Source organism: Siniperca chuatsi, linkage group LG17 (assembly GCF_020085105.1).
Source record: "Siniperca chuatsi isolate FFG_IHB_CAS linkage group LG17, ASM2008510v1, whole genome shotgun sequence".
Lineage (NCBI taxonomy): Eukaryota > Metazoa > Chordata > Actinopteri > Centrarchiformes > Sinipercidae > Siniperca > Siniperca chuatsi.
In genome coordinates, this window is record NC_058058.1 from 5,179,218 (window position 1) to 5,248,551 (window position 69,334).

The 69,334-nt window shown below is 39.7% G+C and overlaps 8 protein-coding genes and 1 long non-coding RNA gene across 23 annotated transcripts in view; 3 read left to right on the top strand and 6 right to left on the bottom strand.

The window, feature by feature from the left end:
* Positions 1 to 274: 274 nt before the first annotated feature.
* On the bottom strand, positions 275 to 5,897 carry hsd17b8 (hydroxysteroid (17-beta) dehydrogenase 8). Of its 5 annotated transcripts, none has more exons than XM_044171774.1 (9): positions 5,723 to 5,897; positions 4,326 to 4,528; positions 4,085 to 4,201; positions 2,854 to 2,949; positions 2,338 to 2,423; positions 2,175 to 2,259; positions 1,243 to 1,285; positions 756 to 830; positions 275 to 551 (listed from the first exon to the last, which is right to left on the bottom strand). In XM_044171774.1, the coding sequence occupies exons 1-9, from the start codon at positions 5,880 to 5,882 to the stop codon at positions 532 to 534; spliced, it is 885 nt and encodes a 294-aa protein (XP_044027709.1). In that variant the 5' UTR covers positions 5,883 to 5,897; the 3' UTR covers positions 275 to 531. The 5 variants fall into 5 exon arrangements, with proteins under 5 accessions (XP_044027709.1, XP_044027708.1, XP_044027712.1 ...); XM_044171773.1 differs by having other exon boundaries at positions 4,085 to 4,225; XM_044171777.1 differs by having other exon boundaries at positions 1,255 to 1,285; positions 5,706 to 5,845.
* Positions 5,898 to 9,249: 3,352 nt separating this feature from the next.
* On the bottom strand, positions 9,250 to 22,367 carry brd2a (bromodomain containing 2a). The gene is given in 13 exon segments (XM_044171779.1): positions 9,250 to 11,433; positions 11,873 to 12,001; positions 12,369 to 12,688; positions 13,054 to 13,316; positions 13,439 to 13,630; positions 13,794 to 13,922; positions 14,391 to 14,909; positions 15,045 to 15,147; positions 15,149 to 15,242; positions 15,375 to 15,525; positions 15,793 to 15,930; positions 16,335 to 16,641; positions 20,119 to 22,367. Coding segments are annotated over 13 exon segments (2,505 nt in total). The 5' UTR covers positions 20,151 to 22,367; the 3' UTR covers positions 9,250 to 11,305.
* A 2,057-nt stretch (positions 22,368 to 24,424) lies between these two features.
* On the top strand, positions 24,425 to 30,064 carry LOC122864408. The gene is made up of 2 exons (XR_006375212.1): positions 24,425 to 29,719; positions 29,810 to 30,064. It is a non-coding gene; the product is annotated as an uncharacterized LOC122864408 (long non-coding RNA).
* A 7,322-nt stretch (positions 30,065 to 37,386) lies between these two features.
* On the bottom strand, positions 37,387 to 43,178 carry tap2a (transporter associated with antigen processing, subunit type a). The gene is made up of 11 exons (XM_044171780.1): positions 42,587 to 43,178; positions 42,106 to 42,220; positions 41,878 to 42,008; positions 41,362 to 41,567; positions 41,018 to 41,215; positions 40,756 to 40,884; positions 40,066 to 40,254; positions 39,607 to 39,780; positions 39,221 to 39,380; positions 38,715 to 38,851; positions 37,387 to 38,002 (listed from the first exon to the last, which is right to left on the bottom strand). Exons 1-11 carry the CDS (start codon positions 43,161 to 43,163, stop codon positions 37,796 to 37,798), a joined length of 2,223 nt encoding a protein of 740 aa, XP_044027715.1. The 5' UTR covers positions 43,164 to 43,178; the 3' UTR covers positions 37,387 to 37,795.
* A 245-nt stretch (positions 43,179 to 43,423) lies between these two features.
* On the bottom strand, positions 43,424 to 48,577 carry psmb9a (proteasome 20S subunit beta 9a). Its single transcript, XM_044171784.1, has 6 exons — positions 47,841 to 48,577; positions 47,655 to 47,722; positions 47,350 to 47,481; positions 45,170 to 45,299; positions 44,762 to 44,903; positions 43,424 to 44,569 (listed from the first exon to the last, which is right to left on the bottom strand). Exons 1-6 carry the CDS (start codon positions 47,889 to 47,891, stop codon positions 44,442 to 44,444), a joined length of 651 nt encoding a protein of 216 aa, XP_044027719.1. The 5' UTR covers positions 47,892 to 48,577; the 3' UTR covers positions 43,424 to 44,441.
* Positions 48,575 to 52,885, bottom strand: psmb12 (proteasome 20S subunit beta 12). Its single transcript, XM_044171783.1, has 6 exons — positions 52,747 to 52,885; positions 52,200 to 52,270; positions 50,467 to 50,598; positions 49,956 to 50,085; positions 49,699 to 49,843; positions 48,575 to 49,092 (listed from the first exon to the last, which is right to left on the bottom strand). The coding sequence occupies exons 1-6, from the start codon at positions 52,792 to 52,794 to the stop codon at positions 48,965 to 48,967; spliced, it is 654 nt and encodes a 217-aa protein (XP_044027718.1). The 5' UTR covers positions 52,795 to 52,885; the 3' UTR covers positions 48,575 to 48,964.
* On the top strand, positions 52,818 to 56,680 carry psmb13a (proteasome 20S subunit beta 13a). Its single transcript, XM_044171781.1, has 8 exons — positions 52,818 to 52,954; positions 53,201 to 53,288; positions 53,552 to 53,649; positions 54,186 to 54,326; positions 54,460 to 54,575; positions 54,974 to 55,032; positions 55,381 to 55,532; positions 56,298 to 56,680. The coding sequence occupies exons 1-8, from the start codon at positions 52,893 to 52,895 to the stop codon at positions 56,407 to 56,409; spliced, it is 828 nt and encodes a 275-aa protein (XP_044027716.1). The 5' UTR covers positions 52,818 to 52,892; the 3' UTR covers positions 56,410 to 56,680.
* A 296-nt stretch (positions 56,681 to 56,976) lies between these two features.
* On the top strand, positions 56,977 to 61,625 carry psmb8a (proteasome 20S subunit beta 8A). The gene is made up of 6 exons (XM_044171782.1): positions 56,977 to 57,460; positions 57,751 to 57,892; positions 58,305 to 58,416; positions 59,135 to 59,264; positions 60,038 to 60,242; positions 61,071 to 61,625. Exons 1-6 carry the CDS (start codon positions 57,311 to 57,313, stop codon positions 61,157 to 61,159), a joined length of 828 nt encoding a protein of 275 aa, XP_044027717.1. The 5' UTR covers positions 56,977 to 57,310; the 3' UTR covers positions 61,160 to 61,625.
* A 2,433-nt stretch (positions 61,626 to 64,058) lies between these two features.
* LOC122864421 (H-2 class I histocompatibility antigen, Q9 alpha chain) overlaps positions 64,059 to 69,334 on the bottom strand; it is a 46,346-nt gene continuing 41,070 nt past the window's right edge. For 3 of the 11 annotated variants that reach the window (XM_044171822.1, XM_044171817.1, XM_044171818.1), the window contains 6 exons: positions 68,220 to 68,423; positions 67,390 to 67,719; positions 66,416 to 66,517; positions 66,035 to 66,052; positions 65,777 to 65,849; positions 64,059 to 65,558 (listed from right to left, as the gene is read on the bottom strand). In XM_044171822.1, the coding sequence (XP_044027757.1) occupies positions 65,803 to 65,849; positions 66,035 to 66,052; positions 66,416 to 66,517; positions 67,390 to 67,719; positions 68,220 to 68,423 (701 nt within the window). In that variant the 3' untranslated portion in view covers positions 64,059 to 65,558; positions 65,777 to 65,802. Of the gene's footprint in view, positions 65,559 to 65,776; positions 65,850 to 66,034; positions 66,053 to 66,415; positions 66,518 to 67,389; positions 67,720 to 68,219; positions 68,499 to 69,334 lie in introns of all 11 variants that reach the window. The other 8 variants (XM_044171821.1, XM_044171819.1, XM_044171816.1 and 5 more) reach the window with 4 other exon arrangements.

The following is a 69,334-nucleotide window of genomic DNA, read 5'->3' on the forward strand; positions in this document are numbered from 1 at the left end:
TTCCAACAATGTTTTAAAAAACAACTTCTAGAGCGATTGCATAAAGGCTCTCCGAGAACAAACAGTACAAAGAGACTGGTGGTGCGACAGAGCTGTCAGCATGACTAAAAAAAATGTCTGGAGATCTGGAGTGGCTGGTTCGAATCCCGACTGCCCTCTAAATAAGGTTAGGAAGAAAATGGTATCATGTCGGGCTTCACAGACATATGCAGGGTTAAGGAAAGTAGTTTTAACTGTGAGATTTCAAATTAAAATACAACAGTCTGTACAGAAATATTACAAACAGGTGTTTATTGGCACAAAAAGTGGCTTTACACTGCATAGTACATGTTTACAACCAGATTTATAAAACATAATGAACAGTAATCATGACTTAAAGGTGCAGTGTGTAACATTTAAGAGGAGCTATTGGCAGAAATCCTACACACTGCTCCTTTAAGTGTTAATAAAAGTAACATTTCTTTAACAATTAAATTAACTATGAAGGAACTGGCCTCCCATTGGTCTTCATCAGTGTGACGGACAGCCGATTCATCCAATGAAAAGTCCTCCTGACAAAGACAGACACATAAGTTGAACTTATAAACTTAACCTTTAAAATGTAAGGTTTGAAAATATTTGTATATTGGTTAATAAAAGTTTAGCTGGGGGTACTTGTCACTTTTGGAAGCATCAAATATCTACTTTCTGATGAAAAGAAATGAAATGAAAAGTGTGTTATTACAGAAACAGCTGAGAATTGAATCATACTATACCTGTCACTTCAATGCTGGCTCCTGTGATGTATCGAGAGTCATCTGAAGCCAGAAAGGCACATACATCAGCGACCTCTGGAGGAGGACAGCAAGAGGACAAAAAGAAGGACAAGTGTGACGAAGTCTTGGAAACCAAGCGTGCCAGACACACATGTAGAGTAGCTACAATCCCTTCCCTTAATTTCACTGTACAGGACAAAAACTGAAGGGAGATGACAAGGATCAAAGGTGTGGAGAAGTAATGATAATAATAATAATAATAATAATAATGATAATAACAACAATAAAAATAAGTGTTTTGTTTCCACAAGGAAAATATTTTAACTGTAGGAGATGCAATAAGAAATCTGCGTCCAACATGCAGATTCTAGCGTTGCTGGGAGCTTAGAACAGCACACACCTTTCCATTATAAATATCTGTGAAATGAGAATGAAGGTCTGTAGTGAAAACAAATCAGAGTGACGTTAAACATGCGTCTTCGCTGACCTGCAGGCTCACCCATTCTTCCCAGAGGCACCAAGGACTTCATCTGAAACACAAAAAGCACGACACAGAACAGAGTGAAGGAGGACGGCACTGTTTGATGACGAGAGCAGAGAGTCAGGGCCGACTGTCAAGGTTTAATTTGGTGTTAAAAGGTCAGTTCAACCATATCCCCCCTCCTCCCACCCCAAAGAAACATTTCCCCACTGACGCCTGCTGATATTTAGTTGTGCAGAGGGTCTTAGTTTTATTTGCTGTGGTTTAAAGACTTCTGCAGCAACTCCAAAACAACAGGTTCATTAGTGCTGCTCAAAGTTTCTTTAAAAAACTGAAAGAACAAATTTCGGCAGCATCTTGTCTTTCCAGAAACATCAACACAATCCTGAGGTTACTCAGGAAAATCCACTGACCCCACTGTCAGCGGGGGGGCTCATTTATACTGAAGGCAAAACTCCTTTTTGTCCCAGTTTTTTTTTTTTGCCACTTTCTTAGTGTTATGGATGAACTGACCCTTTAATGTCTACTGCAACATAATACAATCACCATGTTTTGAAAAGCGCTACACAGATAAATGTTATATGTATTATATTATTTGTAGGAGGCAAAAGTAACTGCATTTTAATCTAAAATAAAAGCAAACAATTGGTTTGTTAAATAGGTGCTTAATGTATTACAGCTTGTAAAAATGAAAGGTTGTCATTTTATTTTGACTTTAATTCACACGCAGCAAGTTCCATGTTGCCTTCCTGGCTTAAATAATAATTTGTGGTCGGTGCAAGTTTATTTAAATGGTTTCACTTATCGTGAATGCACAAAATGTCATTTACAGCACAAAATATTTATAAATTATATAAACTGCATGGTATTCAGAATATTACTGCAGGCCTACACTGATTATGTAAACTAATCTGTCTGTACCTGTGCGTGTGCCGTACCTTGCTAATAACCTTCTCTGGAACTTTATCTGTCATCGGAGTCGATATGAAACCTGGCAGCACACAATTACAACGAATCCCAAACCTGGATGAAAAGAGAAGGAAAAGCAAATGACCGGGGACTTTTCTTTTACATCTTCCTGGTGCGTCAGGCTCTTCTCACCTGCTGAGCTCTTTGGCAGCTGTCCTGGTTAAACCCTCCACTCCAGCTTTAGAGGCGGCGTAATTTGCCTGTCCGATGTTTCCCGCCTACAAACGTTAACCACACAGACACAAGGATATAGTGCATTAGGTACTGTATCAGTATCACTGTAGGTTTTTCATGTAACAGTCACCAGTACTGAACAACTCAATGACCAGGTCCTGAAATGTTCACTTTCAAACCAACACTGGCATTCATTGTGTTTTAGAATAAAAATATGTTCTTGATGGATTTCTGCAAGTTTATTCTTGTGTCTTAGGCTTTGAAAAATGTTGATCAAAAAGATAAAAAAACATACAGAATGTAATTTGTTTAAAATAACTAGAATTATTTACTACATTTCCATCTCTTTATGGATTTTACTCCTCTTATTTGGTCCCCTGAAACTTTTACATTTCATCCAGAAAGGCATAGTTAGCTAAATATTAAAACTGTAAAATAGACACTAAATGCCTGCCAGGCCTGCTGGTATCTCACCTTTCCCACGATGCTGCCCACAGTAACGATGGATCCTTTGGGTGCTCCGCAGGCCACCAGAGCCTGAGCGACAGACTGAATGACCAAGAATGAACCCTGAGAGAGACGCAGGAGGAAAGAAGACTGAACAAATCGTCACTCTGTTCTCTTCTCTGGTCTTCATTTAATATGCAGTGCTAACTTTCAGTATTTCACATAACAGAAAGACAGAGATGCAGATTGAAGCAGAGCTTGATGTAATATACAGGGAATATTTTATCTCTAAGCTGGTGCGACTTTTAGTTTGTTAAACATTTAAAGTGGAAAATCTGTCTGGATTGTGCTGCAGTTTGGTTTGTTGTGGAGGGAAGCACTTAAAAAATCAACAGCTAACAGAATAGATAAAGGAGGGTTTAAAAACCAAGCTGCTACTTTCCCGTAAAGTGGCACCTTTAAAACACTTCTCTATATTCTCTGACCGCTACAGAATTAACCAAACACCTTTCATAACCCAAAAACAGATTACCATGATAATCCAAAAATGTCATTACCAGCAAGACACCTGGTGGATAACACACTTGAGCCACTATGTGGCAATTATTATATATATAATATAGTCTTTTTTTTTGTCTGATGGTAAACAAACTCTTGTAAGTATGTGATGCAGATAAATAAGGTAAAAGTAGTGTCACATTGTTTCTGCTGCCAAAGTAGATCCTCACACACTGTGTGGGGTTGATCAGATAGACGTCATCAGGCATTAACTATTCTATTAACAATTTCTTTCTGATTAAAGACAACAGACAGTACACTTTTTATTTCCAATTCCTATTACAAATAATAAAATAATAATAATAACAATAAATAGTGTGAAAGCATCGACATTGTCAAGAAACCGGTTGGGGATGAAGGAAACTTTGCACAATTCAAATGCAGCTTTAATCGTCATTATTATATTTTGTGATATATCATCTATGCCTGTGTTTGCTAAAAGAAATGGAAAACCTGGAACAGCAAAATGATTCTACTGACCTTTAAAAATATGTGTTGCTCTTTGTTACTTGTCACTATATTGTTAAGGCAGTATCTTTCCAGTGAGCTGACTGGTCAGGAGTCAGGCTCGTGACAGGTTTTGATCTGATCCTCAAGTTACCATGCTCCAGAGCAGGAAACCAGAGTTAAGCCCAGCGATAGTTGGATAACCCACTAATCTCACTCCGTGGTACAGGCCCCAGGTGTCACGGCTGCGTACCTTCAGGTTGACCTGGATGACTTTGTCAAACTGATCCTCCTCCATGTTGAGCAGGAAGTCGTCCTGGGTGATGCCTGCTGCGTTCACACACACCGAGGGAGGCTGAAAGTAATGAGTCTGGGAGGGAGAGGCGGACATTAACTGTTGACAGAAAAGAAAGATGGGGGGAAAGAAAACATGCAGGAGTCCCAGCAGCATTCGAACATATAGTTCGGAATGGAAAGACAGTGTTTCTCTGCACCTGTATACTTGTGACCAGCTTCTTTACACTCTCTTTTGACGACACGTCCACCACAGCCGCCATGTGACCCTGTCCTCTGAGGTCACTCTGCAGGCTCCCCAGGGTCTCGTCGGCCGACTCCTCGCTGATGTCAGCGACCACCACGGAGGCGCCCTCAGAGGCGAAGCGCTGACACACCGCCCGTCCGATCCCACTGCCTCCTCCTGGGTGGGAAGAGAGCAGCATAAAGTCAGAGTGGCACCCGAGCAGGACAGCATGTGGCGGCCAAAACACTGCAGCTTGCCTCATGAATTTAAGGTTTCAGAGGGAAGACCAGTGAGCCAGGAGTTCCTCTCTGGATATATTAGATCGGAAGAAGGTCAATCAAGGAGGACGAGCTAACAAACAGGACAGGAGGTGAACTTGAGCTATATATTTTCCATTTGATTAGCCCAGAGGTTCAGGCCTCCGTGTGCAATTAACATCCATTAGCTCCATTTGCACCTCTTTGCTTCAGTCTTGCACAACCACCGATTTTGCCAACATTTATCATTTTAACTACACTGATCTGTTTTGTGTGTTTGCATTGTATACTGGTGTTATTCCGCCTCCCTGCAAACTGAACTTCCAGTAACCAAAACTCGAGTTAAAGAAACGTTTCTACCCCAAAGAGCATCAGCTTCCACTGTTTGCTGTTGGAAATTTAACAGGACAAATGATGATTGATCATTTATATTACAGCTGAAATGTTTATAATCAACTAGCCAATCGGAAGAAAATTCATCAGCAACTATTTTGATCATTGATTTTATTCATTTATTAAGCAATAATGCTGAACAGTCACTGGTTGCTGCCTCTCTGTGTTTTATATGATTGTAAAGAGAATATCTTTGGGTTTGGGACTTTTTTTTGTCACTTCAAGATATTGATTCTGAGACATTTGGTCACATTTTCACTATTTTCAGGCATTTTATAGACAAAACGATGAATCCAGAAAATAATAATCGACAGATAAAACATTGTAGTTGCAGCTCTAATCAATATTATATATGACTCAGACCCAAAGCAACGTTTCCATAGGTTTTAGTTTTACTTTCACTCTAGGTTCAGATTATTGACCTTAATCAGAGCCAGGCGGTACTACTGTTTGAATGTCGTGGATCAGAGATTTAACTCGCTAAAGCCAAACCCAAAAGCTCGCTAACTGGTTGTGAGTTAGTAGAAAAACCTGGGCCTAAAGTACTTTACCAAACTTCCACAAGGTTACTCAAGAGTAGGATGGTTTAAACAGGAAAACGGACAGATTGACGCACAACGCTAGAGACAAACAGCATCCCGAACGCGTTTCTGTATTTATATAACTGTACACACTGAATGATGCATGGTAAAATACAAACTTACCAGTGACCAGTGTCAACCTTGATATAAGCCTTGTGGCAGCCGCCATGATGGTTTGTTGCCTGTGTTTTTGTAGTTCTCGGTTTGGCCACTAGATGGCGCCGTGACACCGCGGGAGTTGTGTTTTCCACGGTAGTTTTTTTTAAAAAAGTATAAAGGCAGCAGAAACTGGAAAAACATTAACTTTAGCTACTCTGTTTGGTTAACGAAGACTGTGGCATTAAAGGATATTTAAATATATAGCCCCAAATTCTGGTTTAGGTAGCACTAAATGAAAGAAAGAAAAAAGTCAACATTAAGTTTGCATACTTTACTGACGCTGACCACAAAAGTAAAATTGTAACGTTATATTAATAAAAAAGCAGCTTTCGCATTTATCTATTTCCATGCACTGCGACATGTTGCATAATAAAATGTAACCATAACAGCCGGCATCAGTCATAAGAGGCACAGAGCGTAATCTCACGTCTATTGTAAACGTTTTATTTTGAAAGTCTTCACCGGATGTTTCACTGTAACGAACGATTAGAGATCACTAATTAGTTTTAAGCAAGTAAAAAATACTTTACCCAACTTGCAAATATTCATGAGTCAAGTGTACGTTTGTGATCTAAGACTGAGTCTGATAACAAAAGTGTTAGATCAAAGACAATACTTAGCTAAAACAAAGCTTTTGTATCATGTATTCATCTATATGTATTATATTATATTGCATTTTAAATAATACATTTAGTAATATGAGTTGTTTGGATGATACTTATTACGTTTTTCTGTCATATATGTCTTTTGGTTTTGATTTATAACTCTCATTTCTTTTGGTCTTTCATTAGGTGGCTATAATTAAAACTAAACAAACAAAAACTCAGTCTATGTCTTCACAAGTTTCATGGAGCAGAAATTTGGCAGTAACAGTAGTTGTCACTAAACCCCCAGTGGCTGAACTCTTCTGTATTCGTCTGCAGAACAGGAGAGAGCTCAGTGTTTCGACTGAGCTCTATTGTCGCTGCCAAGATCTGATCCTGTTGCTTAGTAACTTCTGACTTTGCTTCATCTGACTTTCACAGAATTATCTTGCCACAGGATTTTATGGAAAATGAGCATTTGCACGAATGAAAGTATAACCAAGTTAAACTCCTTCTGAAGAATACGAGACAAAGTAAACTGAAAATATGCTGAAAATGCTATAATATTATATCAAAACTTTACAGTGTGTACAATGCACGTAGTATAAGTATGTATATACATCACACTTACATATATATGTGGCACAAGACATGCAGTGATGAAAGATCTACCGACTATATGCAGACAGCAGACACTCATACAGATACACAGCAGGCACGCAGACTTCTTAATTTATATTAAAAAGTGCAATACAACATCCAGTCATGTCTTCATATGTCATGCCTGTCAGCAGTATTACTAAATCAATATAAAAGGCATTCCAAATATTAAATATGAGTAAAAGATTTTGTCTAAATTAAAAGTGCTGGTACTCCCACCATTAACTGTGTTTAAAGACCTACTTTATAACTGTGATATTACACAATGTCATACCTTCAGGTTTAAAACTTTAAATGTGGCAATAGATTACAAAAGAGCAGTTATGTTCCAAACTTTATTTATAGAGCACTTATCAAAACAAAGTACAAAGTGCTTCACAACAAGAGAAATAAAATATCACAGTGAATGACGAAATAGAAAGAAATAAAATACATAAAATACAAAAAAAGCAATAAAATAAACAGCCAGTTCAGGTAAAATCAGGATCTGCTTTCAGATAAAAATGTGTTTTGAGAAGAGACTTAAACAAAGACACTGACTCAGACAACCTAATATCTTCAGGCAAGTTGTTCCAGAGCCTCGGGGCCCTGATAGCAAAAGCTCTGTCCCCCTTAGTTTTCATCCTGGACTCAGGAACAGACAGGAGACCCTCGCCCAAAGATCTCAAACTATGTGAAGGTTCATAAGGGATTACAAGGTCTAAAATATAATCTGGAGCCAGGCCATGAAGAGCCTTAAAAGTAATCAACAAGATCTTAAAATCAATCCTAAAACCGACAGGGAGCCAATGTAAAGAGGCTGAAACAGGTGTGATGTGGTCGTACTTCTTGGTCCTGGTTAACAGCCGAGCAGCTGAGTTCTGTACAGTCTGCAGTCTGTCAAAGTTTTTTGATTAAGACAAGTGAACAGGCTGTTACAATAATCGAGGCGTGAGGAGATAAAAGCATGCACAACAGTTTCTGCATCACTAAGATTTAGAATAGATTGGATTTTTGCATTGTTTCTGAGGTGATAAAAACATGATTGGACAGTTAAGCTTAGTGATATGTTGCTCAAAACAAAAATTGTTATCAAACAGGACACCAAGATTCAGATCCTGTCTTCTAATGTTTGATCTGCGTTTTTTTTTTTGCTCCAAAAGCCATCCAGCACATCTCCACCATCTCCCACCTGTCCTGCAGGTATGTGACAGCAGTCCAGGAACAAATGGGTGAGGGTTAGGACGGGCTGTGCAGGAACTACAGGAAGGTTTTCATTGTAGTGTCTAACCAACGACAGAGATGCAGCTCAACAGGGACACAGACGGGGGATTCACGAAGCTTTTTCTCCTCTCCACAGATATTATTAGAATAAACATGAGAGTGAAGTTAAAACAACCATCCAAACTTCACAGCGAACACGAAAGAGTCAGGCGAAAGCAGTAATTATGTAATGTGCATGAAGCTCATCCAGCAGTGAAGAGTTAAATGATTTTGTTGATGGGTTTCCCAAAACCAGCTTGTTCATGTTTGTTTTAACATCATTTTGCAATGTTTGCTACTGATGCATCAGCAATTTAAACGCTATAACTACGATCGTAATCACAAAACCAGCTTAATAAACCTAACGTTGATCTGATTAGCATCATTTTTAGGCGTTCTCAAGGCAACTTAAGGCAATTTACATCACAGAAAAAGGCCAGAGAGTCGCTGCCAGTTATGAATTTGAAAGAAATGTGGAGTTTATAATTTAATATTTCAAAAAAGGAAAAGAAGAAAAAGAGAGAAAGAACAGGAACTGGGCTGAATCTCAATTACTGTCTCTTGCAATAGTTTACTGTATATATTAATACATTGTTAACAGTAAATATAACATAGTATAAACATCCTCATTGCTAGACTTGTTTGATTACTTATATTATTACATTGTATTATACCATACTGTACTTATCAACCTATAAATCCACTTTCGTACTTTACACTTATTTTAGCTTTTATACTTTATATCCACTTTTGTACTTAATTGATCTTAGCTGTATTAAAGTGTATTATATTTTGATTTGCACATCTCTTATTTCTTGCTAGAAATAATTGTCTCGTTGCAGACTATTATTATTTCTATTTCTATCCTATTAGTACTTCTCTTCCTGTGTGCACTGACGTGACAGTGAGCAGCTGTAACGAGAGAGCTTCCCCTCGGGGATCAATAAAGTTTTTCTGATTCTGAGCTCAGTATGTTCCTAAAATTACATCATCTGTAAATAAAATATCCCCCCAGTCAGTGAAAAGATGAACATGTCTCAGTTTATTTATGTACAGATGTTCAGATGAAATGATGGAGTCAAGTACAGAGGCATTTACATTTCTGACAAACTTCAGAAAAGTTAAGACTGACAACTCTGGAGTATTTTGTTTTAGAACAGTAGCCCGAGAGACAAAGAAAAAGCTTGACTAAGTTACTGAAGGAAAAACAAAAACATGCTCAAAGATTGAGACTGTAAAATATGTACACTTCTACAATCCTGACAGTTAATCTGTGCATATTTCATAGAGCAGACTTCGATTAAAAAGCTTTTGATTACTTTCAGTATTATGAAAAAAAAAAAAAAAAGTATCTCCATTCAAATTCCTTCTAAATAAATAATTAGTTTCAAACATACAATACTCCAATCTCAAGCCATAGGTGATTTTAAAAGAACAGAAATGATACACACTTTACCTAAAAATGACAAAATTGTTTAGTAGTACCACCAAACAAACAGTGCATTGTTATTACTCACAACATTAAACCATCTCTTTTGTTTACTGGTTAAACTGGCTGCTGGATCCCAAAATGTTAAAAGCCACTTCCATGTTTTCACCAACACATTGCTTTTCTTACCTGCCAAACTTCCCAACCTGGTATTACTAATGTTTTTAAAAATCACACAAATAAGTAAACTTAAACAAAACTCAGTTAATACAGAAAATAAAACTTTCAGCTGCCATAGATCTCAAAGGCCAAATTGTTTCAAAGACAAAGCATTTGCTTTTGTGACACCATGGTGTTAAGAAGTGATGGCCCATGGGAAATCAACCCAAAATGCTTCACCTACTTGAATAAAATATTAAAATGTAAGAACCAGCAAAAACTTCTTCTTGCAACTTCAAATACTCAAGTCTAGTCAGATGTTTTGTGCCTCGAGTCAAACAGACCTGAACACCAAAATAAATCAAAAGAACCAAGATGTTATTTGGGCACAGGTGAGTGGACAAGACACGTCCTCACAATTTATTAGCAGATTGGTCACAAGAAGAAAAAAGCAACACGTTTACAGAGACATGGATGAAAAAATAATAATAGACAGCACACATGGGAACAGAAATATTTATGTATAAACTGATGTGTAACTATGTCATATTTCTGTACAGTGGCCAACCCTTTCAAACAAGTACATGAGTACACAAGGATGCAGTAAAGTAGTACATAAGTATGCAGATGTTTGTCAGCTCCTCTGTATTGCATGCATTCTACTGAACCAAGGTGCTTCTGCGTGCAGACTGATTTTCAACGCCTGCGTCAAAACTATGAGAACTTCACAAGGCTGCACTTGTGGTGCCGGATCTCGCACTCGCACGTGTGCATGCAAACACATATGTGACACATTCATGCAGGCATACACACATACATACATACACACACACACATACATACACACACACACACACACACACGTTTCCCCTCTACCTTCTGTCACTCAAGAAAAAAAATTAAACAAAAACTAAAACAACTCCGCCCACACCAGTTCATCTTTCCCAGAATGAGGGAATAAATTAGCTCCATAAAATGCTTCTTTATAAAAGAAAAATAGATATTTATATAACTGTACACCTTATCTATACAGCATAAAGACAGGGAGCACGGGAAGAAGGGAAATTATCTCCAGAAATAAGACAGATTCTGGCTCTAGCACCCTTATCCCTCCAACGCATGCGGCACTCTTCTCCTTTTTTCCCCAGGAGATGGATCATCCCCCGCTCTGCCCAACAAGGCCAGTTCTCCAGAGAACAGCAGGATTTTACAATGAGTCCCCTTCTTTCCTTCCATTCACCCATCCTCAACGTTTCTGCGTCCAGGACAGGATCGGATGAATGAGCTGAGCAAAGGAGAAAGCCCCATCTCTCTCTTTCTTGGTTTGACACTTCGAGTCGAGTCGGACCAGTTCTGCCTAGCTCTGGTCTCGTCTGATCCGTCCTGCGGCTCCATCGTCAGTAGCTCTACTACAGTTCAGTCCACTCGGTGGGAAAGCAACACACCAAGGGTCCCTCACATGACCCTTTCATATGGAAACTCTCTGCCTCTCAGCCGGAGTCTGAGTCGCTTGTGTCTGAGGATGATGATGAAGAGGATGACGAAGAGGAGTCTGAGGAGGAGCTGCTAGCACTGAGACGCGACGGCTGCGTGTGCGGCTCTGTTGCAGGTTTCTCTGCTGGAGAAAACAAACACACACAATCAAGACCATGCGGCACACATTCAGCACCTACTCTGATTTAGACTCTTTAGACAACGTAACTGAAAACAAGTTTGGATCTATATGTATCTGAATGTCTTACTGGAATATATTCTGACTATTATTAACACGTGACTCTGAAGTAATTTTGTACATGGAGCGAAAGCACCCGAGAGTAAAAAATAAAGAGCTTTTAATTGAATGTAAGGAAAGGAAACTGAAGGGCCACTGAACTCTTATAACAGTCAGGATTACATTTTTAAATTTAATTTAACAATAGCCACTCAGAAAAAGTGATCTGCAAAAACATGTACCGATTCTGACATTACCACTATCTTCCACCTTATTTTAGAAAATGTGGACACTTTTTAACCCATTTTACCCTGTACTCTTTAAGACAGCAGTATGGAGGACTTACGTTTGGTCTTAGGAGGCTTCTTTCCAGAGTTGAGCTGACCACTGACGTCAATCAGCCTTCTCTCCAGCTCCATTTGTTTCTCCAGAGCGAGCTCTTCCCGGGACTTGCCAGCAATGTTGTTTTTACTTGCTGCATACAAACAGACAACAATGTCAATAAGATGGGAGTACTGTACTACATTATCAAAGATCTACAGCGGGTAGACTACTGGGAATACTTCAGGGTTAGTTGTAGTGTTTTGTGTAGTTAAAAAGGCCCCAACATCACTAAGGCTCAGAGTTTCTGTCCTTATGTTCAATTTATTTCCAAGAATTAATAAAATAATCAGTATTTTATACTGATTCCCTTGCAGTTTTTAAACCAAACAGTGTGCAAGAACAGGCACAAATCTTCAAGACCACAAGACTCGTCAAACATTAGAGATATTGTGAACTTTTAAATCACGTGGACCTAAAACAGCAATAATTTCACGATCTTGTCCCGTAGTTCTACTAACCATATGGCTTTCGAGGTTTCTTCCTCAGGCACGTCATGACATATCTCTCCAGCTCCCGCAGTGTTGATGGCTTCAATGTCTCAAAGTCTATCTCGATCTCCTCTGGGTTGGTGTCTCTGAGGGAGGGCTCGCGGGACTGGATGATGTAAACAACACGGCCCAGCTTCTCACCGGGCAGCTTGTTAATGTCCAGGCTGAGTTGACGCTTCTCGTCATATGACATGGGTGCCGTCTCCTCCTCTTCATCCGAGTCAAAATGACTCACTATGGGATCGTGGACCGGCGGAGGCATGCTAAACGTCATGCCGCCCTTTTTGGATCTGATGGAAGACAGGAGAGAAGGAGATGGAGGGAGAGACTGTTAAAAGATGACTAAGAGATGGTCTATTCCAACCCATAAAGTGATGAGGCAAAACATAAGAGCATGGTCCTTAGAAACAGCAAGCAAGCTGGCGTCACATTAAATTACTTTATGTACATTTTCTTTTACTTCTAGCTAATACTTATTTTAAACTACAACTATTTCTATACAAATCTTACAGCATGTAGCAATCTGTCTGACTTCCTGCTAGAGCGAAGCCCTTTTGGGACAACATTTCTGGGGCATCTTTGATGTGCCCCAGCAAATACAGCATGCACAACCTACTTTCAATTCCAACATTGTCCAATAGGTGTCAGTACTCACTTGCTCTTGTTGTTTTTCTTGCTCGGTGCCTTCTTAATCGGCATTACAGGACAGGCCGTTCCTCGGTTGCTCTTGGGTTTTGGAGTTTTGGTGATCTTGGGGGCCTTGGCCGGTTTAATAGGTGGCAGCTCTTCCTCTATCTTCCGATGCTTCTCTTTTTCTACCTTTTTCTTCTTTTTCTTGTCCTTCTTCTCTTTCTTTTTCTTGGGTTTGACGATGGGGCCCTGGGAGAGTGCCGTGAGCTGCTCGTGTACGGCTTTTAGCTGAAGGGAGAAAGAAAGATAGAGGAGTTAAAGGAATACTGAGGAAAGGACATAGCAAAATTACAATGTCACATTAATGCTCTGCTGTGTGTGTGTGTGTGTGCATACACTGCAGTACAAACCTGTTCCTGCAGCTCTGCCAGCCGGTTTGCCCTCTCCTCCTCAGAGTCAGAGCTGGGGCTGCTCTCGCTCTCCTCACTTTCACTGCTGAGCTCACTCTCAGATGACGACGAAGAGGAGGAGGAGGAAGATGAGGAGCTAGGGGGTGCTGGAGGCTCGTCTGGCATCTTAGCAAAGCAGAACTCAAAGACATCCTAAAAGGATTAAACAGTATGAGCAAGCCAGTTTAAAAACAAGAACATTGTGATGATTTGAGGCAGAAGACAATGAGCGAAAGAGGAGAAACTAGTATAATCCAGTTAAACTATACAAAAACTACAGTAATTATAAATAGTTTCACTAGAATAAGTACATTACCTGCAGTTTTCTGGCCATGGCCACCACATCATGATCAGGGGGGTTGTACTTGTAACAGTTGGAGAACATCAGTCTAACATCAGCAGAGAACTGCTGGGAGTCACGATACTCTCTGCTGTCCATCTTCCGCTAAAGACAATAAGAGAGGAGAAGAGATTTTAGCAAAGTACAGTATTTAAGAAAAACAAAGCAAAAGTATCTGCCCCATTGTCTGGGGTCATTGAGGTGCCAGTTATAATTAACTTGGCACATTAAAAGTAGGCCACACCTTAAAGCGAACACTCTTTCTCCATCAGAGAAGATATATCAGATAAGGTGAAGGAGGGCTACATAGGATGTACATGAGTAACCGCCTATACTTTCCATCCAACTTCTGTCTTTGAGATATTTGAAACCATTTCATACAGAGTGCAGCCTGTGGTTTGAGTGGTTTTCAAAGCACTGCATTGGGGCAATATGGTAACGATACGTCACAGCGTTTTCATTCTACACCTACTGCATTTCAGTGCAGCAGGACTGGAGAACAGATAACACCCTGCTCCTCTGTTCTGACAAATGTTGACTGGAGTTGTGTTTGTGTATTCCTAAGGCAAGTACCTTGATGGTGCTGAGGTCCATGGGCTGCTTAATGATGTCATGGTAGTCATGAAGACCGAGTGACGAGGCATCGACAGGCTTGTAGAACGGCCAGGCGTACGCCGCGTGCTTCTTTGACAGCAGCTCCTTCAGGACCCCATTGCAGTAGCGCAGCTGGGGGCTCAGCTTGCTGCGGCGCACCGGCGGTGGTAGCATGGAATCTGGTAAATCCTTCTTGGGCGGCTTGATAGGTCGTCCACTCACTCCTCTCCTGCCCCCCCCTGCAGATTTGGTACCCATCATCACTGTTCCACAGCCCATACCCATGCCCATACCCATCCCCATGCCCTGGCTGAGGCTGAGGCCTTGGTTCATCCCCAGGCTGGAGTTGTGGTCCACCCCCAGAGAAGTGAGGGTGAGCGGGGAGTCATGCCCACCGCCCATCCCCAGGCTGATGCCGCTGACGCCCATGGTGCTCATGATGGGCATGGCTACAGTGGTTGGGGTGGTTGTGTCTGCTTTCCTCTTCACACCTTTTTTCTGTGGTTGAAGAAAAGACGGTGACGAGAGGGTGAGTCAGAGAAGGGTGTTTGGTCTGTAGTCTTCATCAGCTTTATAAAAAATACTGTCAAATTCTGATTACACAATTGCAAAATGTCAAATGTTAACCATTACCTTAGTGGTGGGCTGTGTGGGAGGCAGACCCGTAATGGTAGGTATACTTTGTTCAGTTGAAAGGGAAGGGGGCAGGTTCTTGGTCAAAAGTGTCTGTGGGGGTAGAGAGGATGGAGTCAGGTGTTTCCGGGGTGGGTGGTGAGTACGCTGACTGGGAGACAGCTGGGACCTGATGAGCTGTTGTCACTCCTCCAGAGACTGGTAAAGAGAGGGGAACAAGAGGAAGGTAAAATGATTCGTGCTCATATATGCATGTGTGTATGCATTTTTGAGAGATTGTATGCATGTACTGTATGTATGATGATGATGATGCTTGCAGCCAGTGCTCACCTGCATTACCTCTGCCCTTTCTGCTAGGTTTGCCTGGTTTGCTCCGGGGAAGGGGAGGAGGCAGCTCTACCTCCTCCTGGGGCATCTGAGCCACTTTCTGCAGGAATGCCTTCTCCAGAGACTGGGCCATCAATACTATGTCATCTGTAGGCTGCAGAGGAAGAAATTTGGACAAAATGGTTACAACAGTAGAAAGATTAAGTTGTATGTAGTTAAAAATCAAAAACACACTTTTACACACACAATAATACAGTAAGTAAAAATAGCAAGTTTCCCAAAAAAGATTGTATAAAGCCTGTTTTGTGGACAAAAATGTTTGCCATCTGTCCAGGCTACCAGTAGCAGCTAGCATGAAACATTATCTTGCCAGGCTGTCTCATGCTCACCCTTTCTCAGACACACAAGCTAAAAGCCTTACCTTGTTATAAATGTAGCAATTGGTGAACATGGTGTTGAAGTCCTGCATGCACTCACTGGCACTGCGGTAGTAGTTATTTTCTAGTCTCTTCCTAATAGTGCCCATATCCATTGGAGTTTTGATGATCTTATGATAGTCCTGGAGGGAGACAGAGACACTGTCAGGACAAGAAACAGAACTTTTTGACCAATTAAGACATAAAAAAGGAAAAGACCAGCGAACTGATAACTTGGCTAAGTTGCTACCAGCTAGTTTAAAGAGCTGTACTATTGACTTAACCTGGGGGGATGCAAGTGATAAAAAGATATTATCCCCTGTGATGGTGACAAGGGCTGGGAGTGAGAGGTTTTAGAGGACTTTTTAACAGCACCGGTAAAAGCTTAACTCAACATGAGAGAGAAAACCTCTAACCCTGGGCAATGAGACACATTGTTAAAACTGAGTTACGCTGCATTTCGTCTTGTGGAAAGTAGTGAGGTTGTAGAAATACGGATGGTCCCTCCTCTAGACAGGAGGAGGGTAATGTCCAATTTCACACTCACAGGTAGGTTGAGCTTGGTTGCGTCTACAGGTTCATGGAAGGGCCAGGCAAAGTGGTGCCTCCACAGAGACTTGAGCAGGACTTTCTGTAGGAACTGAAGTTGGTTGGTCATCCTCCCCTGTCGGCTAGGGTCTTTCACCGGGGGCTGCGGGGGTCCCGAATAGGCCATCTGATTGAGGGGGGGCATCCCAGGACTCTCAAAGCCCTCGTAGAGCAGTGAAGGTTTTCGGATGCGTTTTCCAGCTGTGCCAGAACCCTGGTCCATCGTTGTGACTCCCATTATGCCAACCTCAACCCCGACATGGGAGCTGTAGAGAGTAGTTGAAAGACCAATTAACTATTTGGCATAAGTTGTTAGAAAGATGCCAAGACCAACAAAATATATTTGCAAGTCTCCCATGCTGAACAAGGTTTGCTCTTCACCTCAACAAAATAATCAAAATATTAAAAAACTACTATTCTGTCCTTTTGGTGGTTATTAAATGTACCCAGTCCAATTAATGGAGCCAGGTACACTGCCTGCATTTGCAGCAAATTAAAAAATGGAGATGGAGTTGAAACACTAAATTTGCTCATGACCTCTATTTTGGAGCATGCATCCATAACTCTCAGCCATGAAAAAATAAATAAATCCTGATGAACTGAAAAGGTTCTTTTCTCCCAGTATTGGCAGAAACATTTATGCCATATATTCCATCGCCTAACTCCTGGGATTATAGTGTAAATTAATTCTTATTTTATTATGTCATCCTGACATAATAATGCTCTCTTGTTGGCATACATTGCATGTTATCAAACTCAATTAATCCTGCTTACCCTACCACTGACAAGCATACAGTATAGAGCAAATCCCCTTCACAAGGAACCCATAGTCAGTCACATTAAAATGTTACTCAGCAAGCATACATCAGCCTGACTGAATATACCCCTGCCAAATCAGCACTCCCAGTCCCGGGAGAACAGGCATGACTACCACTTCCTCTTCTCTCCTTATCGCTCACAGATTGCACAGACAGAAACTCCACCCCTATTGCCCTGTAGAAAAAAAAAGCTCTCCCAAAAAGGATTGTGGGTGGAGATTCAGCAGACATGTAAGCACTAACTATTTTACAGTTTTCCAACAGAAATGCCCATAACAAGCCCAGAAATGTACAATATTGTCTGACCAGCCACTCTGCCATGCTAATGATCTCTAACCTTAAGAGTTAACATCCTGCTGTGCTGTACACATCCACTTGACACATTCTCAGTAGCGCTAGGGCTTTATTAGCCACATTAGCTTAAATCAGCAGAGGGAGTTCCAGGTAACCTCTCAGTTACAGTTGGCTTGCCATGTTTTAACACCACAGATAAACACGTCCAGCATCTCTACAAGGTTTTTTGTATGTAAATGGTGTAACTGTTAAGAGCATGTATATAGTAAGAGTATGTATAAAAACACTTCTCTAAATACCTAGGAAGACTCTTTATAAAATACTTGACCCGGCTTGCCGTGCTTTTATATGACTGACAGTACCATCGAGTGTTATTCTGCTGGGGACTCCACATGCCATAATAATGTCCACAGGTACAAACACCCACCTAGGAAAATAAATTTCCACATAAACACAACATGACATTATCTCTACAGCCAATCTCACCAGTATTTCTCTAACTACAACTGTGGTGACACTGTAGCAACAAAAGGTGATCTGGTTCGACTATGAAACACCCTTACCCCCCCCTCCACGAGCTGCATTCAGCCAAGTGGGACAGTCATAAACCATCAAGTCAAAACTCAGCAACACAGACTGGTGTTACACCAATCCTGCACAATTCGTACTTCCTAGCATGCAGATATACACTATGAGAACAGTGCTGCCTCTTAACATTTCTAAAGCCAAACTCTGAGCTCCAGTTTACATGTCCGTATGAATACCGCCTTGAGCGGATACAAATAAACACTTGCATATGTATAGAAATTTGCCATCGCAAAACTGCAGGGTGTTCCATTTAATACTTGATAAAAATTGCTGCAGTGCTACATGTGCTCTGGGATTCGTAACAGTATGTTCATTTAATAGTTTGCTGCTCTGATAACCAGTTACTTGCTTGAGGTGGAGGCATGTACTTCTGTGTGCCATATATGCATCACTGCAATCACAAATTAATGCATTTCCCCGATGAAAACCATATACCAGCATCACTCTTTTTGATGTCAGGGTTGAACGCATCCTCTCCCCTCGTCGAACTCACCATAGCCCATCTCTGCTGACCTTGCAAAACAAAACTTGTTCCAAGAGCGAACAGGGGAATTTAGGGTAATTTGCTGGAAAACACTAAAGCTACTCAACATCTGTTGTCCATTTGTTTGCATTGTCGAGTTTGCATGTTCCCTTGCAATTGAAGTTGAAGTATATCTAGAAAAAATAAATAGGTTTGTCTGCACATTGAGCTCTTTTCTTAAGTGACCTTGAAGCAACTGATGCAAATACAGTATTACTGTGTTTACATCACGCTGTAAATAAGGGGCAGGTGTGTAACATCTTGGTGTATCCATCTTTCTACTACCTGTACCCCAGGGTTTTGGAGCATGTTTGCACTACTCCACCCTACTCATGCATACTGAACAAATTTGTTTAAGATACAATAAAAAGGTAAACTTAGTTGCCACTATAACGTTAAACAAGAAATGTATAATAAAATAGAAATACAATCTATTAAATAGTTTATAGTAAAGCAATCCGTTTTGAATGATACAACTTTTGGAAACACATTTGACAGTTAGTGTACTTTATTATTAAAAGAGGAAAGTAATCATGTACATAACATTAACAACACTAAACAAAAACATTTTTTGTTAGCTGTAAATCGAATTAACAAATTAAAGAGTAAAATGAGGATTGAGTACCGAAGGGGGAGAAAACAAAAAAAAAAAAAAAAAAAACAGAAGAAACTTAATACTCAAGTACAGTGGATTAGTTGCGTTATGATATAAATTAATTATAAGCGAGTTGATGAGTAACTTTTACCACAATGGAAGTTGTTACCTAGCTTGAGTTGAGTGACACTGAGCGATGTAACCAGGCAACCAACTGAAACACCCAGCACACATGGATAGCTGCGTTAGCCCTTGCGCTACAACGCCGTTGTACCAGTGATCACAACAACCCCTGACCGTCACATGGCTACAATAACAACCTGACGAAACAAGCAAGAATGCCGGTGCAGCCGCGCTCCTCTGCCTCTTTAGCGTTATCTACACATTTTAAACACTAATCTGGCTCACTTAATTCTCGTCAGCATACATAATAACGTTACTAAAAACTAGCAGTTTTGTTAACGGACCTTGTGTCCGACCGTCAGGTTTAGATCACTTAATTACAATACAATTACCACTATATAAACAAGGTACACCGATTTGACTCGAAGAGTGGTCGAGCCACAGCGGAAAGCTTGGGTCTGTGAAGCTAATGCTAGCAATGCTAACACCAACTGCCAGGCAGCGGGAGAGAGCGGCCAACGGCAGAGGCGCTCCGAAGATGGCGCCGGCGTACTGCGAACAACAGTCGCAGCTTGTTACAACCCACAAACATTTTTATTTCCTCAACGTGAATTTCGTTTCTAATCCCTTAAATGAATAGACAAACTTCTTCCCGCAGTACATTCAGTGTCCATTTCTCTCTTCCACTCGTATTACAGCAAACACAGGCTGGCAGCAACGATATTTTAGGAAAAAAATAATAAGGAATGTCTATAATATTCCCTCTGACGGAAAGCTGAGAGTCAATTTTACCGGTAGATACCTGTCAAGGAGCGGGTTAACAGCCATATCCATCAGGATGGATCCGGATTCTGTTTTTAGCTAGACTCAGACCTGGATCCGTCTCTGTTCGTCAGTTTTCTCCGCTCCCCGCCACTGCGAGCTCCTTTAATCTGCTTCGTTGAAATGGCGACGATGCGACTACACCCGTTCTTTTATAGATCGACCATTCACCCTATTGGATAGACTGCCCCAAAATGTTCACGCCCTCTAACTTTCTATTCGCTGCTTGCAATGTCCGTCAAAGTCACCACACCCCTAGCTACTGAGTCTTTAATAGCAATCTTTCGGCCCAACCCATTCGCAAGTTCTTGCTGTCCGTCAAGGAAATTGGACAATACTATTGGCCCAGCCTATTCAGTATTACAGAAACGCCGTCTGTAACTGCCTCCTCCATATAAAACTGTACAAAATGCTAAGGTACCGAATCCACCCTCCTCCTTATCATATTACATTACGTCAACGTGTGCAAAGCGACGGCAGGGATTGGTCAAAATGGTTGTAACGCGGGCTTCCAGGATAAATACCAAGAAGCCTATTGGTTCTTCCACCAGGTCACGCGTACGCCTGAAGAGCCTCTCCCCACGAGCTCTCTACTTACCAGAACATCCGCATTTCTGTCTTTCGGAAGAGGCGCACAGCCGCCATCTTTAAGTACAGTGACACAGAGTATTAAAGGGGAATTATTTACAATAAGTACGGTAAAACACAAGGCAAAACACACAAAACGCTACATATTTCGTTTACAAACACAACTGAAATAAGTAGCGTCCATCTGCTGCAGAAAAAGGCCACCATTTGAGAACTCACAGCCAAACAAGGCCTCCATGGCCCACAAACACTGACAGCAATCATAGACTGTAAAAAACGACAACAATGTAGTACTGGGATCAAGTCCAAACTTACAATTCTAACTGAATGTATAAAAGGTGAGGCTGTAAGTTAGCCCCTACTTACTTCAACGAACAATGAAAAGACCACACCTAGACAACTTACCATTATCCACTGAATGACACAGCAGTTTTCCTCACTCAGCTCAGACTACATTTGAGTAAAGGCTGCTTTTACCCAACTAATCAGACGATCACATTCAGAATAGCGTGGATTAAAGTAAAAAAAAAAAAGGTAAATCACAAGGAACATTTATATAGGTTTGAAAACACAAATACCATACCTGAGTTTTGAGTTTACAAACGAGAGTAAACCAGAACTACATATATACACACACACACACACATACATAAAAAAGGTTAAAATTACAACAGTTATCAAATTAGTCACTTTACAAAATTCTTATCTTTAAAAAGCGACCGACACTCACTCGACAACCACCCAAAATGGTTACCTAACCACATGCGCCCATCCCCCACACCAAGGTTACAAATTCCCTACAATGTCACTCAAATAAACGGTGGAAAGTAACACCAACGTTAGATCCATACAATATTATATATATATATATATTACTAAAGTTTTGAAAACTTTACGCTGTAAAAACACAAACTGGACTTCGGTTAAAAAGGAAGTTCAATTAGGCTGAGAAAAGACAAAGAAATACATATTTTCAAAGTACGATATTTAAAAAAAAAAAAAGACCTTGAATTTAAAATGAATACAAACTGGTAAATCCCCAAAAATAAAAAAAACATAATGCGAGACCTTTCTTCAAATAATCTTCTTGTCCTCCACCTCGATACTTTTTAACCAACACATTTCCCTCAAACATGTCCGCCTTCTTCCCCGTTCACGAGCTGGTGGGGGAGGGGGAGTCATGTGATGAAATAAGCCTAAACGCACTGTTTATCAAAAGTTGAACACGTGGCAATCCGCAAAAAAACCGCAATAAAACGCATCCACGGCGCATCCTTTCATAAAAAACGTCCCCCTCCATATCCACATCCTGTGATTTATACAAAGTAATACGCTCGGATTTGGTGATAAAGTTGGCAAAATATCCGAACAAAGAGCATACTTTCCGCTGGTTTTGGCTCGCTCCGATTGGTCAAGCTTGACCACGTGACGAAAACGATTTTAGTATGATTGATTGCGCTATTTCCCCAAACTTCCTCCGTTGTAATCCGTTTATGATCGCAATAATCCTTTACAGCTCGTGTGCAGTTTCCCAGTTTGTCTCAAAATGGTTAGAAATGTCTGTTTTCTCCAGATGACGCTTGCTGTCGAGCTCAGTGTGTGTGTGTGTGTGTGTGTGTGTTGCAACACGGAGCACTGCGCATGCGTCCCCGCCATGAAGACGCTTTGCCAACGATGCACTGAGAATGAAAGAGGCCGATCTAAGAGCAGTTTCGTGGGGGGGGGGGTTCATATGGTAAATGCGGATATCCCACTTTTGAGTGTTCCCTGGAAAAGAGGTGGGATTCATTCAGCTGCAGACGAACTGACGAGTGTTGGTTTCCAGATTAAAGCAGGAAGAAGGAGATAAACACACAGGCCTCAGGTTTTGTGCTTCATGCTTTTGACTGAAAGAGGCTTTTCAGAATAGAATAATTTTTGTTATTTGTTCTGACCCTTGAAAAATAAGTTATCTATCTATCTATCTATCTATCTATCTATCTATCTATCTATTACTCTGTATTTTTTGTTTTATAGAAAGACCACACACACACACATACTGAAAACACCCAACTAAGTAAACTTTTCAACTTTCTACTCATAACTGAGTTGTTGTGGTGACAAATAAACGGGTTACTCCCATATTTCAACCATCTTTGCCTGTCTCTTACCGGACACCCTGTGGCGGGTTTCAAACCTAACCAGCAATATACTTAATGGGAGTGTGCTACCAACAGCTAACTCATCTTTTCACTATCTATCTATCTATCTATCTATCTATCTATCTATCTATCTATCTATCTATCTATCTATCTATCCCAAGAGCATTGCTGTTGATCATTTCCAGATTAAAGACACTCTCAGAAAGTTGTTTATAATTTATAAGATTTATTTTAAAAAAAAGCAAAACATGCAAAAACATCAATACACAAACAGGGGGCACGTTGGGATGACCGTACATGTGAAGTGTTTACAGGTGACAATGAATCTCTATACATTTCTAGTAGAGCACAAACTGGTGTAATCTCAAAATTTACACTCAAGAAACTTCATAAATCAAGACGTGAAATCAAATTTTCAGAGAATCAGGTTCTGTGACTCCTTGCCAAATAAAATTTTAAACCAGTCATTTTAAATATTATTCTTGTTCGCTTTATTTGTGTTTCTAATTATAAATTTGAATCAAATCGCCGGAACTGATCTAATTTATTTATTCATTTTCAAACCTCTTTTTATTGGTGTTTTTTTTTCCCATTGTAAGCAGTACTTTCTCAAATAGTTTCAACATGTTTTTTTTTAACATACATACAAAAAATAATGGCGTATAAACATTGTGTAAATGGCAAAAACAGTAGTGAAGTGATCTGATTTAGACAACAGCCTCGTCAGGGTCTTAAATGTGCCTGTTAACTTGCTCGTATCTTCTGAAATGAAAATCTTAAAATGACTCATTACAAAAAATGTTGAGCTCAGAATCCAGGTCACATTTCGCTTTTCATTCACGTTGAAAATAGTGAATTAACTCCAGGCTGAGACCATCTGCACAAATCCATCTAATTTTTGTGTTTTCAGTTGAGACTGAGACTTGGCTCACTTTGATTATGAAGTCATTTTCTGCAGTGCATTGTGTTACCTTGAAATTATTACACAACAGCTGTGTTTTCATTGCTAGGATCAGGAAACACAGCACAGTGTTTCCTATAAAGCCATATATTTAGTGCCCAACTTCAAGAACAGGGGATGCATTTAAATTGCTTGTGTTGTTTGATTTAATCTTTTGACACTTACTTGATTACTTCTGTGTGAGGAGTTAGAGCTCCACTACCTGTCTGCTCGCTAACACAGAACAGCCTGGTGATCTGACTGTTTGATGGCTGAGTTTGCCGCACAGCTTTTACTGTATTCAGATTGTTCGAGACCCAAACTGCATAACTCCAATGATAAAAGTGTGATTATGAGTGAAGTTACATTGAGACAAGCCTAATGTCTCCTGTCTAATCCTGTTTTTGTTTTGCAACCCATAGCACATTACTTACTACTTGTATTATTACATTGTATTATTATCATCAACCGGTTGTACTTTACACTTATTTTAATTTTATACTTATACCCACTTGGTACTTAATTTATCTGACCTGTATTATAGTGTATAATATTATTTGCTTAGTACTTCTCTTCCTGTCTGCACTGACGTGACAGTGAGCTGCTGTAACAAAAGAGTTTCCCCTCAGGGATCAATAAAGTATTTCTGATTCTGATTCTGACATTGGTTGCACTCTTCTTTTCTCTTTGAATACTGAACATGCATTTGATTATATCCTGTATGTAGTATTTGCCATGCCAGGCCGTTTATTGCTGACCAGATGTCTTTATTGGTTTTCCAGGGTTGGTTTCAGCCATACTGATCAGGTCTGGTAATACGTGTGTGTATAGATGTTTGTGTTGTTGGGGTGTGGATTCCTGGGAAGGGGTCATCAACAACATAAACAATATATGGGAAATATATTTTTTATAGAGGACATTGAGATTTAGAGAATTATTTATGTTTTTTTTTTCTTGTTTTCTGTTATTTCTATTATGCATTATGATGTTCTATTATGCAAAAACAAAAACAAGAATGCACATTTCACAATATTGTTTGAGTGATTTCTTTCATCACTCTCCTCACCATTGCTGATCATGTGAAAAAAATCAATAAAAGCCCGATTAAGAATTGTCATTTTTCCCAAAAAGGGATGACCAGATGTTTTGGCATGGAAACCAAAAGCATGAACGCGCCAAACATTGCTGATCACTCTGATACTGATCATACTGCTCTGTAACTAGATAAAAAGCACAATATGTTGTGTTATGTTGTTAAGTTCTGCGGGGAAACTGGCTCCGACCTGAATATCCAGGCACTTCCATGTAGGCAGGGGAGCTGGAAGGAAGGAGGGGTCGGTGGATTACGTCAGAATCAGGCTCCTCTGACTCATCAGCCCTCTCTCGCTCTCTCTCTCTCCCTGCTTTTTTCAGCGCTTGGCTGCATCAGCCTGTCACATGATGACAATCAGTCCAGAAATGGTTGCCAAGGAAGCTCTCTCCCTCACAACGCCTCGGCCCTGAGTCATAGATTGCCAGAGTTTTACAAATCTACTGTAAACTGGTTCGGTGTTGACAGCCAGACTCCAGGATCACAGATTGCTTTAATGCTGTTTGCATAAGCCATGGTGTCATAAATAGACTGTAGCAAAATAAATGTATTCTGAGTGTTATGTATTTTGTGTGGCTGTGTTTGCATAACTCTGTAAATCCAGGACTCTGCCTCAGTCCATTCCCCTTTCTCTCGCTGTGGCTGGCAAGCCTTCCTTAGCAACAGCAGTCCCTGTGACAACTGATGCAAGCAGCAGTTTTCAGATACAGAAGAACGCTGTGCATTTATTCAGTAGGGTTGTTGCGTTGTCACCTCTTGAACATCACATTCTCTCTTAAAAAGTGTCAGCTGCAAGCATACAGACTTTCATGTCACCCCACACACACACACACACACCACCAGGTTCACTATGTCTGCAGTGTTACTCACATTATCTCTGTTCATGAAATTGTTTTGTACATGGAATCACAGTATTTGGCAGCATGCTGATCTTTCCATTCCCAGCTATTTTCATTTGCATCCCAACGTGTTATTGTTTGCTTTACAAAGCCTGTATTCAAAAACACACCTGCATTATTTTCCGTTGTGTTGTGTTGTTGCTGCAAATGTCTCTACTTTCTCCTTCTCCACCTTGCTAACGTAGTAATATTGAGTCTCTTTCATTTACAGCAGCTATATGTAGGCCTATTTTGTGACTCAGCATGAGTGCATTTGTAACATGAGCGGCCCTACTTGGTACCAAACAAGTAGTGGCATGTAGTATTATTACATGTAGTATTTCAAAATATTAATATACAACGGTCACATTACTACCACACTAATAAAATAAAGACAACAGGGCAAAGCTCTCATACTGGTGTTTGTGTTTTATGAACATGTTTGGTAACAAATTGCTTCCTACCACTTCCTGTGTTGCACTATAAATCAGAGATGGGCAATCTCGTGTCCCAGAGAGCCACACATCTGCAGGTTTCTAATCAAAGACAACAGTAGTTTCAGATAAAGTTGTCTTTTGTTAGACTCATAACATGGATTGATAAGATGATTGTGTATAGCACTTTTTTCATGTTACTGTAAGACACAGTGTATCTCATTTTGAACTGATGCTTTTCTTCAGGCAATATAGAGATAAAGAGCAAAGATCATGGGCAGCATGAGCTTTGGTATCTATCCCAGTCTAGGAAAACAACAGCTGATTAATTATTCAGTCATGCAAAATGAGTTGTAAATGTGTGAACCTCAGTAGGGACACTTCATTATACTATAAAAGGGAGCAGAGACTACAAGGTGAGTGATTTCCATCTGAATGGAGGTGGACTTTCTCCTCCAGAAGGTTGGTGGAGAGAGAGAGAGAGACGGAGAGAGAGAGCAAATCTATACAATAATAATGTTATCAATGCTGTGGCCAGTGAATTATGTGCAGACAATGTATTTTTAATGTGAGTGACAGCAACTGTGCACTGCACAAACCAACTGCGGGGCAGGAAATGCTTAATGCTGGTATAGATAAAAATCATCAAAGATGATCACTGACATGAAACAAGATTAAGATTAACATGCTTCCTAATCCTACATGTGTAATCTCTTTTGTAGCATATGTCTCTGAGTCTTTGCAGTTTTGTTAGAAGGGTGTAGCTATGATGATGTTGTTTACCGTTTTTGGTCAAAATACTGCATATGTATGAAGTTTGTCCCAATATATGGCAACAATATCCACAATGGCATCAAAGAAAGAAAGAGAGGAGAAAAATAGAAAGTAAGAAAAATGGAGTAAGAAAAGGAGAGAGATGCAAGGAAGTGCAAGACAGCGACAACTTGTGTGTGTTTGTGTGTGTGTGTACACAAACAGCCAGGCTCAGGTGTGAAAGTCTGGTTTGTCATCCCATTGTGCCTCCTCTCCCCGCCTGTTTATCTTTTCCAACACAATCAAAGAGGAAACATTTCAAAGTGTCTAACTGCTGTAACTGGTTGAACGTCTCTCGTATCCAGACCGCTTTATTCATTCTCGCAGTTGTAAAGATACAAGAGCAAAGGTGAGATGATACTGAAGAGTGGCTGCTCTTTACACATACTTTCAATACTTGATTTCAAACATTTTGGACAAAATGGTTTCATATTTTCCTCAATACTCAACAGATAAATGCAGTGCTGTTTTATTACTTTAACTCTGAGGAAAGCCACTAACTTAATTTAATGACTGGATTTTCTTTTGTATGAGTAATCACTTACAGAGCAGAAATCAAATCTTTTCTCTAATCTGTCTGAACTAAATCTTCACTTTCCCTTCAAACTCTTGCATATTGTGCACATGACTTTTTAAATCATTTGGTACCTTTGTGTCTTTTGGGATTTGAAAGCCACACATATGTTAAAATTAAAAGCTGTGTGAAAACAAATGTTTGAAAAGTATATATAAAGGTATAATAAAGTTCTAATATGTAATTATAACAAATATCTTGTATAACTGTTCACTTTTGGAAGTAGATTTTACATTTGAGATGTTGTGTTTTAAGGTGATTTGAGGTTGTATTTCTGTACTGCCATTAATTAAATAAAAAAAACTACAAGTCAGTCACAGTATATGATGCAGATGTCTTTTTTTTTTAGGATGAAGGTCATTAAGACAAAATATGAGCCAGGTGCACCAACCATGCTGTCATAGCTGTTGATTGGATCAAGATTTAGCAGACAATGTCAAATACTGCTTCCGAGAAAAAAGATAATCTGAAATCTTGTCCTGGAATTAAGATTGCTTTTAATTGAGGATGATCTTGTGTTTGGGGATTAGTCCTAATTAGTAACAGCATGAGGAAAGAACATCTGCCCAGATGGTATAGATTAGGACTTACATTATACTGTCCGTCTAATATGGTCATTAAAAATGCTAAGAAAAAACACAATTTTCATTTTCAGCAGAAGCTGTGTGTGTGAGATCTAAAATTCAGAAAGTTACCAGTTTTAATGTGCCATCTACTGACCACTCCAGGTTACTACCGTTCAGGTAGTTGAGATATGTTGTGTTATGTCGCCATCTGGTGGCCACTAAGTTAAACTTGTTAAGAAACTAACTTTTGACTTAAATGTGTAGTTTGTTTCCAGTAAAGTTATTAGGAGCAGAGAGAACATGTTGCATGCAGTTAATCTAAATGATGTGAAAGCGTGTTTAGTCTGTTAGAGTAGGCCTTTTGTGCCAATGTCCCTGCTCTGACAGACTAGATGTGATCATCAAACGGACCCAAAGGACTGATACGTCACTCGACATGCGCACTGTGCAAGCTCAGCCAGTGTTTTAGTGCAGAACAGGTCGTCGGTGATTTCTGTAAGTTGTGCGAAAGTGAAACTCTAAGTGTTACCTCATTTATTAGGTTATTAATGATTATGTTAGTTTCATGCTGGTTAAAAATTAGCCTACAAATAGATATTACACAGTACTGCGACCCAAAGCAACTGAATGAACAGGCTGTAATCCATAGTTTGATGATACCTTAGTATTTTTATTCTGAAAGATTTATACTGAGCAATCTAATAACAATGAGTGGCAGTGTTTATGTTTTACTATGTTTGTTTGTTTATGTATTAGTTCAACAGGTTATTATTTCTCACCGTGTGGCCACTACTAGTAATGAAAACCTGACTTATTATTTATCATTAATTATATTAATTACAGCTAAAAAATTACATAAAATGTAATTTAAAAAAGCATAATATATTAATAACAAATTTTGTATCATATCTTACATGTTACAGTCAGGGCTGGCTCAGATAGTGTTAGTATCACAGTATCCCTCCACTGCAGCTCAGAGATTTGTCTTGATTTGTCTAAGTCGGACTGCTGACGCCTCGTATTAGCTTCAGATAAAGTTTGGAATACATTTTTACACAGAACCAGGACTGTGGATTTTGTCTCCCGTCACTTACTGTACATGGAAAGCACATTAGGAAGGGATTTTGAAAGGCTGGTATGAACAGGAGGAATAATTACAGCAAGCAACAACTGTTTCAATGTTAATATGGGAACCTGACTGGTGTTTTAAGAACTGAAAAATTGTGAACCTTTCCTTTCAAATATTCTGGTTAAGGTTGTCATAAGCTATTCTGGTGTGATATAGGGTTCTGGTTAGAACCATGGTTTGTCATAGTTAGCCACTATGCCCCCTGATCCTTTTGTCCTCTTCTGTATCTGCCTTCCCCTGTGTTTCCTGGCGGTCCCCTGTTCGTCTTGTTTGTGTGTGTGTGTGTGTTTGTGTCTGGGTTCTGGGCTGGTTTCCAGATCTCCCGGCTGCTATTGATTACCGGCACACCTGATCATTATTATCATCAACCACCACAGTTATCTACCGGGCTCATCCACACTTCCAGCGCCAGATCGTCTTCGTACCCAGTACGCGTTATACGTTACGGCTCAAGTAAGATACCTTTTTGAGGTTTGTCTGTACTTACCTTATGGTAACATTGTCTGTCTCCGTTGTAGACCTCTGTGTTGCCGGTGATCACTTCCTCGTGCCACGGCCATCGGACTCTAGTCTCAGTCTCAGCGTGTCTTCACCCGATCAGCCCAGCCTTCCACCACGCCAGCCAGTCCAGAACCCGCTTCCCTGGTCTCCGCTCAACGCACCGCCCTCCAGCCTCTGTCCAGTCCGGTCGAACTCTCCGTACTACAACGCACTTCGCCAGACACGCCGCGATCTCCGGATCTATCCACACAATAAAACTGTTCTGACCTTGATCAGCTCTGTCCGTGTGTCCTGCTTTTGGGTGCCAAGTTTGTTCCCCATAACATGGTTTCTCTCAGTTTAACATAAAACAAACTCAGCGTGGGTGATCCCACATGGTCCTCAGTTTTTCAGATATTGGATGAAAAAAAAAAAACTATTTTAGAAATAAATACACATTTATCAGTAATATCAGGCTGGACAGGAAATACTGTGCATCAAAAAAGGAACTTTAATGCTCCAAATATACAGTTTATTGAGACTGTTCATATCATTTTGCTTAGTTCCAACAATCAGCTAGCTGCCTAAAAAGGCTATTGTTTCCATCCCTGAAGCAGCCAGCATGTCTGTGCCTGCTGAAGTGCCCATGAGCATGACCTGCTCCTTGTTGCCCCTGTCCTTTGACTCCTCTCCTCTTTATATTTCTAATTGTAAACATGTCAATCATTTCATGACTGAAAAAAGAAAGAAAGCAAAAGTGCTACCACATCCTGGTGTAGCCCTCAACAGGTGCTCTGCAGAGGTCTTGTCACTTCCTTGTTTTGTGGCTGAAGTGGTCCAATGGCAGCAGCTTTCTCTCACTTACCAGCCTGTGGTTTTGTTTTGTTTTTATGGAGTCTGCACACTCCACCTCTACCCTACTGTACAGACTATAAGTCATTAAATGCATACATACAAACACTTACATACTGTAAAGTGAAATGTGCACTTCAGTTACATTAAAAGTCTGAGCTACATACTAACATAAAATATTGTGATTTACACACGGACACCAAAACAATGCCACAGCAAATTACAGGTTACATTGCTTTTTAAACTCTTGAACCCTGATTTTCCCCTGAATCTCTTAAACTTTCTTGAACTGCATGTCATTACAAACACATGCTGTGCAGCCAATCTCTGTTCAAATCCACAGAACTTTATTTTATATTCTAGTGGAGATCCCAAAGTTTCCAAAGATACCATATGTCGATATAAAAAACTGAAATTTGGGGAAATGTGTATAAAATGATGCAGAAGACAAGTAGAATATTTCCATTTGCTGCAAAGGTGCAGCCACAATAACATGGGTTTGACATGCACTTAGTGCATAATATACCTTCAATAAAGAGCTGGAACAAGCTGATACAGAATACACAACTGATACTGTCAAACAGTGTGGAATAAGAGGATTTCAACAGCATTAAAGCTGCTCAGGGAGAAGAAGACAAAAACTACATGTTAATGGGTTACAACCTGAAGTAGTTTTTAATTAAAAAAAACAATATCAATAACCTGATCATATAAGTGCCATGTATTACTTGAAATCAACGTATTATAGATGTCTGATTAATCATTTTATATGCATTTATGCAAAATGTGGACTGCATGTATCCAAAGTGCTTTACAGTTTGCTGCTTTACTCATTCTGCCATTCGCACACAGCACCGGGGTTCAGTGTCTTGCCCAAGGACAGTCTGACATGTGAACAGGAGGAGCCGTGGAGCCACAGCCGCCCCGCTGCGCTTATATCTGGTGTCTTTGGGTACTTTGGGACCTTGGCTAGAATTTTAAATACAAGTGAGTTTGAACAATACTGTCCTTTGCAAAGATGGGTTTGTAATGCTAGGTCTGTCGGTACAACATGTTCGGAGAGGTTGATATATTGATTGCTCTCAAGCACTGTTAAGATTAAATAACATCTTATTATGTTATGTTATATGCTTTGTTATGTTGTCTGATTTCAATACATTCAGTACATTTTATTGATTTCTTATTTTATCCCACTTGGTGGCACTCGAGATCTATTGTTTGTATCCACTGCAACAGACTTATGGCAGCCGGCTTGTTGTTGCCGTATCACCAGACTGAGCACTTCCAAGAAATCACATGGTTACCTGGTTGCCTGGTGAAAATGCATGAGATAATCACTTGGGGTGCTGTTGCTCTTACCAATGCTCTTTATCGCAACTCTGATGTTAAGTAAATAATGTCACCCTCCCACCATAGAGACTCCTGACATCCTGAGAATCTGGTGTAAGCCTAAACCTCTGACTCACTGTTAAATCGTCTATTTATAAGACGGTGCAGCAGTGTGGCGGTGAGAGAGACTGTCCCGTAACTGAAACTCAACAGCTTCAATCCCCCCAAATTTTTCTTTAACTGTTGAAGTTAATGACGTCTCTGTATTTTAAACCTTCTGCTAAAATACACAGATCTTATACAGTATGTCTGGTGACTCGTGCAATCTAAAATTAAACCACACTTATACTGATTATTTAACCAAGAAGACTTTATCTCTTTGTCAACATTCATGTGGCTGTGACTTCAGATGTTACTGTCACTTCTCTGCACTTGGTTGCATCCTGTGGATCTGCACATCAAGAGAGCCTCCACAATATAAAACCTACACTGCTTCATAACAACACTGCTTCTCAATCTGTGGTGGTTTGTGGGTCAGAGGTGTTTTTTTTCATTTTCAGTACTGTTTTCTGCTCTCACTAGATGGCAGTCAATAGCAATGATTCCACCTTTTGCTGGGACTGCTGAGAATCCCCTAACTTTTTCCAATCTGCCAGGCCTGCAGCTTCCCAGAAATCACATGGCTGTTGGTAAAAGTGCCTAATACAACCAACTGGGGCGCCATTACACTGCCTTAAAGGTTTCATCACAGATCAAGGCTGTAATATTTTTTTAGCTGACATAAGATCAGTTTCTGTTCGCCCAATTTTGCTCTCCGAAGTCAAAAACAGACATCAGATCAGCGTTTTAGTTTTACTTTTGTCCTAAACCGGGACTTCCCTTAAGTCATGTGATGTGTCTTTGATTGTGTTTTTCTTTCTTTACCATGAAGTGAGGAAACCACAAATTAACTGCTTGAAGTACTCAGAAGTAATCTGACAAATTTGTGCTGCAATTGCCCCCCCCTAAATTAGGGGATTCAAAAAACCACAGTGGGGGTTTTCCAGGCTATAAAACAATACAAACGGCCTCAGTTAGAAATTATTACACAGTGGAGATATATGGTTACTTTTACCTCAAGCAAAACAGTATATCCAAAATATTATCATGTGACTTATCAGAATCACTTTATTCTCCAAGATCAATAACTGCACATTATTTTTTGGGCTCTATATAGCTATTAGTTTCCGCTGTCTGTTCTATTCTATTGACTGCTATTCTAATGCAAACCCATTTGTCAAACATCTGTCAAACTAAATGAGATGATGTGTGGAAAAGAAGCTACATTAGCTCCTTTATTACTTTTGGTTTAAAGAAGGGAAGAGAAGCAAGTATTATGTTACAGTGAAGCTAACAAAGAGTCAGGTGACTGTTTTTCTTCATAACACAACTCAGGTTTGATTTGTGCAATAGCCAACAAAGAGGAACTAACAGTTTAGTTCCAGTGTTGGCACAACTCAAAAGTGAGTCGTACCAACCAACTAAAGTGTTTCAGGGACAGAAAATACAATATAAACTATAGAAAAGGCTTAAAATGTTTAGAGGTTATTACTTTGATTCTGTTGCACACCTGACCTAATTAAGGGATGTCTGTTTTCATGACTTGTTAACTGAAGAAGTTGTAGGAGAGGAGAACTGGAATAAATATTTGCAGTGATGAAAAGTAACATTTACTCAAGTACTGTACTTGACTTGAATATTTCCTTTTTATGCTGCTTTATACTTCTACTCCACTACAATTCAGAGAGAGACATTGTACTTTTTACTACATTTACAGATATAGTTACTAGTTACCTTAGAGATTAAGCTTTTTATATTAAAAACATATGATCAGTTTATAAAATACAACACATTGTTAAAGATTAAACCAGCTGTTTCCAACCTTTTTGCTTGTGACCCCTGACAATAAAACGGTGTCTAGTTAGGGCCTCTTGAGGTGTTTCAGATGTCTGTGAGTTGTTGGCAGTTCCACCAATAGAATGATTTCCACTCTTAACGTTGGACATGGTTAAACTGTATATAAAATAGTTAAAACAAGCTCAACATCCACCAGCTACAACAAGAATCTAATAATATATCGTTCATAGGGGCAAAACAAGTACTTTTACTTAGCTGATAACACTTTTGTACTTTTACTTAAGTAGGATTTTTAATGAAGGACTTTTACTTGTAATGGAGTATTGTCACACTGCCGTATTGGTACTTTTACTTATGTTAAGGATCTGACCACCACTAAATATTAGCAGGATAGCTGGCCCTGTGGCACTAATTTAACCTGGTTTGAAATATTCTATAAGGCCTGGTGGAAGAAAGGGGTATCCTGTAATTTAAAGGACACAAGTTTGATTAATGCACAAGTCCGTGTATCTCCATCAACAGCCACTTGTCGTGTCAAAGTGTCCCTTAGTGAAGGCTACAAAACCAAAACCAAACTACTAATTGTTGCTCTGGATGAGTTCCTCAGTCAAATGCCTAAATGTTAATGAAGACATTACAGATAAACATGCACACAGTCCAGCTTTTGTCATATGACTGGCTGTGTGGCAGATGTACTGTATCATAGAAAATAAATCGCCGTGACTGCTGAGCACATTCAACAAAAGCTGCATACCTAAATGGTAGAAGAGTGTCATAACTAGAATGCTTTTTGTCCTACGAACTTGGGCTTGGCTGTGGTTTGGCAGCCGGTGAACACACAACACAATAAAGAGAGAAAGTGAAAGAAAGATACGAGGGGACTTTGGCAGTGTGGTGCAGTGGTATGGTGCAGAGCCGGTTAGGCAAAAGCTTCACGGCACATCCGCACACCCAAAGACACGCACGCATACACAGTATATATATATATGTAGTTGCACACTGAGGTTTGAGAATGCACATGACTCTTTTCTTTACACCACAGTGACAGATAAAGCCACAGGTTCATTATATAATCTTTTATTTGCCTTAACGCCCCTCGTTTTCCGCGGTCGGCCATTTTGTGTTTAGGTTTTTGAAGGTATCACACTAAGATGGCGGCAACTTTTGGCATTTTCTTTTCCGCTTTGTCCCCTCCTGCCTTTCTAACCCGCAGGCAGCACAGAATTGCTGATGGGAAGCAGCCAAGTTTACTGATGAGTCACTGTGCCTGATGTAAACCTTGTATCTCCAAACTGTTTGCATCTCCAAACCGTACAATGAAAAATAGGTTTGTTTTCAGCTAGACCACCATACATTTTATTAGTTCATCCAGGGGATTTAAATGTTTTAATAAGCACCAACAGTAAACAGGAGAGCAATGTTCACCCACAGAGGAGCATGTAATCCTTCAGAATCCTTTCATTAAAAAATTAAATTAGGTTAATCTAAAGTTAGGAGACATTTACATTTGGACAGGTACAGTATAATATTGTAGGCCATGCAAGCAAAAGTTATTGTCACAACGGCTACTTCTGTTTGGTCATTTAGCACATTTTTGCTTTTTTTCCTGTTTTTTCAGACTTTAACAGGTCACATTTCAGATGCCGTCTAGTTGCCCTCAGTGTGTCCTCGCCAATCCCAGTCACCTGATCCCCTCACCCACCAGCACACCTGTTCCCCATTCCCTATTATCTCCCCTGCATATATATCAGCCCTCTTTCCCCAGTCATGTGCCAGATTGTCTAATGTCATGCTCAGTCTTAGCGAGCCAGCTGGTGTGCCTGGTTCTTGCCTGCTTGTTCCTGACCACGGCCTGTTCCCGGTCTTGCCTGAATGCCCCTTCCCTGCATAGTTTGCCCTCGCTGACTGATTACCTGCTGAACTCTGCTTTGAACTCTTACCATTTAAACTATTGACTACTTTCAGATGCCCTTCCTCTGAGTCCTGCTTGAGAGTCCACATCTCTGTGTTGCGAATAGATAAGTAGATAAACAATTCTTGAACTTGACATGTTCGAAATGTATTGAAAAATAATACATACAGCAGTTTTAATGTATCGTCTTAATGCAAATGTGTGAATTATGCAGCTCAAATCCCTCCTAGATACTTGCACTTTCAGAGCAGTTGCACTTAACTCAGGTGCAGTTGAATGTGAATTTAAGAGACAAAAAATAACATGTATGTTAAACCTTCTCAGGAAACATGAAGTCTTAAAAATCTTGCAGTCATTAAAATCAAGGAGAAACAGATGCCGAACTTGCCTGAGGCATGTGACTTCGGTCACCATTTTGTGGATGCACACAAGTCTTGACAAAATGGTGACCCGTGTTTCCTAACCTGAGCCTGATCTTTGTCGATAGAGGGGGTTGGTGTGTTGACATAATGCTGCATATCACTTCACTGTATCTTTGGTGTTTATGACATATCACCAGGCAACTTTCCAAAAAGCCTCACTATGTTGTTGGTAGTCAGGGACTTTCCAGGCCAGCTCTAATAATAAAACCCAACCCCTGCTGTACTGTACAGTCAAGTGGCTTAAAACCAGAAACACAATAGACACCACAGCCACTGATATGATAAGAAAAACCCAAAGGCTTCAGATGACTAACAAGTATAACAAATTTGCAATTACCATGCTCAGTAATAATGTATTCCATTTGTAGTAATTTTTAAGTGATGTGTTTCTCTTCTTTTCCTCTCACAGTACAGTATAAATCAAGCAGAGCCAACTGTGCTTGTAGAAAACCTACAAACTCTGAATTTCCACACCGGGATTAAAAGAGAAACTAAACTGCAAGCACATTCTTGCTGAACATGTTACTTGTTGCTGACGTGTGTGTGTGTGAGAGATGTACTACTCTGTGTAACTTTGTATTATGTGCCTTGTTTGTTTAGTGCTGTCCTATCACTATGTGGATGTTTTGTGACCTGCCAAGGGACTGCTGATGAAAATTAGCTTAAAGCTAACTCTGGTACAATACATCAAATGGTAACATTTGTTTAATATTGTACATGGTCACTTTCCAAATAAAATAAATAAATGCACATTCTTGCGTAGAACATAAAATCTTGCTCTGTACCCTCATTTTGGAGTAATTTTTATTATCTCTACATCCTTGTAGTGCCAAATGCTTTCCCAGCCCTCTAATTTACTTTTTTACTGTGTGGAACAAATCTCATCACGTTCATGATGACATCATGTTGGCCGAAGCCTTTGTTCTCCGTGTTTTTAGATATTTTTATTTTTTTTTTAATAAAAAAAAAAAATAAATCATTTGAATGTCCTATGAATGTGTTTAGTGAAAGGACGTCATAAATGTGTGGCTTGAAAAATAAATAAATACAATCCATGAAAACATTCAGATACGGTTTGACTGACATTCTGGCAGGAGTCAGCTGACGTCACTGACTATGATCCAAAATGTCTGATCAATCTTTTATTTGGGACATACCCATAATGCAACCTTTGGCCACAAATGAAGGTTTATGGTGTCAACTGTGTGCTGTCATGTCAAACTTTTATTCATCTTTACCAAACACCAGGACTTAAAATTGAAGAATAATACAGTGGAGATATATCAATCAGAAAAAAAATCACTCATAAATTTAATTTGATTAATTTACAATACCTAATGTAATTTTAACAGCCTGCAAAATAAATAACAGATGTATACTATTACAGATGTGAAGGTGCTTTTTAGGCCACATATTTTAAAATAATGAAATTTCTGGAAAATCATTTTCACTATCTATACAAAAATATTTATATAAACTCCAGCTTGTTCTCTCACATTATCATCAGGCTAGCTGCTGTTGATCCTGCTGTCTAACAGATGCAGCGCAGTCATTCTGAACAATTCTCTCAGTATTTATCGAGCTACAGCATCAGCATCAGTGACAGTAGTTTGTCACTGTGGTGAGTTTCCCTCAGTGAAGAGCTTCTCTCTCAGTTTGTAGTAGCTCCCCTTCCTGTCCATCAGTTCCTGGTGAGTCCCTCGCTCCCGAACTCTGCCTTCACCAATCACAACGATCTGATCTGCCTTCTCGATGGTCTTCAGCCTGTGAGCGATCACCAGCAGGGTCTGGTTGGGACAACTAGCCAGGGCCTGCTGAACCTGTGCAGAGTCAATGACAGAAATATTTATTATTTCATTATCTGGTGTTCACCAGGTATCACTTTTTTAGGTGGAAGTAGAGCTAAAAGATATATATATATATATATATATATATATATATATATATATATATATATATATAAGTCATTAAAACAGGCTAAATTATGTTATTTATCAGATGGATCAGATCACATTTCTTCAAGATTGGTCATAAACAAATTTTCCTTTTCTATGAAACCGTGAAAGATATTTGGCTTGTATGACTGCCAGTTTTTTCTTCTGGAGCTTTGAGCTCTGAGCACTAAAACGTGAAGATTTAATTTCTGTCAATAAGGTCTTGATTGTCCAGCTAGAAACTCCAAGACAGTCATATTCTTTACATTGCTTGGTTTTATTGGGGCATTTATTATCAATTAACCAAGCAATGATGTGTGAGCACACTTTTACATGTGTGCAGCACTTCCTCTATATATCTATTAAATACTGACTTTATGTTTTTAGTCAGAACTGACTGCCTATTGCTGGGGCTACAGGGGAATACATTCATAGATTAATTCACTCTTGTGATAAAGAGTCTTCGAGTCTTCATCCACATACTGTATTACTCACTATTTAACTGATGGTATAGAACTTGTTTGAAATACAAACCTAGAGACTTCTGGCCCTGGAGGGCGCATGCTTGGACACCACTGTGTTAGACGTTGCGACATACCTTATTTTCACTCTCGCTGTCCAGAGAGCTGGTTATTTCATCCAGAATGAGGACCTGTGGCTGTCTGACCAGAGCTCGAGCAATGGCGATCCGCTGCCTCTCGCTCTTGGACATCTGGCCGCCACCCTCACCCACCTCTGAGAAATGGACAACATTACAAAATCATAACAGATTGAGGTTCAAGCTGAGGTAAAATTCAAAAACCAGGAAATATAGAAAGATCTGAGGATTAGAAAACTCAAATACTAAAGGGTCTGGTCAGCACTAACCCCCCTAAAATACTGCATGTGTATATTTAGCCTTTATTATGCACAAATTGAATCTACATAAATGTTTAAGATTAATAAATAAAAAGTTAAACATTTTCCATCATCAATCTTGCTCTGCAAATGATATTTTCTTCCCTCATTCACCCAAACTTTTCCCAAACTTCTAAAGCAGGTTTCTGTGTACATGTAGGCATTCAGCCATGTAAAACAGCATGAAGGGTGGTTGAACGAGTTTACCTGTATCGTAGCCTTTCTCCATCTGCTTGATGAAGTCATGGGCGTTGGCTTTGCGTGCTGCTTCCTGGATCTCATCCAATGAGCAGTCGGCAAGCCCGTAGGCGATGTTGTCTCTGATGGAGCCAGAGAAGAGCACAGGCTCCTGGTTCACCACTGCAATCTGTTAATCACACTCTCATCAGCTTGACTGAACGAATAACTCATGTTATGCATATAAAAGTAAATTTCACACTCAAATTTTTTTGAACAATTAGATATATAATTAATATAATAAAGAAAGAAAATATAAAACAATTTAAACAGATAAAAGACATACATTCTGTAAGAAAAGCGCTCCCAACAAAGAATGGTGTGCATCATCAGAAAAAGCAGTAATGATTAATTACCTTCTTGTGGAGGAAATGGTGGTCATAGGATTTCAGTGGTTTATTGTCCAATAGGATTTCTCCATCCTGCGGCTCATAGAATCGCTGCAGCAGACTCACACAGGTGCTTTTTCCTTCTCCGGAGGGACCCACCAGTGCCGTCATCTGACCTGACTTCAGCTCCAGAGAAAAGTCCTGAAGCAAGGAGACAACAATGGTTTTAAAAACCCAGTTTAACTGCAATATTCCACATTTATCCATCGGACACACGCAGACAATCAGAGAACGTTTAGCCATAACATTTTAATTCATCAGACCACATTTGGTTCAAATTGAGTTTTGTGTCTCTGTAGTTTAATATACATACATTGTAACTTTCTATATTAATATTGCTTTTCCACTATTCATTTCAATATTTTTTTTCACATGAACTGTCCAAACCAAAGAGTTCCCCTTGTCTACCTGCCGCTCAGACCTCACCTGCAGCACTGTCTTGTTGGGGCATGAAGGATAGGCGAAGTTGAGATGGTGGAAGCTGACGGCGCCTGCCAGCTGATCAGGTTTGAGTTTTCCCTCTGTGCTGACCTGAGGTTTTCGGTCCAGGTACTCAAACACTTTGCCAGCAGCCCCCACCGAGTTCAGCATGTCTCCGAAGATGTAGGTGAGTGTCTGGAAGATGGCAGTCATGAAACAGATCTCTTAATAACACATTTATAGAGTCAGAGTTTCAGTATGTTAAATATTATTATTATTGTAAATATTTTTTACAAGCAACCATATGTTCAGAATAGTGTAGGACAGGCACAATATGTCTGGTTAGACATGCTTAAAAGCTATGAGCCAATGGAGGACATGTCCTGAGGACATGACAGCTCATACTCTTCTTTTAAAAGCAACCTCAAAACGTTTCTTTTTTTCTATTATCTTTCAATAATGAGTATAGTGTGTGTGTGTGCAGTTGTTAATGGTTCTCCTTAACTTCTTTAATTATAACATGCATTTTTTTAAATGCTTATGTGAAACACATTGACTTTTCCCTTGTGTATGAAATATGCTATTTGCCTTGCCTAACTGCTAAACTGTTTGTTAACTAACTTAAAAGCTACTACTTTTAGGTGCTTGCAATCACCGGCCCTGACTGACAACAATCCACAGAGCATTATGGGATACCCTGATGTTGTCTCCAAGGTCTGACTGGTAGAGGATGAAGGAAACCAGGTTGCCAGTGGTCATCTGTCCGCTCCGGATGAACAGCCTGCCGTAGTACAACATTAAGACCTGCATGCCCAAACCTGTCAACTATAGACACACACACACACACACACACACAGAGGAACAAATACTGTTAAATAAGGTGATATGCAATGACATGCTCAACACCACCTGATCTCCAAAAAAGACAATTTTACAAAAAAAAAGGCAAACTCCTCACCCTCCGTGCGAGCAGGTAAACAGCCGTGACAGTGTCCCGGCGGGTCTTGAGAATGTGTGTGTCCATCAAGCGGTCGTCATAGCGACGGGCCTCTTGTTTTTCGGTGTTAAAGCTCCGTACCACGTGAATACTGGATACGGCCTCATTCGCGGCTTCATTTGCCAGAGCCATTGAGTCCTGCACTGCCAGGGACAACCGCTGAGGAAGGAGTCAAAATAAACAATAATAATGTTTTTTTTTCCATGTCAGTACTTCAGCAAAATTTTCTTGGTAATAGATGTCATATACATATGAGTCTGTGGATCTCAGTGTTAATTCAACATTTCTTATTAACCTGCTTGTACCTGGTAGTGTGTGTCGTAGATGTTCTGAATGAGGCCAGTGATAGGCGTCTCCATCAATACGAGGAACGTGAGCTTCCATGAAAGATTCATCATCAGGGAGATCATGCCCAGTGTCTTGATGAATGTCCTCAGCAGCACATTGACATTCAGACACACTGTTCTTCCCATCAGGGTGGTGTCTTTAGACAACCTGGACGTGATTTCACCTACACAGAAAATGAATCGAAGTTATTTTCTGTCCTGTCCTGTTATGGTTTTGTCCTGTCACATCCTCTTTTGTCCTGCTCTATTCTGTCCTGCTTCTTATCTGTTCTTGTCCTGTATTGTTTTGTCTAGCTTGACCTGTCTGGTCCAATATGTCCTATCCTGTCCTTATTCTTATTCTGTCTTGTTTTGTCCTGAATTGCCCTGTCTTGATATATGTAATGTCTGGTCTTGACCTGACCTTTTTTTGTCCTTCATGTGCACTCAGAAATTATTCATACAGCATAACTGCATGTTATATACGAGCCTTACCTGTCTTTATGGTCTCAAAGAATCCAATTTCCTGTTTGGTCAAGGCCCCAAACAGCATGACCTTCACTCTGCATGTGTAGGCACTGATGGCACAAAGTAAGAGACCCCCTCTGCAGCCCGCACTCACAGAGCTAATCAATCAATCAAAGAGAAAGTCAGTCAGATATTACCTGCGAGCCACAGAAACATGCAGGTGGATGAATGTGGAGGGAAAACATTGTCCCATACCTTCCCAGAGAGAACAGGCCCATGAAGAGGACTGCGGATATGAATTCATTGGGCTGGTACTGACTGCCGAGGATGTCAATGACTCTCCCAGTGTAGAACGGGATGAACATCTCACCTGAGAAGAGACACACACACACACACAGGTGCACATAGTCAGATACAAACAGAGAGATGAGGATGCATCAGCCAGGCAAATCAGCATCAGATTATCATCATTATCATCTTCATCTTTATCATGAATTTGGTCCTCTGTATCCCGAGAGCAGAGCTCTTCCAAGGCTCGTGTTTCTATTCCCACAGAGACTCAAAATTAAAAATATCTGCCGATAATGAAAATTAAAATGACAGCGTTTTAAACGATACTTTCCACTGTGCTCATAGCTGATAATTGACCATTATCAATCTGCTCCTTTTCCTTAGCATCTCTACCACCATCATCATCATCAACATCATCATCATCATCATCACCTGCTGTACTTACAGATAACAGCCAGCGACAGGAACACAAGCCCTCCAAGCAGCAGGTGATAGTAGGGTTTGTACAGGCGGAGGACTCTCACAAACAGCACTCTGGCTTTCTGCTTGTTCTCTTTACCGGCGGCGGCATCGTCGGTGTCCGGGATGGTGATTTCCCAAAACAGTGCAGCGGCCAGCGACGCTCCGGTGCATATCAGCCAGCAGCGCATATCCGCCGATGAGCCACACTGGGTCTCCTCATTGTAAAGCGCTTTGGTCCCGGTCTCAAACACCGCGGGCAGCAGACTGTGCGCCGTTATTAAACGAATCAGAGACGGTTTTAGGTCTCCAAGGCTGAGCAGAGTTACAGCAGTTAGTGCCAAGCACCGGAGAGCCGCAGAAACCCAAAGGCGCGGAAGATGTCCAAAGACGCTGTGAATCACAACGAATCCCGATGCGTAAAACAAAGAAAGGTCGACGCAAACTGCTAAAGTCAAAGCACCGACTTTGCGGATTATTACTGCTGTATCGCCTGCCATTTTCCAGTAACAGTCGTCCTCGTACGACCTGCTCTGCCGCGGGACCAGCGTTTTAGTTTTCATCCACTTTCAGTTTCATTTTCTGGCACGAGCAGGGGTTTCCCTGAAACGCAAACTGCAGATCACAAAATTAAACTCTGCAGGAGGAAACTTCAGGATTCTTAAACTGAGTGGCTACACACGTGAACTATTTCTAATTACTGGTATCATCATCATCATCTTCCTCCTGTCCATTGTTAGTGTCTGAGGCAGCATTCTCCCTGAGAATATAAAAACAGCTTTTAAAGGGACGATTCATTGTAAAGAAGAGAAATCACAAAGAAAACCTTCCAACACGGGGCTTTTATTTTATTTTAAATTTCACATACTTGACATTAAAGCATGTGTGGGTCTCATTGTGAGTGCACCCACTGTGAAATGCATGCACATTTAAGTATTTAATTATGTCCAGTCTGAATCATGTAGGCAGGTGACCAACCATCAACCAGGCATCTTGATGTAGTCTTAATACTGGGATGAAAAACACTACTGTCAAGTGCAGAGAAAGGATGACATAATCCTCTGGTGGTGCAACAAATTTGGCTTTCACTTTTGGGAGATTTGTTTGTCAGACTGAATACCTCACACAGACAACTGCTGCTGCTAATGTTAGAGAGAAAGTGTGGGAGTGTTTCTGTGGGACTAGAGACTACAGGGATGTCAGGGGTTCTGCAGGTTTTGTCAAAAGTTGGTAAATTAACTTGTATTTACTCTGCCACTCAGTCAGGACCATTAAAACATAAATCGTTTGTACTATTGTCATGTGGCAGCCTCACTGACATGAATGATGAGCACGTTTAAGAGAAGGAAGTGGCCTCAGATGACCTGATGGCTAGAGAAACAGTCCATTTGATAGACACAGGGACATTTCCATGTCATCCCTCTTGTTCGAATTACATGCAGGGGCTGAAATGAAAAACCTAGTCTCAGTAGTTTTTCCTTGGCAGATAAATCAGTAAATGTTACCTGCTGTCAGCTTCTTCTTTGTTATGATTCAAAGTCTCTAATGATGAGCTACAAACTTGATCAGCTGTATCTGATGATCTTTTAGATTACACTCACACAAAGGCTGCCTGATATTACACTTGAAATAGCTTTGGTAATTATAGAGCAATGCAAGGATTTTTTCCTTTTATTGAAATTATTAGTAAAAGTATTCTTGTCCAATATTTTTCAGTTTACAAGCTGAATTAGTTTACAGTTGAATAGTGTGTGTATAATGGCTCTTGTGAGCAAAACAAATACATAAATGCATCCTGCACAACAGTGTCTTGGCAGACTACAGAAAAAACAATATGTTGATCACTGATCAAAGAAGGTGGGTAAGTCATTTCCTAGAATGACTTTCTCCTCTGCGCTGTGGTTATCGATGGTGACAACATAGGCCACGCCACCACTGGAGCCATCACGGTTCATTGCCAAAGAGAGAGCTACAAGAGAGAAAAGAGAATAAGAGAAGCGGTGAGACAGGTGAGGAGAATTAACTAAATTATTTAGACAAAATATATAATATAATAGATTGATAGCAGTCAGTACAAGAAGCAGCAAATGTCTGGCTTCTCTTTCACCATCCAACAATCTTTCTTGTCCAAATATGCTTTCTGTGGAAAATAAAAACTTACTGTTGACAACCAACTGCTGGCACTCCTCCTTGCTCATGGCCCTGCGAAACTCAGCATCAACAAACCCATAAACATATGAGCTGCCAGAGCCACCAACTGCAAAAGGTTGCCTTGTCAGGAGACCATTCAGGGTTGCAAACACCTGGAAGAGGTCGAAGGGCACAGAAACAGAGGGGAACAAGACAGATCACAATGTCATTCTGTATGGACACCTAAAACATCAAGTGTGTTAAGATCTTTAATTCAAAGCATCCAGCAGCAATAAGACAACAACGTTAGCAGCTGCTCTAAGCAACCTCAAGCTCACCTCAGCAGAAACATTCATTTTGACATTATGAACATTATTTTTTCCCAGTGATCTTTCTTGTTTAGCGTGATTTCTTCAGCCAACTGCATGTGTTTACTGACCTGCCCTCCATCTCTTCTGTCCCAGCCGGCCACGATGAGATGTGCTGACAGCTCCTCCTTGTACTTGTACGAGATGTTCTTCACCAGAGTGGCAGCTGAGCGAACCTGGGGGTCCTCACCTATCTCAATACTGACAGAAGTGGACATACAAGAAGAATAAATATGTTTATTACATATGTGCCCCAATAAATGTAAGGAACTTTATGAACGACCTGACAGTGTAGATGCTGATGATCAGAAAAGAATTGGTTGTACTACTGTCACTGAAGGTAGCACAGCAAGAGTAAGATGATATTTTTTTACTTGTGTATTTTATATATATATATATATATATATATATATATATATATATATATACAATCATTTCTTAGTTTTCCCCCGCTATAATTACTTATTTATTTATAATTAATATTATGCTTGTTAAGTTTCTCTTTTTACCAAGAATGTTGTGTTAATGTTTGTCCTGTTTATTCAAAATGAACAAAAAGCCAATAAACATAAAAAGCATATTGTGACAGAGTCTCCCATAAAAGGAGAGAGAGACAAACGCTGTGTGCATTGTGGTTTAGACTCATAGACACTTTTGATGGCCAATACAATACTGATATCAGAATCAGAAATACTTTATTGATCCCCGGGGGGAAATTCTTTTGTTACAGCAGCTCACCTTTACGTCAGTGCGCACAGGAATAGAAGCACTAGCAAAAAATATAATACAGGTCAGGAAATAAATTAAGTACCAAGTGGGTATAAGTATAAAATAAAATAAGTGTGAAGTACCAAGTAGGTTTACCGGTTGATGATAATAATACGGTATAAGGTAATAGTGCATGAACTGTCAAGTTAAGTGTAGCTTATTAAGGTTATAATGAGATGGAGGATAGATTTGAATTGCCAGGAGCTGAAACTTGGTGATGAATGTTTAACAACAGAATATTTCACTCAGTGTTAGTATTTCAGTTAAATTTTCTGTATTGTATTAAGAATTTCTAATCTGGCAGGATGAGAAAGCTTTGGGAACAGCCTTCACACCGTTAAAGGTGGGGTCAGCGATTCTAATCTAATCCAATACACGTCTTTTTGTCAAATTCAGCAGATGTCTCCTCACGGTCCGCTAGCTGTGCGTTCTGTGTGTGCGATGGAAAACAAATCCGGTGTTTGTACACAGCCCTGACTCTGTAAATGGGAAACAAACACTATTCCAGCCAATCGGCAACAGGTGGCGATCATGCTCGTGCACAGGACAAGGGGCGACGGGAGGGACGGTAAACCTGGTGTAATAGCATTGTCAAGAAGGAGAGATGGCCGAGAAACAGCCAAAGAGGTGAAGGTCAGAAGAACAACAGTTTTTTTTGATGAGGCCAGGGCGAAGAGCCGCGTTAACACGAGGCTTTCCAAAGGTGGAGACCTCCGAGAGCTGTAAGGCATGAAGACGGATGCGGAGGTTGCTCTGTTTCTGCTTGACAGGTGCGTAACATTAGTGTTGCTATGTTTCACAGAGCCAATAGGTCAGTATTGTTTTGTTCTGTTTGCTAATGTTTGTGGTATTTGTAAATTGTGTGTCAGGTAACATTAAATGACGGACATTCAGCTAACTTTCTAGTTTGCCAAGATATGCTGCTGTTGTGATGTTCGCTGTAGTAGCAGGAGAGTTGTGAGTATCGCTGTCTGGAGCTGCTGTGCTCTAACTCTAACAACTAACTCTCGCTAGTTTTTACTCTGTTGTGTTTTGGATGCTGTGTTTGTGTGCCTGCATGTCGTTTGTTTGATGACGTTTTATATTATGTCTGTTTTACCCTCAGGCGGCAGACGCTGTGGATTCCGCCATATTGCCCAGTTGTTAGTGTTGTTGCCTTGGCAATGCGTGTCCCTGAATTTGGGGGGGGACAGAGCTTCTGAAGGGAGGGGTGTATTTGTTTGGTTGTTTAGTTCAAATATCAACAATCTTTCTCCAGAATCGCTTACCCCACCTTTAAGGAACACTACTATCTGAGCAACAATATGAACATATAAAATGTGCAAAATATAAGTCCTTGCTCATTTTATGGGCTGATTACTCCTGTTCATGTAGATGGAGTCTGGAAGGCACCTCTAATCAGAGTTGGACTCTACCTTGCCATCATGTGATATTTAATGAAAGGGTAATAAGTCTGTCAATATAACTTTAAGTGTGTATTTACCTGTGAACGTCTAGCTGGTAGTTGACCATCTCAGCGATGGTCTGAGCGTCTGCTGCAGAGCCTGACAGAGCACAGTAGATCTTGTCGTGGAGGGGAGACAGCTTGTTCATCACCCTGTTCACCACCGATGCCCTGGACGGAGGGATGAAGAGGGTGAGCGTGATTGTGGGGTGGAGCGGAAACATGGAGGGTGGAAGGGTAATTATGCTTGAGACACTTAAGAATCACTGGTGTCTTAATAAAGATAGTATCAACAGACACAACTGGGCAAACACGCGCGCGCACATACGCACGCACTACCTTACCCTGCAGACACCCGGGAATCAGACCCCAGCACGACCCCTCCATTATATTCGACGGCAATGATGGTTGTCTGCAAACAGAGGAGAAAGCAAAACATATGTATCATTCATTCCTCGCGGCGCAGCAGTATGCCACGCGCATTAACAGGCCGCGAGTCTCTCAAAAGACATAAAAAATGTCACACTTACTCCGGTTTTCACCTCCTCGGACAACCACTCTGGCCCCGTTTCTTCCAACATGCTGAAGCGCTGCAGAGACTCCGGTAACGACAACAACGACCGTATCTTTCTGTCCGGGGAGTACACCGAAACGTCGAGCAGTCCCGGTTTTATGTTGTTTTCTAGTTGTTGGAGACTTTTCTTTGCAGCTCTAAAACTGTTTCTGACGCGTTTGGTTTAAACAATCATACATCAGACGGACTCCATGTTTTCCTGATTGAAATCGAAATTGAAAGTTAAATTGTCCCTCCTCTGAGCTGTGAGCTTGTGTTTCAAACCTGTGAGTGTCACTGCAATGTACACACATGCCATTTCAGTTAGGTAGGCAAAGTGTGCATTAGACTTTGTGATGGGATAACATCTAACACTAAATACAGTGCACACAGTATATGCACTAGAAATGTTTAAGAACCATAAATGATATGAGACTAATAATATACTCTTTATCTTATACGTTATAACAAGATAAATAGTATATTCTTATAACGTGATAAGTTTGTATGTCGTGATAACATGAAAATATCTTGTTATAACGTGAAAAAACCTCACTGTAACAATAAACTTTTCACATTTTAACGTGAAACTGATCCGTTTTTCTTTTTCTGTCATGGCAGCGATACACAGCAGCAAGAACCGTAATTTACAGAACACATCACAAATCCTTGAAGATAGTTTGAAGCACAGAACTCAAAGAAAGAAAGAGAGGTTTTGGAAATTGTTTTATTCTCTTTTTTCCCCTCGCATTAATAAAACATGTGATTTGGACACATAAAAAGGCAGAAAGATGTTCAAAGAGTTGAGTTTGGAATTTATATTGGTGTATAGATTTTGTATAAACAAACCTGAATCATATAATGAAGCTCAATTGTGTTTACACCACTGTCTGTTTCCACATAAGATTCACGTTTTTCATTACCAGGCAACTAACCAGTTCTTCAGGTGTCTGACTTGTTTTCCAGGTGTGTGTGTGTGTGTGTGTGTGTGTGTGATTTGTTACTTCCTACACAGAGCAAATTAGTGATACAATTGTTCAATGCAAAATTATGCAAAATAAAATAAAAAAAATCCTAATTTCATTGGTCGCTCAAAGGTAGTCACTCATCATGGAACTTGGGCAGCTTGTCACCAGGGACAACCACATGCTCCACCCCCTTTTCCGTGATCACCACCAGGTGAGCCACGCCCCCGCTGACGTTGTCTCTGCCCATGGCCAGAGCTAGAGCTGTGAGCAGGAGGACAGAGGGAGGGCGGAGGAGGAAGGAGGACAGACAGGAACAAAAAGCAGGAGACATATAGGTCAGGTTGGACAAGAAAGAGATGCAGTGTGATAATCCAATAATGATTATGCACCTACTGACAACTACCAAGTCACCAACAAACATTTAATTCACCTTTAAAATTGATTTCCATTTAATTCTTTGTATTCATCTCATAAAAGACGAACATGCAACACTGCAGATCCTCCAAGTCTGAATATTAATCTAACCTCTCATTTCAGGTTAAATTTCCATACTTTGGTCACATGTTGACAACTAAGTCATCTTCATGACAGCTGAGCAAACTCCAATATGCTGCTGAAGATGTGAGACGTCTTTGAAAATGTGAGTTAAGATTATGTCAAACTCTCATTTTACATTTTTAACCCTTACAAAGCAAGCAAACGTTTATTCTCATTTTCTGCTACACTCTTGTACATATTCGTACATTGTCATGGAATCACAACTCAATTTCCCCAAAAGACATTTTCAAATCCTGACATGAACTTCCTGTACAAACAGGTACAAGCTTATTTAAGTTTGGGTACAGAAGTAAAATAATACAACAGTACCATTAGTGGCGAACTGTAGGCATTCCTCTCTGCTCATGTTGGGTTTGTATTTGGCGTCAACGTAGCCGTAGATGTAAGTACTGCCTGAGCCACCGATGGTAACCGGCTGACTGATTAACATCCCACCTAGAGACACTACGTACACCTGGAGAAGGATGGAGAATATCAGTAATGCAGATGTATGCAGCAACGTGGACTTTACTACGTACTGTCATCATCACTTCTGATGTTTGACTTTCTTCCCACTCACTACCTACCTGTGGTCCCTTCTTCCTGTCCCAGCCTGCTGTGATGAAGCCGGCCTGTAGCTCATCTTTGTTTTTGTAACACAGTTCTTTCAGCACCGATGCTGCTGATATCACCAGAGGAGGGGTCTCCATCTGGACACTGTGGATTAGGGAGATCAGGGAAGATCAGGGAGAGTCAAATTTTAAAGTTTGTGCCGTTGGAAGTAAAAGAGACTTTTAATCAATTATGTTTTGTCTTGCCTTCTCAAATGATTTTGTATTCACGTGTGTTTACTGTGTGTGTGTGTGAGACAGTTGGAGCACATACAGGATATGTGTTGGTTTGCATGCATACAGCTGTGTATGTCTTTGTCTAGGAGTCATATTAAGGAATAAAAGCAAGTCTGGAAATTTGATGGAAAATAACCAAAAGTGTGATTAATAAAATATTATGTCAGTGTGAAAATCTGATGAACATGTTTTCTCTGTGTGCATACTTGCGTGTAATATGTGCAGGTGTATTCATATGTGTGTGTGGCACCTGTGGAAGGACAGGTGGAACTTTGCCGCCTTGGTGACGGCCTGAGCATCTGCGAGTGAGCCAGCCATGCAGCAGAAGATCCGGTCATGAACCTGAATCACCTTGTTGATTGTCTTCGATGATACATATTCGCTGAAAAAGAGAAACAAAGAGACGATGAACAAAGCCATAATGCAGAGAGACACACACACATGCTTCCAAATCAGTAATGTCGTTACTGACTATAATCCACAGTCCTCTCATTCAGGTTGAAATTTCTGCATGTGTAGGATGAGCATCCAAGTTTTGAATTTACTTGTTGGCAACAGTCACTGCTAGCTTAATCAGTGGTGTAAGAAGTGTCCTTTACTTAAGGAAAAGTAGCAATACCACACCTTAAAAAGACATTATAAGTAAGTCCTGCATTAAATGATTTTTATGTAAAAGTATGTAAGTAACATTAGCTAAAAGTACTGTACTGCTAAATGTAACGTAAAAAGTACTCAATGCAGAAAAGTGGCCCCTGTGAGTGTTATGATACGATATATCATTGGATTATTATTACCGACGCATCAATGTGTAAGAAGTATTTTACTGTTCTAGGTCGAGCTGGAGCTAATTTTAATGGCTTTATATACTATTTGGTAGTTTAATCTATAAAAATGCATTTTATTTATTAAGCTCATATGTTGTTTAAAATCTTAAAGTAAAGTAACTATCAAATAAATAAAGTATAAAGTACAATATTTTCTTCTGAATATAAATATATCATATAAAGTAGTATGAAATGGAAATACTCAAGTGAAGTACAAGAACATCAAATTTGTACTTAAATACAGTACTTGAGTAGATAGTTACATTTCACCAATGAGTTTAATAGAACAATACATAAAAAAGGAACTGAAGAAGTTTTGAGGTTTATATAAAATGTAGTTTTTACTTGATCAGTGTAACATGCAGGAGCATGTGGCTTTGAGAAGTTATCCACTATCCACTCAGATAGTATTTTGCTAGCGATAATGTTAGCAAACAAGCAAGCTAAGGTTAGCCAGCTACAACCCAGCCACACTGCATGTATCCAGCCGCCGGGGTTAATGCCAGCCAATCCACCCAAGACAGCATTTTGCTACGTCAGCTAGCTAGCAGCAAGAAAGCTAATGTTAGCTAAAGCCACAGTATCACAATATATTTCACATGCTTTGCAGTAAAGTTAGCTTTGACTTTTGACTTTTTGTTTGACTGTGTGTTCTGGTGGGTGCCGGTCGTTTGTTAGCGGACTCCATTTCTAAGCCAAATTCAGCTAGCGTCGCACACTGTTGCTGCTGTACGGGAGCGGAAGAGAAGGCACTTGGGAGCGTGCATAAACGTCACATCTTGGTTTTTCACAGAAAAACGGACCCGAGTCCTTTACATAGAAATCAGTCCAAAGGCTGTTATAGGCAACCGAGAGTCGGGGAAGGTTTCATTTTTTAAGTGTGGTTACAGGCCGTTCACATATTGGGGAATAAAAATCGATGTCAAAAACGACATACAGTACCTTTAAAGCATATTATTACTAGTAAATTATTTTTGCAATTTGTAAATTGCATGTTGTGTTTTAGATGTTATGGGAAACTGCTGGCCTTTTGTGCCTACACAACTTGTAGGTACAACACATCATGCTACTTATGTGCAGAGTTTCAACTCGAATTTGGGGATTTTTATCTTCTGTTTGAATGTGTTTAACAATAAAGGCAACTTCACAACATCCTCACCCTCCAATGGATGCCCGGGAATCTGACCCAATCACGACCCCTCCATCAAAAGTGGCAGCCAGGATGGTGGTCTGAGGGAGGAGAGAGCAGGAGAGTGGGACTGTTGGTAAGATTAGATTCTCCAGCATTGAAAAAATAGTTATAGTTAACCAAATATGACAGAAGACAAATATAACACTGGGTTATACAGCATCACAGGCATACTTAGTTCCCTTTGGCTTCTTGAACAAGGCTATGAATTCTGGGATTTAGAGTTCTGATGGTGGGATGGATTTTTAAGGTGATAGTAACTGTAAATGAAAGTGTAGCCAGTCGTTTCTTTGTAGAAATGTAAAGATTAAACTAGAGCTAACAAGTAAACAATTCACTGACAATAAAATACGTGGAAAGTCCAGTCGACGTAACTTCACTTTGTGTTTGGTTACTATTCATCTATACCTTCACCTGTGCATCCGCGAAATAGGTTATCTATCTCTTTATGTTTGCTTTGCTTTGCTGCTGCTTCGGTAGAAAAAGATACTACTGAGACCGGTCCGGATTTACTCACCCCTGTGCTGACGCCTTTGACTTGTGAGTCCGTGCAGTGTTTCTCCATTTTCACTCCAAAATCGAAAGAGAGGAAGGAGAGGTGACGCTCTGAACAGCGACCTCAGGCGCACGGAGACGCGCGGAGACGCCGCAGTCGGGTCCAGTATGGCGCTATCAAATGTCCTCGAAACTCCTGCAGCGGGGTTTAATTTCGACAACGCGGCGAGGTATGAGCTTCTTTTTTTATGTCTTCTGAGCAGCAGACTGTATCGATAATGACAAAAAACAAAACGCAACTCAATGTCTGAGCTTTCACCGGGATCAAAAGTGAAAGTAACTTTTTTCTTGCTTGTTGATCAGTTAAATCAAGGAAACAATATAGTGATGATGTGTTCACGGTTATTACTTTAACTATAATATATATATTCAAAAGCTGACCCCCCTCTCCTGTTACCCCCACTATCCCCCTCTAGGAACGCTGCATTAGAGGGTCTTTTTGAAGGAGGACAGGCACCTAAACCTCTGAAAACAGGCACCACGATAGCAGGGCTGGTGTTCAAGGCGAGTATAAAGCTGGTTAAACTGAAAACATGTATGGACCAAAACAGTGACTTTCTACACTGCAGTCTGTGAACTATAAATGGATTCTTTACATTGTTTTTCAAAGCATACCAGATTGACTTTCTTTTTTACTTCCAGGCAGCCAATGTTTATCATTAATTCCTGTATAATATAAAGGGAAACTTGCAGAAACATATAACTGCCATTAAAACAAAAACCCCAGTACACTTGGTTACTAATATCCCAATTCATCTGTGCTGCAGGATGGGGTGGTGCTGGGAGCAGACACAAGAGCTACCTCCAGTGAAGTGGTGGCCGACAAGATGTGCGCCAAGATCCATTACATTGCTCCAAATATATAGTAAGTCCATGAGCGGAGACATCTACCTTCAGATATTCTGACTGTCATCAGTCTGCGATGTTCAGTGCTGTTACTGTTCTTTTGAAGTGAAGTGTTATCATTTGCTTTTTTGGTGAACTGCACATTTCACCATAAACTGCCTCCTTAACTTCCATTTAAGTGATTTCCTACATACCCCAGAATGCCCTACAGTGACCTTGTATTAAGTATTAAGATTTGCCACATAAGAACATTTACAGCTGGAAAGAAAGCACTTGTAAATACAGTAACGCACTACTGAAGAGATGCAAGTTGTTGTTGCATTGCATTCTGGGCTACTGAGGCTACTGTAGGAGAAGAAATACGTTGCTCCATCTTTTGTGTGATGAATTTCTGTGGTTGTTGAAGCAAAGTAGTGGCTCGAGAAAGAAGCCATTGCTCTACTTTTCCCTCTTTCTCTTCTCTTTAATCTTTCCCTCTCTGACTTCCCAATTCCCTTTTTCTTCTCTTCTTTAACAATCTCTCTAATGCCTCTTTCTCTCTCTCTCTCTCCCTAGTTGTTGTGGAGCAGGTACAGCAGCAGATACAGAGAAGACCACCGATCTTCTCTCCTCCAACCTCACCATTTTCTCTCTGAACAGCGGGAGGAACCCTCGTGTCGTCATGGCCGTCAACATACTACAGGATATGCTGTACAGGTTTGTGTTGCACGCGCACATGTACCTGTGTCTAGAGGTGTGTGAGTGAGTTAAACACAAGTTAAACTCACAGTTCGTTTAAAAACTGTGGTGTTAATCAGGCCTCCCATGTTTTGATCTCTGTGTCCCTCAGGTATCACGGCCAAATTGGTGCCAATCTTATACTGGGAGGAGTAGATTGTACTGGGAACCACCTGTACACGGTGGGGCCATATGGGAGCGTAAATAAGGTGCCTTACCTAGCAATGGGTATGTGACATAACACTGTTTTGTTAGCGCTGGCAGCACTGTTACTGCAACATGTTTTTGTTACTGCTCAGGCTAACCACCTAGGTCTTGTTTTTTATGTTTCAAATGTGTCATTTTTTGTATAAAATAGGTTTTAAAGAAACCAGAGTGTTTGAAATGGTAAATTCAAGAGTCTATATAGACAGATTAACTACCATTACTACTATTATCAATGCCAGATCATATCAAAACATGCTCTATTCTATATTAAAGTGTCAGAGATTATGACTTTGTCTATAATTCTATAATTTACCAATATAAATTGCATTCTCCATTTTCATTTGCTGCAGTTGTGCATTTTCTTCAGTCTCAGACTCCATCCAATCTGTTTCATCTGACTTCACTTTGTGTCCATGCAGGATCTGGTGATCTGGCTGCTCTTGGGATCCTAGAGGACGGGTTCAAACCTGACCTGGAGGTACGCCACCTGGACAGCTGTTACATGTTGTGACAATGATTGTTAGTCGATCATTTAGACATGAACACAAAATTATTTCACTTACTTTTGGGCATCTTTAATTGAATAATTGCAGTGTTGCAGGGCTGTTGGCCAAATAAGCCTCTCGATTATGAAGTTAACAGTTGAGAAAATGTTAAAAACCATTAATTTTCCTCCCTGTTGAATTGTGTCTGTTACCAAATAGAAAAACTGAAAGGGCATTTGGGAATTGCCACAAATGGATCATTTAGAATTGATGAATGCTTCTGTCTTCTCCTTTGTGTTCTGTGTGTCTCTGTTTGCCCTTTTCTCCATCATCTCTCTCAGCTGGAGGAGGCGAAGGAGCTGGTGCGTGTTGCCATCCACGCAGGAATCATGAGTGACCTCGGCTCAGGCAACAACATCGACATCTGTGTCATCACCAGACAGGGAGTGGACTACATCAGACCCTACCAGGAGTCAGAGTACAAAGACAATAGGTAGGCCAGTATGAGTATGACATTATTCAAGATCTGCTCTCTGGACAGAATCTTAAAAGGATAGATTTTAGAAAGTGAGAACATATTTAAAGGGTATTTGGTGAGTTTTTATCTTGAACCATGTCTGCAAATCAGATTTCCATCTCAGTCAGTAGTGAATATCTTTAGTCTGTACCTGGCAGTGTGATTAAGCATGAACTTTTTATGTACTAAATTGTGACTTAACCTATTAGCTTTTTAGTCCTTAAACAACTTACCACTTTAAAACTAGAACAATAGTATTGACTCACACTGTTCAACAATGACCACTGCATACTGTTTTAAAAGTGGATGATGCAAAGCATGCTGCTTTTGATAAGTCCTTCCCCCCTCAACTTTCCTCAACGCTGGCCCCCATTTAAGCTTAGGAAAACACACAGTAGGCCACGTTTGTCATGCAGGGACCCAAAGTAAAGTCTGGTTTTTGGTCACATTTTGTACATGCAAAGATTTTTCATTTTATGAAGGGTTAATGGAGTATCATTAACTCTGTAAAACAACAAGGTTTAATGATTGATCCAGCTTCACCCATGAAAAGAAACTAGTGAATCTATAGTGCCTAGCTTTTCTAATTCAGTGTCAAAGATTAACTCCACATTTCATTTAAATCTATCTATCTATCTATCTATCTATCTATCTATCTATCTATCTATCTATCTATCTATCTATCTATCTATCTATCTATCTATCTATCTAAATATCTATCTATTTCTCCCTCTCCCCTAGGAAAATGAAATACAGATATCGTCCAGGCACGACACCGGTTCTGACAGAGAAAGTAGTCCCCTTAAAGCTGGAGGTTGTACAGGAGACCGTGCAGCAGATGGACACAGCCTGAGCCACGACGCACAATCACACTACAACATTTAGCAGCAAAAGGAAAAGTCTTTAATTTCATTACATCTTTATTCACTAGAATTAAAATATATAGTAGTGAAACATCACAGACATTTTATTAACACTGTCGTCATGGTTTCTACTCTGCTGCTGTGCTTCACTGTGATGTGGAATAGTTGGCAGGAAGATTTGGCCATACTGAAAAAACTGTAACATGTTTTCACAATATGGAATAATTAAAAATCATTGAATAAAATTCTATTTGACCCTTGTTTTCAAGTTGTGTAATTATTTATTGTTTCAATGTAATATTTTAATCTCCAAACAGCAGCCCTCTACTTATGATAACAGACCCAGTAAAAATAAGAGCTCATAGGCTGCTGCATGTTATGTGCATTTAAATAATTAACATGTCATTAACCTAACTGTATTTTTACAATTTTTAAATATGCAAACACGCATTAATAACCTCTGCTGGCTTCCCCAAACCTGAGTGTTGCATTTCCGCTTAGAGACTGATGACGCGAAAAATATAGTGCTCTTCTATTGGTTTATGCTGTTTTGAGCACTTTTTTTTTAATTTAAGCTGAATATCACGGAGGTTTTTATGATTCTTAGGTTTTTTTGTTTTGATCAGTTAACTTTTTGATTTGCAAAAAACAGCCAGGATTGGCCTAATTAATAGTTGTGCGTCGGTTTCGTGTTGCTGACTAATTTTGCATGTTATTTCGAGAGGACAGGACTGCATGCACACAGTTTTCAAACCCTTTCACTTTCGAATTCTTTGTCACGTACAAGGAAATGTTCCTTGACGCATTGTCAATCGCCTTCGTCATTTTGGAAAACGTAACACCTAAACTATAGAATACAATTAGAATATAGTTTATCCACTTTAATACATAATGGCTCTTTTCGACGTAAGTGGGTTTAAGCCTTATTCTGAGCTCCGCGGGCAGATTCTTCCAGCAGGTCAGACGCACCTCGTCGACCGAACCAACCACTACAATTTCGGGACCAAAACCCAAGAATTTGCGGTTCCTTTGGGTGTAGACGTGAGTATCATTTCTCCAAGTTTTGGTAAGAAATGAATATACTGAATCCTATCCGGTAAACCTGCCACAAGCATGAAGCGTCAGGCGCGGTGTGGTTCAAGTTATTTTACGCGTCTGTGGTTTTCAGTATGTGGCGCGTGTTTGCTTCTCAAATATCATGCATTTATCTCAACTATCACGAGTCATTGTCAAATAATATTAGGTTATGATAGATATTCCACTCTCATGTTCTCTCACACACACACACACACACACATTCAGCTGAGATCCCTTCTTTGATTTCATTTCAGCCCTCAGGGTTTCTCAAGTCCTGTAACCGTGACGGCGGTGTGTGTATAGAGATGAACCACGGTACGACCACCCTGGCCTTCAAGTTCAGACATGGAGTCATCGTGGCTGTGGACTCCAGAGCCTCAGCTGGCCGGTACTTGGGTAAATACGCATGTGTGGAAAAGTATGGAAAAATGTGTTATTTCTCCTCGAGATCTGGAAAAGGTGGAACTGCACAGAAAGTTGGGCAAAGTGTGGGAAAAGTGCATTTCCCATAGTCTGACAGCCTGTTAGCTTCTGTAAAGAAAGGGAAGGCGTGACATGCCCCAGTCAGACATATTGCCTATCTACTGTACATCAAGTCAAAAGACCTCCTGATCACTCAGGGGACAAGTCTCTCAAAGAGCTGTGGAGCTTTGAAATGTAAATAAACCAAATGGTCACAAATGTAAATAAGGCAACAAGTGTAACCAAGGTGCTGCTACACTGGGCTACTGCATAGTGCTGACATGCTTCAACCTGTAATCTTGGTCACTAAATATCTCCATTTCCCAAATGTGTCACGGCTCTGCAGCGTCCAATGACGTCAACAAGGTCATAGAGATCAACCCCTACCTGCTGGGCACCATGTCGGGCAGCGCTGCGGACTGCCAGTACTGGGAGAGACTCCTGGCCAAAGAATGCAGGTCCGTCCTGCAGTGGTTTGAATATTGGTCGCATTGTCTGTCAATCCCTTTTGTCATTTAATAATTAATGTATTTGTGTGTTTGGTGGGGTATTGCATAGTGCATGCTATGTATGCAATGCCCAAACAGTTTGTCTGGTTCCTGTTTTACAGCTTCATGACCTAATAAATGAAGTGTAGCAGTTGTGTTAGGAAGCTGGATACATAGCAGAGTCATTTCTGATCAGTCACAAGGAAGTAAACTGGAGAACTGGAAAGCTCTCTGATTTAGTTTGTCTTATTTGTGTGAAGCAAAGAGATTCAGTGGTTAGGACTGTGACTTCACAGCAGGAAGGTCCTGGGTTTAAATCCCACATGGGCCAACTGGGGCCTTCCTGTGTAGTTGATGACATGCATGTTACTTCAGGTATTATACGATTTATCAAACTTACAAGTTTCTTTATCAAGAAATGAAAAACATATTTGCTTAATTACAATATTATTAATGCAGATTTACACTACTTTGTCATTTTATCACAGATATCTTTTCAAATGAAAACATGCATAAAATACTTCCACCCAAATAAAATGAAATTAAATAAATGCATCAAGAGTATTTTTGTGCAATGTTGGCTGGCTACAAGTTCAGGCGTACCTGGACTACCTGCAAAGCTGATTGATTTGTTAATAGATTTGCTTGTGAATTGATTGGTACCTTCTTTTCTTATTGTTTCATCCAGGCTGTACAGACTGAGGAACAAGCACAGGATCTCTGTGGCTGCTGCCTCCAAGCTGCTGTCTAACATGATGCTGGGTTACAGGGGCATGGGCCTCTCTATGGGAAGCATGATCTGTGGATGGGACAAAGAGGTAAGCTGTCGGTGTGTGTGTCAGTTTGCACTGCTCAGAGCAACAACATTATAATCCTTTTTATCACTTCCTGTGCAGCGGAGCCTCATGTTGTACCCTATTTACTGGTATAGAAATGTCCTCATTGTGGTAGTGGAGGATTGTAAAGTTGCTGTTGCTGGGCAGGACGCTTAAATTGGAAGTTTTCTGTTTCTGGTAATATGGCTGTGTTAAAAAAGTGACAAAGGTGTGTTATTGTTGTTTTATTTACTATTTACTACATCTATATTTACTATTAATGATGCTCAGTGACGAGAAGTCACACTTTATTCATATTCACATGGTCTTCAACATAGTAAGAACTATTAAAATACAGACACCACTTAGTAACATAGAAATACTCGTGTATCAATTTAGGATAACGGGCTGCACTTAGCAAACATTTAAAAAGCAACCAATCAACAAATAGTGATCAAAACAGGGAAGAGGGTACAGACTGTAAAAAAAATGTTTGCATGTTGCACGGTTTACACAATATCACATCTGGAACAAACACATAAAACCACAACATAATTAAATATTGACTTCATATCAATATGACACATAAAATATACCATTTGTCCACCGAAGACATCATTAAATTTGAAAACATTACCCCAAAAGACAGTAGTAATGTTATTATTTTCACACTTTCACACAGTTGTACTGTACTGTTGTATTCCTATCAGAAACTCTGTCCTGTATATGAAATAATATTTTTCCTGCAGACTATGTAATGACTGTGTGCTCTCCAGGGCCCTGGTCTGTACTATGTGGATGATAATGGGACGCGTTTGTCCGGCCGTATGTTCTCTACCGGCTGTGGGAACAGCTACGCCTACGGTGTAGTGGACAGCGGTTACCGGGAAGACATGACGGTGGAGGAGGCGTATGACCTGGGCCGTCGGGGCATTGCTCACGCTACACACAGGGATGCTTACTCTGGAGGGGTGGTCAACAGTGAGTATACTCTGAGAGTGTTCCTAAATCTTGTTTTAGATTTAGGATTTCAGTATATCTTGTATCTCTATTTAAGACATTGTTTTTGGCCACACCAGCGGTATGGTTGTCGGTCCGTCCTCTTTGATCCAGGCTGAAATCTTAACAACTATTAGATGGATTTCCATGAAATTTGCTCCAGACATTCATGTCCCCTCAGGATGAATTGTATTAACTTTGGTGATCCTCTGACTTTGATGGTCACCACATTTGTCCTTTAAAACTAATGACATTTCCATCATTCTCAACTGCACTTTGTGTTTAGTGGTAAACAAAAACATGGAAACATTTACACAAAAATAAATACATAAATAATAGCAATGATAATAAAATGAAATAATCCAACCAGCACTAAACAAACAACATAACAACAAGAAACACACACACACTATCTCTGTTACAAGTGTCATCTGCACAAAACTAACGAGAAATAAAACAGATTAACACTGCCAAACAAAATTACAATAACGGAAATGCACTGAGTCTACCGATGAATTGCAACAAAGAAAAGCTAAACTGGCCTAGGGGTTAACCCGCAACCTGGTTCGTGTCCGCAGGGGAGCTTTGTTGCATGTCGTTCCCTGTCTCTCGCTCTCTCTCTGCCCTCATTTCCTGTCATGTCTCTACTGATACCTATCAAATAAAAACATAACATGCACAAAACAAATTTTAACTGAGCAAAGACTGAATGATGTGTGTATAGCTGTGGTCTGTGAGCACTTGAAAATGGTCATTTTTGTCTTTATGTGGGAATATTTGAGGTTTTTTTTTGTGTGTGTGTTTGTCTAGTGTACCACATGCAGGAGGATGGCTGGATAAAGGTGTGTAAGGAGGACGTATCAGAGTTGATCCACCGCTACAGGAAGGGAATGTTCTGAGTTTGACCCCTAAACACGGATCAGCCTCAGCACTATGAACGCAGTCCAATGATGCGTTTCTTTCCAAAATTATGTTTGAACGTTTTTGTTTTTGTTGTCAAAATCAGATGTCAACTATTTCAGTGTTGAAATAAATCACCTACTTTGTCTTGCAGCAGAGTGTGTAAGGAAGTGTGTGGTCCATTTCTGATTTTGGATCAATTAAATGTCAGTCAGAGCATGAAATGCCTCGTAGAACCATTTATTTCCCTTCATATCAACTTAACTTTGCAGGATCAAGTTGTCATCATACATTGTTAAGATCTTTGTTTGGTTATTGTTCTTTATCTTATGTAATGTCGATACTGTTCATGTTAATACTCTCCAAACTTACATGTTTCAGTGTAGTAATTTGTGGTTTGTGCTAACCATAAAATACTCTTGTCAATTCAACACACAGCTCCAAATAAAGACTGTTTTTCAACTCCGTGCTTTGTCCTGTGATGATTATCCTGAACTGATACTTTATGTTGCTTTATGATATAAAGCGTCAGGTACAAACTTGAAAATGAGAAGAATTAGATTTATCTTTTTGAAACAAAGCAAGGCAGTAAAAATGTATTGATATGTGAGTGATGTGTAAAATCTAAATAATATTCATGTCTCTGTCCTAGTTTACTGTCAACCACATAGTTATTCAATTGATTGTCATCACATTTTCACCATAAGGTTAAACTATCTTGTAGTTTAGAACAAAAAAAGTATATTATTTCTATATCGAGCTGTGGAAGAAACATTTTAGATGCATAACCTGATCATTACAGAATTCGGTTTTTGTATTGCTGGGCATCTGGTGAAATGTGATTACAAACATACAGGATGCGCCAAACCTCAACCAGATCTTGCAAACGGAAAAAATAAGCCCTAAACCTGTTAGGTGACATGTCTAAAGCTCCTGATAACTGGTGTTACAGTGTCTCCAAACACAGAAGAAACTGGGTTATATCACTTAATGTAAATATAGTACTTTTGTATTTGTATGTATGGTTTATTATAGAATTTATAGTTTAAAATATTATATAGGTTGGCAATGCAAATATACACAATATAATTTTTCACACAGAATATGAAAAGTACTGTAGTGGCAACAGCTGTGACGTCATCTGTTTCCATGCAGAACTCAGCCACAGAGGTTTTCCTAATGGAGGTTTTGGTCTTCAGGCCAGTCAACATTAATCTTCACAGGTCTGTGAGGATCTGTTTGTTTTCTCGCACTTATCCTGTGAAGCTAGCACAACGCTAGCAGTTAAATAAATGACTTTAAAAAATTAAATAATCATCAACGGATATTTTTTGATAAAATAATATACACAAAATGTTATCACAGCTATATAATCACCATAGGATGTGGGTGAGTGTATCTCTATCGTATTTTATACAGCAGGTATAACCTACAGCACATTATATAGTTAGAAAAAGAGTTGGTTTGGAGAAGTCACAGAACTGGAGAGTTTCTTGACTGTGTGACGTCATCAGTTGCCAGGCAGATTTCAGTGCAACAGGTTATTTCAGGGGAAACCCAAAGCACCACACTGCCCTGAGCCTGGATATGAAGGAGGGCTGAGTGGGTCTGCCAAGTCTTATACACACTGATAAAATAAAATATACACACACACAAGCAGAAAGAGAGAGAGCTGTCAGTTGAGACTAACTGCCCCCCCTCAGAAAAACTGACCAGTCTCACAACAGCACTGCTTTCCAAACACCAATCAGAGGAAACCAAATTATAAAGCAATGTAAAGAAACCTATTTGGAAAGAAGAAACTAAAAGCCAAAGTAGATCAGGATGTTATCATGACCCTAAAAAAGAGATTATTAATCAGCAGAATATCTCTCTACTGTCAGAGACAGAAAGCAGAGACAGCTAAACAACTACAGGCTCAGTGACCACAAACTGGCAATCGAAAAGGAAGACACAAAAAATCATGGCAACCAAAAGAAAACAGAATATGTGGTCACTGTTCGACAGGTGAGGTTGAGACAGAGATGCACTTCCTCCTGCAATGTACAACATTGAATGAAAGAAGGAACCTTTACTTTAACAAGTTCAACTCTAATCTCAGATTTCAAAGAGCTAAATGACCTCTCAAAATTAAAAATACTCGTAGGAGAAGGAGGCAGGGCAGATCCTGCTGCCTGATATGTATCAACATGCCACAACCTGAGGGACAGTGAGTGACCTACACACACATCTTACTTATCTGTATATATTTTAATATACGACCTACACACACACACTCATTAAAAAAATGTTTCAGTGTTTAGTTTTCACTTTTTATGTATTTGTATTTTAACTGCAAGTCTACAATTTATTATTATTAGTATCCCCTTACTTATCTCTATATATTTTAATATCACAATTCTTCTGTTTATGTATGTTTATATTTTACACATGCTTTGGCAATGTTAACATCTGTTTCCTATGATAATAATGCCCTACTGAATTGATTTGAACTGAGAAACACATGAATCAGCAGTTTTAAACATTAATATATTTTTTTCCTCTATTTTTTGTTAATAAGCCTCCTATGATAGACATGACATTTTAATTTTGTGTTAAGACCTTTCTTATTAGACCATGTGAAAGAGAGTTTGCAAAATAATTTCACAAAAAAGGTCTCAAACAAACAAAACCATCACTATAATTTTCTTTTCATGTTGTGAAAAGTCAAATCCCCCCTTCAGTCATCTGTAAAGAATCACAAAATACTTTTGTTCTTAGTTTAACGTCTACAGGTCAGAGCCACGTTCATTTAGTCTCTGTGACATTAGTGAAAACTCAGGAAATATTAAAATAATTGTACCTACAGTCACAGATGTGTAAGCATATATTGTATGATGAATCACAAAAAGACAGAAATTTGGAGAATTAGGGACTTTATTGTTTAAGCAAAACAACAGTACAAAAGTAATGAACCCAACACAAGAGGTGATTTTGAGCATCGCTGATCAATTTCTGTTTAAAAAACTGAGAAAACATCCCCTCCCTAAACACTAGCAGAAAATATTTTCAAGAAAATGTATAATCTAAAATTAAACTATAATAATGGCTCTAAACAGATCAAAAGATAAAAATTATGAAACAAAAAACAACAACATACTCCTGATTAATTAACCTCAAAAACATTTTTTTTTGGTTGAAAACAAAACAAGATATTTCAATTCGATCAGTTTTAAAGAAATATACAAGCAAACTTTTTACACAACTGGAAAATAATAATTTTTATTGATGCTTATATTTTGTGTGTGTGTGTGTGCGCGCACATAGGGGTGGGCAACATTGATACAACCTATCATTGTAATTTAATTTCATGCTGTATTCATGATGTCGTACATTTTCTGGAAATTAAAATAAGAAACCATTTAGTGATGTAGCAGTAACCAGATGGAAATACGTGTCCAATGATTTACGTACAAATCAATATAATTCAGCACAGTGATGTAAAACTCCATCCATCCATTTCCTGTCCGGCTCGTCCTGCTGAGAGTCGCGGGGACTGGAGTCAATCCCAGCATGCACTGGGCGAGAGGTGGAGTACAGTTTATCACCAGGAGTAACACCGACAGACAACCATTACATTGACACCTACAGGCAATTTAGGGTGTCCAGTTTCCGTAGAACATTTTAGTATGCTGCTGATTGATTTGCAGTATTGCCTACAGTGATCTAATACAACCAGTTAACCAAAGAACGGCTTTATCAGTATAAATACTATAGAAAACTCTCTGCTGATTTATAAATATGTTATCTCAAGGTATATATCATCATATTGCCAGACCCTATGAGTATATATTTATGAAAATGGGAATGTGTGTGTGTGTGTGTGTGTGTGTGTGTGTGTGTGTGTGTGTGTGTGTGTCAATATATGTATATTTACAATCATAATTGATTTTATCAGAAAACCCCAAAACCAGAAGTATTAAACTGTAACTATGGTGGATTTGTTTTAGATGAACACACAAATGTTTAAATCAGTTATGTATGTATGAAGAGTGCTGTGATGCTTTTATTGTTTTGAATCTTGTGTTTTACTTCTCTTCAAGAAAAAAAATATGAATCGTCCTCGTTTGATTTCCCCACATTTAAGAAAACATTTTATCAGAGGAAATGTCACAAAATTAAACTAAATAATTAAAATAATTTAATGTCAACATCTATTTTTTATGTTTGTCAAATATTTGTCAATTTATTTTTAAATTTGTTTTCTTTGTATTCAAACCAATAAGCATCAACTACTAGATTCCCAACCCTGATTCTATCAGTTTATGATATGATGACGAATAACCAATGAAGTCCCAGTTTACGGAGGACGATGTGGAGGCACCGCTCCTTGTTCCAGTGCAAAATTTATCCATAAACCTAAAGAGACAAACAGAAAAGAAATGGCATTAAATAGAAAACAAATTAATTTACTATAAACGTTTGAAAAGTTCAATTCCACAAAGCCTCATATTTACAGTTTCATTTAGACTCGTGTCGTCTAAAGTGGATAAAGAAACAATCTCAGCAGGTTCTTTTACAAAGCAGCTCTGTTTAACAACAGGTGTGAAATTCATGTCCCGTATGAAGCAACTCACTGTGTTCAGGGTGGTGTGTTTTTCATTTAGGCCTTTGGATTCAGCTCCTCCAAGACGTCAGAGCCGTTTACAGCTGTAAGGTTAGAAACACATTGTTAGCCCTCATCCTGCTCTGATCGGACTCTGTGTTTTACAAACTGCTGACACTGCAGGAAACAGTCCTGAAAACGTTCTTCAGCACAAAATCCAGACACCCTTTTTAATCTACAGAGAGCATGTCAGGTCAGAGAAAATAGAATAAAAACAGGTTTTACTCACGAGATGGAGGGCGTTTGGCTGAAATAAAAGAAAAGACAAATTATTAATGTTGTTACAGTTAAAAATGCCAGACTTTGTCACCTTCTTTCCAGTGAGGATCCCTCTTCTACTCACTCAAACTGATAAATAAATCCCTTCTACCTTTCCTTTCGATCTTTCAGTATTTCTTTTCCTATCACCTCTCCCACATCATCATGCTACAGTCATATGATCATGAAACTGTGGCTCTGGGCCTTACATCGCTTACTGTTGGTTGAAACGATTTTGGTGTGCTGGGAATTAAACCTTGTTTCACTTTTGGAATCTGGACAAAACATCAACTCAAAGTCTAAAATCAAAATACAAAAACAGAGAGAGACTGTTTTCGTTTTGGTCTCTCACCATTCTTCTTTTTGTAAATGAAGAATCCAATGGCAGCGACGGCGACAAGAGCAAGAACGGCCACTGCAGCAATGATGATGACAGTCATGGAAATGGGATTCCCTGTTGAGCAGAAAACAACAAAACATAGTCACAACCTGTACAGATGAAGCAGGTTAGAGGAGGAGAACATCCATTTGTCAACCAGACCTCAGTCCTGTATATAGACATCATATGTTTGTTTGTCCTGCTGTTGTTAATTTAAATGTTTATCCCCACTCGTCTGGACATAATTACTGTATCTATGCTTGTTTATTCTTGTCTGGCTTTGTTGTCTTTGTTTAGCTGTTTGTCTTTGTTGGTTTCTGTCCCATATGTCTTTGTTTTTGGCACAATGAGAGCTTCTGACAATCATATTCAAACTCCTTTTTCACAGTCAGCATACTTGGCCAATAAACTTTATTCTGTCTGATTTACTGACAGTTACATACATTCACCCAGTTATTAAATAATTCAATCTACTCATCTTCTAAAACTGACCAGTAGTTGAGTCAATACAGTGTCAATAATCTCTGAACTGCGGTTACACATGGTCTGAAAAAAAAAGCTCTCAAACTTTGTTTAAGTTAATTTTTTTACAATGATTTAAAAACTAAAATAAATTTACAAAGGTGGTAAAAAACAAATTTCAAAATATAAAATGAAACCAAAAAAACGTTTTATGTTTTGTATGAAACATTATTTTTCTATATTAATCAAAGCAGCACAAAAACATTGTGGTGGACTACTTTGACTTTTAACTGAAATAAACTTTTTTTTTTTTAAAAGGTGGGCACGTTTACTGGTTTAAAACTGATCTTCGCATTAAAATTAGATCTAAAAACTAGATCAAAGAAACTAACAACAAAACAATATGAGGAAACAAAACTTCCCATCCAACACACATGAAAATACATGAACTGCAGGACTGTTACGGTAAAATAAAGATTTCCCACCTTCATCATTTCTGATACCAGTCTTACCTTCGTTGCTCCTGATCACTGCTTTGTCCAGTTTGGTGACGATGTCCTCCTTCACACCAGAGAGCTGAAACACACAGTCGTACTTCCTCCAGTCTTCAGGTGTGACTGATGAAAGTTTCAGGTCAACACTCATCTGGAAGGATCCATCGTGGTTGGGGAGGATCTCTCCGTGCTCCACCTCCTCATGAAGCTCCTCTCCATCTTTCCTCCAGAACATCACGGCTCTGTCAGGGTAGAAACCTGTAGCGTGGCAGCTGACTGGAGAGGAGGGAGTCTTCTGGAGGAGAGACACTGAGGGAAGCTCTGGAGAGTAAAGACAAAGACAGTTTATAGGTTCTTTATTATTATGTACTGGATATTAATATTATCATTCCTGTTTAATGTAATGTATTTTAAATGCCTTAGTAACACATACACTATATATAAACCTCATTGAAGTGTAAATGAGAAAAGAAGGGAGGGACAGAGGGGAAAAGACAGATGAAGAGCGATGAGGAGGGGGGGCAGTGAGTGTGAGAAGAGACAGAGAGAAACTGAGACAGACAGAAACATGGCCGAGAGAAAATGGAGGGAACGAGTGGTGATAAGTGTGTGGGAGAGAGTGAGAGGAAATGGGGTAAAGGGAGAGGGAGGCAGAGAGATGAAGAGAGGTGAGACGACATGAGAGGAAGAGAAATGTGTGTAAACAAAGTGGGTCTCTGTATGTTGGTTCATTTTATTGTAATGTTACTGTTGGTTAGAAACAAATGAGGCATATTAACATTGTTGTGTCCATGAAACTACATCAGGTCATGTGATTCTACCTGTTCTCAGCAGAGAGCTCCTCCCATAGTCCAAATACTTCTTCAGCCACTCAGTGCAAATCTGGGTGAGGTAGTTCTTGTCCTGTGCGATCAAAGCTTTGTTATTATCCCACTTGTGTTTGGTGATGACAGCCTGTTGTTTTGGAGCGATCCATGTCTCTGTCTTCAGGTCAAATGCTATGAAGTCTTCTCCGTCATAACCATCTTGATAATATACATTGATCTCATTAGTCTCATCATCCCACTCACAGCCGTACATCCTCTGGTTAATGTGGACACCTGAGAGAGAGAGAGAGAGAGAGAGAAAAAAAGAGAGAGAGAGAGAAAGAGAGATTTCTTACGTAAAAAGAGAGAGAGAGAGAGAGAGAAAAAGAGAGAGAGAGAGAGAGAAGAGAGAGAGAGAGAGAGAGAAGAGAAAGAGAAAAGAGAAAAGAGAGAGAAAAAGAGAGAGAGAGAGAGAGAGAAAAGAGAGAAAAGAGAGAGAGAAAGAGAGAGAGAGAGAGAGAAAGAGAGAGAGAGAGAGAAAGAGAAAAGAGAGAGAGAGAGAGAGAGAGAGAGAGAGAAAAGAGAGAGAAAAGAGAGAGAAAGAAGAGAGAGAGAGAAAGAGAGAGAGAGAAAGAGAGAGAGAGAGAAGAAGAGAGAGAGAAAGAGAGAGAAAAAGAGAGAGAATTTTTAAAACTCAAAGTAGGTGAAAAAATCAATTCACCCTCAAAAACAGAGCACAGAGCCTCATTACAACACCAAATACATTCAAATGTGACGAAATCATCAATAGACTTATAATACAGAAAATCAACCATAACTCTTGATTTCACCAAGTTAGAAAACAATGCTATTAAGTTCTGATTTATATTTTGATCTATTTTCTTTTTCCTACTTGTATAAATGGCCAGTTTTTCTTGGCCTAGATCAAAATTCAGAAACTGACAAACAAATATTTTTTTCTCACATATTTGTACCCCAAAATAAACGTCTCCAGAGAAAAGGTCTCATTACAACTCCTAAAAACATTGCTTACAACTAGAAATAAAGGCTGCAATCTACTACAATTCATAAAAGCATGAAATACAGTTTCTCTATTAGAGCTAAAAGGGCATGTAGACGCAACCTCAGGG

Bases quoted from the DNA above. Each gene is read 5' to 3' on its own strand.
- psmb8a (XM_044171782.1), top strand. From the start codon at position 57,311: ATGGCTCTTTTCGACGTAAGTGGGTTTAAGCCTTATTCTGAGCTCCGC. The intron at 57,893-58,304 runs GTAAATACGCAT...ACGGCTCTGCAG, and splicing joins CTCAGCTGGCCGGTACTTGG to CGTCCAATGACGTCAACAAG. The intron at 59,265-60,037 runs GTAAGCTGTCGG...TGTGCTCTCCAG, and splicing joins TCTGTGGATGGGACAAAGAG to GGCCCTGGTCTGTACTATGT.
- psmb12 (XM_044171783.1), bottom strand. From the start codon at position 52,794: ATGGAGAAACACTGCACGGACTCACAAGTCAAAGGCGTCAGCACAGGG. The intron at 49,844-49,955 runs GTAGGTAGTGAG...ATCCTTCTCCAG, and splicing joins ACAGGAAGAAGGGACCACAG to GTGTACGTAGTGTCTCTAGG. The intron at 49,093-49,698 runs GTACTGTTGTAT...TCCTGCTCACAG, and splicing joins CCTACAGTTCGCCACTAATG to CTCTAGCTCTGGCCATGGGC.
- psmb13a (XM_044171781.1), top strand. From the start codon at position 52,893: ATGGCGCTATCAAATGTCCTCGAAACTCCTGCAGCGGGGTTTAATTTC. The intron at 52,955-53,200 runs GTATGAGCTTCT...ATCCCCCTCTAG, and splicing joins AATTTCGACAACGCGGCGAG to GAACGCTGCATTAGAGGGTC. The intron at 55,033-55,380 runs GTACGCCACCTG...CATCTCTCTCAG, and splicing joins GGTTCAAACCTGACCTGGAG to CTGGAGGAGGCGAAGGAGCT.
- tap2a (XM_044171780.1), bottom strand. From the start codon at position 43,163: ATGAAAACTAAAACGCTGGTCCCGCGGCAGAGCAGGTCGTACGAGGAC. The intron at 41,568-41,877 runs GTAAGGCTCGTA...TTTTCTGTGTAG, and splicing joins CTTTGAGACCATAAAGACAG to GTGAAATCACGTCCAGGTTG. The intron at 39,781-40,065 runs GTGAGGTCTGAG...TCCTTGCTTCAG, and splicing joins CCAACAAGACAGTGCTGCAG to GACTTTTCTCTGGAGCTGAA.
- psmb9a (XM_044171784.1), bottom strand. From the start codon at position 47,891: ATGTTGGAAGAAACGGGGCCAGAGTGGTTGTCCGAGGAGGTGAAAACC. The intron at 47,723-47,840 runs GTAAGTGTGACA...CTCTGTTTGCAG, and splicing joins CCGAGGAGGTGAAAACCGGA to ACAACCATCATTGCCGTCGA. The intron at 44,570-44,761 runs GTAAGTTTTTAT...TCTCTCTTGTAG, and splicing joins CCAGCAGTTGGTTGTCAACA to CTCTCTCTTTGGCAATGAAC.
- hsd17b8 (XM_044171773.1), bottom strand. From the start codon at position 5,882: ATGTTTTTCCAGTTTCTGCTGCCTTTATACTTTTTTAAAAAAAACTAC. The intron at 4,529-5,722 runs GTTGACACTGGT...CTTCCCACCCAG, and splicing joins GCCACAAGGCTTATATCAAG to GAGGAGGCAGTGGGATCGGA. The intron at 1,286-2,174 runs GTACGGCACACG...TTTGTGTTTCAG, and splicing joins CAGAGAAGGTTATTAGCAAG to ATGAAGTCCTTGGTGCCTCT.